This window comes from Miscanthus floridulus, chromosome 3, assembly GCF_019320115.1.
Source record: "Miscanthus floridulus cultivar M001 chromosome 3, ASM1932011v1, whole genome shotgun sequence".
In the NCBI taxonomy this organism is placed as follows: domain Eukaryota; kingdom Viridiplantae; phylum Streptophyta; class Magnoliopsida; order Poales; family Poaceae; genus Miscanthus; species Miscanthus floridulus.
In genome coordinates this window covers 35,846,267-35,917,787 of record NC_089582.1, presented here as the reverse complement: position 1 = coordinate 35,917,787, position 71,521 = coordinate 35,846,267, and the positions used below count along the sequence as shown (strand labels likewise).

At 49.1% G+C, this 71,521-nt stretch overlaps 2 protein-coding genes and 1 pseudogene across 3 annotated transcripts; all 3 read right to left on the bottom strand.

Moving 5' to 3' along the window:
- Nucleotides 1-1,294: 1,294 nt before the first annotated feature.
- Nucleotides 1,295-2,875, bottom strand: LOC136545452 (uncharacterized). Its single transcript, XM_066537472.1, has 5 exons — nt 2,576-2,875; nt 2,297-2,509; nt 2,158-2,235; nt 1,787-2,098; nt 1,295-1,714 (listed from the first exon to the last, which is right to left on the bottom strand). Exons 1-4 carry the CDS (start codon nt 2,609-2,611, stop codon nt 2,027-2,029), a joined length of 399 nt encoding a protein of 132 aa, XP_066393569.1. The 5' UTR covers nt 2,612-2,875; the 3' UTR covers nt 1,295-1,714; nt 1,787-2,026.
- Nucleotides 2,876-27,340: 24,465 nt separating this feature from the next.
- Nucleotides 27,341-40,290, bottom strand: LOC136541567 (short-chain dehydrogenase TIC 32, chloroplastic-like). Of its 2 annotated transcripts, XM_066533500.1 has the most exons (9): nt 39,992-40,290; nt 39,638-39,869; nt 37,481-37,560; nt 36,988-37,130; nt 36,787-36,903; nt 29,668-29,764; nt 29,244-29,290; nt 27,865-28,088; nt 27,341-27,781 (listed from the first exon to the last, which is right to left on the bottom strand). In XM_066533500.1, exons 1-8 carry the CDS (start codon nt 40,104-40,106, stop codon nt 27,909-27,911), a joined length of 1,011 nt encoding a protein of 336 aa, XP_066389597.1. In that variant the 5' UTR covers nt 40,107-40,290; the 3' UTR covers nt 27,341-27,781; nt 27,865-27,908. The 2 variants fall into 2 exon arrangements, with proteins under 2 accessions (XP_066389597.1, XP_066389595.1); XM_066533498.1 differs by having other exon boundaries at nt 27,342-28,088.
- On the bottom strand, nt 33,437-35,673 carry LOC136541568 (uncharacterized; annotated as a pseudogene).
- Nucleotides 40,291-71,521: the final 31,231 nt, after the last annotated feature.

Sequence of the window (71,521 nt, the reverse complement as noted above, 5' to 3'; positions counted from 1 at the left end):
AGAGCGCCTGCATCGGCTATGAACCCTATAATCAAACCTTGGCCGCTCCGGGGATGGGCTATCGATCTCATTGGTCAGATTTATCCGCCATCGAGCAAAGGACATAAATTTATTCTGGTTGCTACCGATTATTTCACAAAATGGGTTGAAGCAATTCCTTTAAAAAAGGTGACATCGGCTAATATGATTGATTTTGTGAAAGAACATATTGTTTACCGATTTGGTATTCCTCAGACTATCACTACCGATCAGGGTACTATGTTTACATCAGGAGAATTTGATGAGTTTGCTGCAGGAATGGGAATTAAAATTTTAAATTCTTCTCCATATTATGCTCAAGCTAATGGTCAGGCTGAGGCTTCTAACAAAGGGGTTATCAAACTCATTAAGCGCAAAATTGAAGAAAATCCTAAGAGGTGGCATACAGTATTAAATGAGGCCTTGTGGTCATTTTGGATGTCATATCATGGTGCAACCAAAGTAACGCCTTATCAGTTAGTATATGGACACGACGCAGTGTTACCTTGGGAAATTAAAACTGGATCTAGGCGAATACGTTCTCAAGATCAGCTGACAGCCAATGATTATGATATTCTTATGAAGGATGAGTTGGAAGATGTGACGGGTCATCAGTTAAGGGCTTTAGTTAGCATCGAAGAAAACAAGAAAAGAGTAGCCAGATGGTATGACAAGAAGGTGAAGGTAAAGGAGTTTGCCGATGGGGATCTGGTCTGGAAATTGATTTTACCGATTGGGACTAAAAGTTCAAAGTTTGGAAAGTGGTCTCCTAATTGGGAAGGTCCATATCGGATAAATCAGTCTGTTCCTGGTAACGCATATATTCTAGAAACCCTCAAAGGGGTTGTGTTTCCCAGAGCATTAAATGGAAAATATTTAAAGAAATATTACCCTAGTATCTAGATAGATGCATAAAAGTATAAGTGCCGATAACAGTCCTATCGGCTAAAATTATGCAAGGATGTCAATGTCTCATAAAGTGCCGATACAATAAACAAGATTACAAGTTCAACAAGGATTGGATAGCTAATATCGCACGCAGGCGAATCTGGTTGGCTTCCTCCATTTCTTTAATGTCATCATCGGCAGCACCCTCCACAGGCTTGAGTTTTTTCTTCATGACCAAAGCTTTGCGAGCCTGGATATCTCTTTCTTGCTGAAGGGCTTTGATAGCATTGGGTAGCTGGCTTTCTTCTTGTTGAGCATGAGTTAGGGCTGCATCGACTTCTTTCAATTCAGCCAATAGAGCCGTCTTCCTTGCCGATAAATCCAAGATTTTCTGCTTAAGTTTAGCACCCGAAGTCTGCAAGTTGCCGATGCCCTTGTGCTTCTCATCGGCAATTTGTTTCAGTTGTAGCATCTCTTCCTTGAGTTGAGCCTGAGCTGCTCTATCGGCAATACGTTGAGCAGCCCGTTGATATTGTAGTTGGCGGCTTTCTAAATGGGCTGCTGGGAAGAGTACTTCTTCAACATCGGCAGGGACCTGGCCACGGATTGTTTTGAAAATTGCCTTTGTGGGGTCCGAGTCATCCACCAGTTGGGCGGTATCCTACTGTAGCAAGGTCAGGAGAGTTTCCAACTTGGACTTAGTTTCTGCCGATATTGTTCCCAGTGCTAGGGAAGAACTTGTTTCCTCTCCATCATCGTCAAAGACGTCAATAGCAAAGGAGAATAGGCTGTTTGGGGAGTCTTGTTCCTGAGGAAAAGAAAAGGAGGTCGGTTAAGGATAAGTATGAATATTGTAAATCAGCTAGGTTAATCGGTTTACCTGTTTCAAGGCAATTTCCTGTGCTTGACTGGAAGAAACAACCTGGAGTGTGCCGTGTGAGGGATCAGCTGAGCTTGCCGATGGGATGTCCTCTGTGACTTCATCAGTGGTTGGCTCTTGAGGTATGATGACCGATGGCATTGGGGCAGATGTAGGGATCAGCATGGACCTTTGTCGTTTTGGCTGTGCCTCGGCATCTGTTAAAGCTTTGCGCTTTGCTTGGGCATCAGCAACGATTGTCTAGGGGGCATCGGCACTTGTTGGTTGTGAAGCTTGGACGTCTGGTACGCTTGCTGATGTACCCAATTGTTGCTGCAAAACAAGTGTAAGGTATGATATTTAACAGATAAAATGAAAAGTCAAGAGGATACCTCTGAAGGTTTGTCAAAAGAAGTGGTGCTTGATATCGGAGGAATTGCTGATGACGATCCGGTAGCAGCTCTTACCCCCTGATGATTAATGTTAATATAGTTTGTAATCGGTATAAGTAGAAATAAACAAGGTTGTTACCTTGAATGCCTTGACCAAGGTTGTAGTAGCAGCCGATGGAGTGGCCCTAGCTGTAGCCAATTTGGACTTAGAGGTGATGGTCTTGGTATGGATCTTCTGGTGGGTCAAAGCAGTTAAGGTGGGGGCGTTGTAGCCGATCGGTGATGTCGGGGAAACAGGCTGAAGATCGAAGGGTTTCCCACTTTTGCTCACCGATGGTGCTGGGTTGTTAACCTGTCATAAGAGAGTCAGTTACTGATATATGTAGGGAAAAGCAAAAAGGAGTTAAAAGAAACTTACTACGTCGTCAGGGATGGCATATTCAGGGTCGATCATGTGCCGATATGTGTGAGCAGAAGTTGCAAACAGTTGTTCCTTCCACTCTCGCCACCATTGCTTGTATGACTCGGTGATGAAGGATACTGGCGTCCAGGTGGATATATCAACATCTGTGGTATCGGCATCGGGGGAGAGTTGTACTACCTTGTTCCAATCTGTTCCACAGGTGATTGTTTCCCTGGGTTTGATCACATCGGCAAAGCAAAGTTTGATTGGCAGTTGCCCAAAAGCCAATTGGCGGGATACTGCCGATGGGTTGTAAAATTCATACGAAATGTTGGTGTTTTTCCCGCTACCAAATGTATTTACTGGAATTGCCCTGGGAGTAATGATGGCCATCATGAGTTCCTTATCCTGATTCAGGGTGTCATCGGCAAAGTTGAAAAGAAGGGGAAATCTGTTTTCCTCGTCAATATAAGGTACCTAGGCCCTATGGTCACGAGAAAGACCATTGTAGAAGTTTTGGAAGAATCTGCCGATCTGGTCTTCATTGGCCTCTGTTCCAGGAAGGACAATTATGGCTTCACCAAAATTGAGGGGTGAGCGTGTTGCCGATTCATCATCCCCAAGCACATGGTCTTCAGCAATTTCTCGTGGGAATTGTTGGGCAAAAAAGTCCCATTGCAAACGTTTGTGCATATGGGCATTCAGCCACATGTTGATAAACCACCACAGGCCTCCTAGGTTGCCGATGGGTTCGCCAAGTAGAAGTTTCTGAGACACTTGATAAAGAAGATGATAAGTGGAGCTCAGAAGGTATCGGCCAAGAGGAAACCTTACACCATTAGCCAAAAGTTCAGCTACGGGGAGGAAGGCGTTGGTTGGTCCTACTGATCGACCACAGAAGATAAATTTTTCTAACCACATATTCAAGAATGTGGCATGTTCCCTCTGGTTAAGTGTCCCAGTCTTCTGGTATTCTTGAATGTATCCCGTCCAACCGCCGATGTTGCGGGTATTCACTCTATATTCAGATTTTCTACCATAAATGGAGCCTTCATCGGCAGTTGAAATATCCAAGCCAGTGAGCATGTGGACATCGGCAAGTGTGGGAGTAGCTGGGCCATGTCCAAACATAAAAGTGTTTGTTGTGTCTGACCAGAAGTAAGCAGCTGCAATCATCATTGATTCATTCTTCTGCATATCGGCAATAGATAGCCTAATGCATTGGTCCAACTTCCGTTCTGCCCAGTATACTTGCATCGATCTATTAACCCTCAAGTACCAATCTTTCCACCCTTTGGTGGTTTTGGGCCAAGATCGAAAGGTATCTTTCCATAAATTCAGAGAGAAATTTTGGGCTCTAAAGGGGATTCTGTTAACCTCTGCATTGATCAGATCGGTTGGATCTGGGTTGCCCATTGGTCCTAGGCATTGGACATGCGGCTGATCGGTTGGAATAACTAATTTGTTGCGCAGTTCCTAAGTTTAAAGGATCCGGAGAACAAAAGAAAGGAAAAATCACCAACTGTATAGATTTGCAAAAACTAGGGGAATCAAAGTAAAAGGTAATGGAAGTGAAGCGAACCGCGGGGACGTCGAAGTTGATTGCCATTATCTTGAGGAAGATGGGGGCACGAGCCGGAGACTTGAGGTAACGCTGGAGAAGAGTTCTTGTTGGTTGAGGTCGCGCAGTTGTTCGTCGGAGTCGCCACCGGAAAGAGGAAATGTCAAAGATTGGAGTCTGAGGGTAGAAGGCGAGGGTTCCGGAGGAATCTATTTATAAGTCACTTGGAGTAGGGGTATTTTGGACTTATCTCTATACCGTGCGCATGTAGGTCGAAGTGGTTCAGGTGGATATAGTAACTGTTCGTACGATAATCAGGGGATTGTACAGATGGGTTGATGGCAAGTAATCATGACTTGGAAGAGATATCGGTACAGGATATTTTAATTCTGAAAATGACAGCATTATCATGTTAAGATCTTGCCGATAGGTTATTGTTTCGGTATCTTAACCATAATCAAGGCAAGAGTGGTTGGCGATTGTGCGATATTTACTAAAGTGCGTGAATCAGGATTAGATTTGATTGGATTTGATAACAGATCAAGTTTTGGCTTGGAGAATGAGTTACGGTAATCGGGCGAAGGCAAGCGTTATCTGGAGTAAATTTCGGAGCATTAATGGTTTTATACTCCGAAATTGGGGGGCATGTGTTGACACCGTTTTTTGCACGTGTCAAAATAATCGGAGTGGACTAATCGGCAAGGGGAAAGTTACTGAATACTTTGATAGCCGATGAAAGCCAGCTTGTAAAGATGGTTGCCGATAGCTGGTGATGGTCGATGGAAAGGTTGATTTGGACTCGGGCGTTGCCGATGAGGTTGGAGGTGTTACTGCCGATGAAACAGGGAGTATGCCGATGAAGGGAGGCTTGAAGACTACTGCCGATGAAACAGGGAGTATGCCGATGAAGGAAGACTTGAAGACTACTGCCGATGAAATAGGGAGTATGCCGATGGGAAGGAGGACGGTGAGATTTCCATCGTAATTGAGGCGGACAGGGAAATAGATAGGAGTCGATTTCCTTTTCTGTATTTGTTAGAGTATGATTCATGTAAGAGTCACGTGTTTCCTTAGATATGGGATTGGTGTCCTAGTTGTGTTTGGTTGTGTCTCTTTAGATCAGGGTATAAATATGGAGTAAGGGGCAATGTAATGGATATATCAATCAATATCAAAACCAATTTTTACTCCTATTTGCATCTACTTACTTTTCGGCGACTTCGTCAATTTGCATTATTTTTCCTTTTTACGAGTTCTCATTGATTCGGCGAGCTGCATCGCTTCAGTGCGACCTTCGGTGATCCTCGAGTTCTGCATGAGTACCTCTTGGCCGTGACTTCCGGGCGTATCGCTGTTGTCAGGACCAAAGTGCTCGTATCTTCATCCTTGTCGATTAACAGGACAAATCGACTGGCACGCCTTGGATATCGATTCGGGTATTAGCCCTTTGTGTTTGCGGATCCACTTTTGCATCAACACCTGTACACATGCATCCATGTATGAAGGCTGCGTGTTACACCTCCATGTATGAAGCAGATCGACCGCATATCTTCGTACGCGGACCGACTCCGCCGAGCTCCGACCACGACCACGTCGACCGCGACCACGTCGATCACGTCCCGAGCAGCTCTGCCGAGCTCCGACCACGTCGACCACGACCACGTCCCGAGCAGCTCCGCCGAGCTCCGACCACATCGGCCACCAGACCACGTCGCAATGATGATCGCCGCGAAGAACGGCGCTACGACAATCGCGACCACAGTCATGGCAACAGGCCAAAAAGCTCGTGGACCGGACAACTTCATCGCGACCAACCAGATGTCTATCCAAAGATAATTTTCCTCAACAACGCCATCCGCGGCAACCCAGCTTCTCGCGACAGGCGTTCAACGATCACTGTACCGGGGATACATGCAAGAGGTGACGTCAACTAGTATATCCATCGTATTCATGCACGACGGACATGCAATCCAGCAAGATCAAGGCGACGACATGTGGAGTTTTGTCAAAATTGCGGCAACTCGGCGTCAATCCGTGACGGCGGTTTTTTCCATCATATCGTCCACGACGGCCCTCATGTGCGTCCGTCATGAGGCCAAAGTTCCAACCAGGCGTCGGCTCAATCCACAGCAGCCTGAAGACAACGCAAGCTAGCCAAGAGTTACGCATATACGCGTATACGTCTACACAAGTATACATGCAAGCCATCTCATTGGGCAGAAGGCCAAGACGATTTGTTCACACGCCCAAAAGCTAAGTGAATTCTCAATTAAATATTTATCACTTGATTTCTATTCAATGACACACAAATCTTTTTATTTTTCCTCATGCACCATCTCGCACGGCATCTCGCGATGACCCAAGCAAGATGCGTGCATGATGGGATCATCGACTCAAGGCACACGCCTGCCGCTGGAGCTTGGAGGAGAGGGTGTACAGACATAGGTCGGAACGTCAAGGCCAAGTACATGAGCGCTGGAGCACTCGGAAGCCAGACGTCGATCAACTCATGTTGAGCCAACGGCGAGCCGTGTCGATCCGTCAAACAAGCCGTCCGAGCTGTCTAGCAAGTCACGACGAGCCGCATTGAGCCGCGTCGAGCCGTTGAGCGAGCCGCGCCGAGCCACAAGCGAGCCGCGTCAAGCCATCTCTCAAACATCGCAACACGCCGACTACTCCCACCGGTCGTCAATAAAGCTAAGTATTATTTTTAATTGAAAATTTCTTCGATCATCGTACACCTTCGCCGACCACCCTAAGGGTGCGCTCCGCGTTGAATTTTCTCCATACATACAATCCAAAACATGTATAAGTTTTTACAACGGTTCGCCGATACGTTTTCCTTCCTGCTTGAGAATCCCAGAGCCGGCACTGTCTCCGGCTCCACCCCACGCGTGCATGAGAGTCCGCCCTCTGCGCTATGGGTAGTCGGCAGTCGCTCCCTGGTAACACTGGCACTCTACGCGCGGCAGCGTTCCGTACCTCACGCTACGAGATGTTGGTCAGCCCAGGGCTGGCGCATTCTTCAGGACAGGTTAATCCATCGCGCTACGCCTCTACATAACAAAAGGGCTAAAACAGCTAATGTTATTTTTCGAATATTACACCAAGTATAATTCATCGCCAACCGAACACCAAGTGTTTACTTCACCTCCTACAGAGAGGTCAATATATTTCGTACATCATCATGTACTACCGCTCTCTGTGTTTATTTTTCAGGAACACAGTTCGGTCAGCGAGCTCATGCTTCGGGGTTCGCCAAGACCACTACAGTGCTCGAGGACTCTGGCCAGACCATGCTCATGCTCGGGGACTCTGGCCAGACCACGCTCGTGCTCTAGGACTTCTCGCCAGACCACTCCGTGCTCTGGGACTTCTCGCCAGACCACTCCATGCTCGGGGACTCGCCAGACCACTCCGTGCTCTGGGACTTCTTGCCAGACCACTCCATGCTCGGGGACTCGCCAGACCACGCTCGTGCTCGGGGACTCACCAGACCACTCCGTGCTCTGGGACTTCTCGCCAGACCACTCCGTGCTCGGGGACTCGCCAGACCACTCTGTGCTCTGGGACTTCTTGTCAGACCACTCCGTGCTCGGGGACTCGCCATACCACTCCGTGCTCTGGGACTTCTTGCCAGACCACTCCGTGCTTGGGATATATACATGCATCATATACGGGTATATGCATGTGAACGTCATGGCCATGCAAGTGCTCGGGATATATCGCCAGACCACTCCGTGCTCGAGATATATATACGTGCATCGTATACGGGTATATGCATGTGAACGTCATATGGCCATGCAAGCAAACAGGAAACAAGCAGGGACAAGGCATATATGGATATATGCATGCATCGTATATGGATATATGCATGCAAACGTCATGGCCATGCAAGCAATCAGGGGCTACACATATTCATGTTCATGCATATACGTTGCATAGTCGGCCGCGCCTCTTGCTCACTCGTAGCGATGCTCGGCAACCTCTCGCGCCCGTGGACTATGGCATCAGATCAACACGAGGCAAAGCAGGCAAGGACGTACGGCAACATCACCATGAAGCCGACGCAAGCAAGCAAGGCCAAGTATGCATGCATATACGCATGCCATGTAGCTCTACGTCAATTTCCAAGAGCCAAGCTTGATCAACACACAAGCCAACGACGACGACGAGTACTCCAGCAGCGGCAAAGGCTGCTCCTACTGCTCCTACACCATCACCGATTGAGCAAGCCGTCCGAGCTCACGTCGACCACGGCTCGGGGACTTCGTCGCTCGCTCCTCGACCTGTGCTCGGGGACTGCCTCGATCACTCTCTGACCACGGCTCGGGGACTTCGTCGCTCGCTCCTCGACCTGTGCTCGGGGACTGCCTCGACCACTCTCTAACCACAGCTCGGGGACTTTGCGTCTCGACTACATGTGACTGGCGACTCGCATACAGTTGGGATATTCTTTCTCGTTTGGACCTTGCTACAAGGCTCATACCTCGCCTTCCAGTAAGCTCGGGGACTACATCGGTACGATGCACCTGCCGGTGCATCTCGTATCGCCTGCACGACGATTGGATTCTCAACTTAACTGAGAATTATTTTTAGACCCTGGCACCACGTGCCTACGTCACCTACTACTAGGCTCGGGGACTAAGTGGGCACACTTCACCTTGCGGTGAATGTGTTTGTTTTTCGACCTCTACGCCTCTGATGATCAAGGACGCTACGCTTCAAGACGCACTTACATTTCTTTTTAGAAATACAAGTGGGCACACTTCCCAGGACGGAAATCTTTTTCTTTCTTCTTAAGAGCACCATACATTCTTCGGACAACCTCCTTCTCCGGCGACAACGGTGGTCAGAGATGTTAAGAACTCAAGCCTCACTGTTCGGAGAAGGTCGAAACGGCGTGTCACATCAGAATACATGACGCTCGGGGACTAGCTGTGGGGGATATACCCCTGGGTACCACAAGATGGTACATGGGCTGCACCATCCGAGGTGGCCCGGCCCGTAAGATCAAGGCGTGCACATCAAGATTACAAGTTGTACTAGATATTGTAATAGTACCAAATTGGATACTTTACTTGTAACCTTGTCTCTTCGGAGTATATAAGGAGAGACAAGGGTCCCCTAGAGGATAGGTTAATCTGTATACATCTCAATACAATACACCAAAGACACAGGACGTAGGGTATTACGTCGACCAGACGGCCCGAACCTGTCTAAATCGCTGTCTCTGCGCCTTGTGTCACCATCTGGTTCCTGATTACACGCACCGTCTACTGATAATTTACCACCACGGGCACCCCCCTCGGTGGACTGCCGACCATATTTCGTCGACAGATTCCATAAGTCATTAATCAAGATTAACATTATAATATTTGGTGATTGCAAGCTAGCAAAGCTATCCCAAGGTGGACAAGGAATACAGGTTAGGTAATGTCCTTAATGTTTCATCATATTAGACACATGCATATGAAAAGATGATTATAAGGCTATTAGGTAACAAGGGAACTCATGTTACACTTGCCTTCCAAACGCTTGCTATCCAAACCTTTCAACTCCTCTTCTGGATCATCCTTGTATAGCTTCACTTCTATAGAGCGTAACATCCGACTCACGCATAATGATTAAACCTAAAAACAGTACACCATGAATTACAAAAACAAGATAAAAACGATTCTTGTGCAAACGGCGTGAACCTACGATTGTTTGAGTGCAAAAACACCTAAAATGGGTTATGGCGGGCTGTTGAAGTTTTAGGGGTTAAATCATAAAATTCACATTTTAAATAAACTAAATATTGTTGGAACAATCAATTTAAATAATAAAAAGGAATTAAGGCTGGATAATTTAGTTTATGCGAGATTGATCACATCACTGATAAATTAGGTGAAACTAAAACAGGAACAAAGACTAGAAAGGGGACGCCTCTCACCTTGAGTCGTGAAATTGCAGTGAGGCGAGGAAAGTAGTCTCGAGAGAAAGACAAAGCTGCAATGATCTTTCTGTTGACCGAAACAAGTGCTTCAGAGGCACTGCTGATGATCCATATATAGTGCACGACGCAGAATGATCATGCCGATCATGAATATATTCAAAAGAAAAAGGATCAGTATGCTGCTGCGACAGGAGATGATAGGGATATTAGAGAAAATCCTCACCAGATCTTCAACCAATGAACAGCAGCGACGAGTGTCACTCTGGAGCTCAGATGACAATGATGCACTTGCCTATTGATAGAAGATAGAAGGTGCGAGGGAAGCAGTAGTGTGAGATTGAGGAGCGACGGGGCACTTAGTTTATAGGTGCGGCAACCGGCGAGGGAGCTGAGAGGTCATACGGCATTGAGATGGAAAGCGCCTCCTAGTGGACCTTCGAATTATTGCCACTACAGTTACAGTTAACGATCGCTGATGATGAGATAGAAAATACGGCATGGAGTTATGACCACTGAAGATGACGTTTGGTTTACTGATGATGGAAATTGATAGCAAGGAAAGAGATAGTGGCAGCTGGCTGCACTGGCATTGGTGCATTGTTGCATGCATGCCTGAGTGGGCGGCAAGAGCTGTTACGTGAAGACTGCTAGTGGCCTGGTGGTTCATGATTGCTTGGAAAGAAAACAAGTGCAAAGGAAATAGGATCAAAGAGAGGAAGAAAGAAAATTGTGTTGGAATTATTAATGGCAAGGTAAGCCCAAAGGTGTCAACGTGATGAGATGGATAAAGAATGATCAAAGATTTGGCATGAGATCAAAAGGATTTTAGTCAAACAAGGATTAAAGAGTTTGACTATGATTTTAGAAATTATATTTAAATTACTTTTTCAAAGACTTTTAAAACTCAAACTGTTTCTTTAGAACTTTATAAAACATAATTTGAAGTTTATTATTTTTTAATAAATAGAGCAAAACTTATTCAAGGCTTAAACGAGATTTATAAATTCATTTTCCACATAATAAAATTTAATGCCCTTAGCATGAATACAATAAACATATCAAGCTTAAATTTCAAAATTTTAAGAAAATCTCATTCTTCATGGCTTAAATTATAAACAACATAATTAAATCTTGGAAAATTTTAGAAATTTCATAAAACCATTTATTTTATTTAGTGTTTTTTATTCACAACCAAAAATGAAAATTTTGGGGTGTGACATGGGCCTGAAAGGCGGCAAGAGGGGTGCGGCCGCACCAGGCCTGCCTTGTCTGGCCACCACCTTTGGCAGGTGGGTCAGGCTAGGCCTAGGCCACTTCTCCATCGGTTTGGCGCCTAGTTTTATCAGGTAGGTGGGCTTCTCCCTCTTTCTCCTTTGTTTGTTTGGGCCAAAATGATGGAATGGTTGTTTCTTTGTATTTTCTTTCATTTTTGGCCCATCTTGTGATGTTTTTATGCTTGTCCCTGCAAAATGGTCAAACACCAAAACTCGTGGAATTCGTTAGTTATAAGCCCTAATTCTAAGTTTGGAGTTCTTTTGAGTGGATTTTATGTGAGCGTTGGCGGTTATAAATAAGAGTTAAGGACCGCCAACAAACTCCCCCACACTTACCCCTTTGCTCGTCCTCGAGCAAAGCTTAGAGATAAAAGTAATCACGAGCATAACATCCTAAGATATAGGGCTCTCATAAAAGCTATTCCAACACATTCTTTACATAAGTGGGATTTGTGGTGTTAGCTAACATGTTTTCTTGGGTCGTTGAGAAGCGAAACAGCTCTCGAAACAAAGTCATCTTCCCAATTTCACATCTTAGCAACTTGGAGTTTTGAAAGTTTTTCTCAAGAAAAGCATAGATCACTTTATATTCCTCAAATAGCACTCTCAAATCTCTCAATGGTGTATAATTCCTCTCCAAGGCATAGCAATGTTTTTCCTTCTCATGTTTTCTCCTACTTCTAAAAATGTTTATGTGAAGCTTTAGGTAGGGATAATAAGATAGCATACTTGTATTGCATATGTTGTAAAGTCAAATCAAGGATTCAAGGAGAGAAGTACCATACTCTAAGATCAAGACGTGCGTGTGTGGAAAATGATATGAATATACTCCTTTTGTAGATATGATCTCTCTATAGCTTTTTATTTTGAGACATGGCTATCTTTCCTTCTTTCCTTTTTTTACATGAGCCTTCATGTATGCATCATTTTTTTCAATACTTTAGACCTTCATGTATCCATATTTTTTTATATATTTTTGTATAGCCCATGTTTCTATTACTAAAAATAATATTTAGAGAGAGATCATACTTTTTAGAACATGGAGCATTTATTTGGTGGAAATGATGGCATGATTTTTGTGTATTTCCAATGTAGAAGCATCACATATATAAGATGTGTACGTGATCTTGATCTTGGGAGCATGATAAATCTCTTAACAAGGGTCAACAAGACTTGACCAAACTCAACACAAAAACAAGTAGCATATGTAGAAAGCTTAAATCTTGCAAGATGTCATATTTGGCTTTGGTAGGAATTGCTCACCATTTGAGGAGTACGTGACACTATGGTTTTATAACTTTTTTTATCAAAACAAATTCTCCAAGTACTTTGAATAGAAACGGTAGGATTTCTAAGTCAGAATTATATCACACTTCACAACAACTTAGTCAACATGATTGTCCTATTAGAATATTTTCCCACAAGCATAAGTATATGTATATGGAACAAACTTTATGCAAGCTTCTATCTTAAAAATGTTATGATTATGTCACCTTTTGAAATTTTGAACGAAGTGTGGTTTATAAAATTGCATGGAGGCATAGTTGGTTCATTTGAGTTTAATTTTAGTGATAAAGATTATGTTTGTTTAAACTCAAACTTGTAGGGAGTTGAGGGTAATGTTGCACAAACAATCATTGTAGAGGATGAAGGATCTGATGGGGATCAGAGCTAGTTTGGACAAACCGAAGGTTCAGCAAATCCTCCATGGATCTATCTGTCCTGTCCTTCTGCATGTTGGAATATCTAATGTTGTACAACATGTTGGTGGGAGATCTCGAATGTGTGTTTGTTATGCTTGAGAGATCTGCCCCACACTTATTCTTGTACCTCTTTTATTCAACAAAAAGAAACAAAGATGGAAACAATAAGGGCTCTACCAGCTAAAATACCGGGGAGCCTAAACCTTATTATTATTTATATTTTTTTATTCGTTCACCCAACTTTCTATTTTAGCATAACTCAAGCAAGGCTAAAGTAAAGTTTGCAAAATAATACTAGCCTTGATTCATCTCCATTATATATTACCATCATTGTTCATGAAAGTAATTACTCAAAGTTCATTAATCAAAATTCAACACCAAGTCAGATTTTGATTAAAGAAGGCTATTTTAACCTAAACACCATGTTTAATTTAAAAAGTCTATGGATATATCATGTATGAATACATCCAAACTAGAGCATACGACAAATACAATGAAGCATGAATTTGTATAAGAAAGTTATTTTATCATGGAGATGAATATGAGCAGAGTAGTTGGTGAACATTTAATTACCTTTGCGTACCTGAGTGTACTTACTAGCAACATATGTGGATGAAGCTTTAAAGTTGCTGCAGCGGTGGTGTCGGGGACCAATACTAGGGTTCCTGAAAAGGGGGAGGTAATGGTCGTCAAAGCGAATTTAACCGAGCAATCAAATGCGTGGCTACGGCTTTAACCGACCCTTGGGCATGGGCTCCGTCTCGCCCGACCGCAGAGGGGCGAGTTCCGCCTTAGCTGACCCTAGGTGTGTGGGTACCACCTTGCACCTGACCGCTGGCCTACAGACTTTGTTTCTCCCAACCACTGGGGGTGGGTTCTACCTCGCCTGACCTCAGGGTCAGGGGTTCTGCTTCGCCCGACAGTAGCCCATACCGCTCCGAACCACTCTGGTCAGAAAGTATGACCCAAGGTCCAATTTCTAACATCGGGAGGGAAGCGGGCACATCTCGATGTGACCTGTGGCCATGACGGACCATACCAGGGGGCTCACATCACCAACAGTGTCGGGCGTGCCAGCGCTGCGCCACCTAATCCCTGTATGACTTATGACAGGAGTACCTGTTGACCACACCGCCCGCCGAAACGGAGTGGAGCGCCATGATCGACTGACGATGCCTGCGTATGGCGCTAGTGACGAATAGGGCTGTGACGTGGAGCTATCACTGTCATCATCTACAGGACTGGCGGCACCCGCATAAAGGAGATGAAGGACGCCACGACCCTAGAGGCCTTCTTTTCCCTCGCTTTTCTCCTTTTATCTCTCTTTCTCTCTCTATAACCTATGCCTTCCCCTTCACCTATAAAAGGGAAAGATAGGACGCCCCAGGAGAGAGGGGGGCAAGCAAGAACACGCCTGAACTCAGTAATACGCATTCGCACACACCTGAGACTTGGGATCCCGTCCCTCTCTCGCTCGTTTGTAACCCCTACCACAAACTTCCTGTGCTAGTAACACGAGCAGCAGCGATGAACTAGACGTAGAGATTTTTAGCCCAAACCAGTATAAACCCCATGTCCTCTAAGCACACCATCCGAGCTAGAGGCGCAATATTAGAAGTTTACTAGTTGGAATCTCAAAGCACTGACAGTTAGCACGCCAGGTAGGGGCCTTTTGCGCATCTCGACGTCATTTCCAAGCTTTTGATGGCCAACTTCAGCATCAGTTGGGTTCCAGGTGCACATGTGCTCTTTGGGAGCCTAGATGTCGTCATCACCATGGAGGAGGAGCTGGCGCAGGCTCCCGCCACCACCTAGCTTCTCCACTCCACCAGCCTAGACGTGATCGACGAGTCATTTGAGGAGCTACGGCTGCACGCACCAGAGGCTCACACCCCTAGGAGCAACTGGCTCCTCGACTTCAATTATGGGAGGCTTGAGTGTCAGCTCGCCGCCTTCCTAGGACCTCGACCGACCCAGGAGGATCTATGCTGCCTCGCCTTCTCCTACGCCAACATCATGACGCAACTCGCTGGAAGGGAGCCACTCACCCCGGAGCAGCTCATTGGTAGAGCCACGGCGGCATTCCCCTTCGGCTTGCGCAACACCATGTGGGCCATGGGCCACTCCACGACGCAGCACTTCTGCCTGCCCCCTACGAACGACATGTTCTTGGGAGCGATGGAATACGTCACGGAGTCACTCCATGACCTTCTCACAATGGACGCCGAGCAAGTTGTTCGCACCTACGAAGGGTGTCAATACTACGCTCGGCAGGCCCACCTGCCTGCCTAGGTGCTCCAGACGATCCCCATCACCTGGTTGTTTGCGGTTTGGGGGCTCGATATGGTCGAGCCTTTCAAAAGGGTGCCCGAGGGCTACACACACCTACTTGACGCCGTAGACAAGTTCACAAAATGGATAGAGGCTCAGCCAATCTCCGTGAACAAATCCAAGCAAGCTGTGTTGTTCTTCCTCAACATCATCCATCGCTTTGGGGTCCCTAACTCCATCATCACAGATAATGGCACGTAGTTCACCAGGAAGAAGTTCCTCCAGTTCATCGATGACCATCACATCCGTGTCAATTGGTCCACCGTAGGACACCCCCGTACGAATGGGCAAGTCAAGCGCGCGAATGGCATGGTCCTACAAGCTTTCAAGCCTAGGATCTTTAACCGGCTAAACAAATTCACTGGTCGATGGGTCACCGAGCTCCCCGCAGTGCTCTGGAGTCTGTGGACAACCCCTAGTCGAGCCACCAGCTACACTCCCTTCTTCATGGTCTACGGCTCTGAGGCCATCCTCTCGACTGATCTCAAGTATGGAGCACTGAGGGTCAGGCCATACAACGAGCAGGGATCCAAGGTGTCAGTCGAAGATGCCATGGACCAGCTCAATGAAGCATGCGACATGGCCCTCCTTCACTTGGCTAAATACCAACGAGCGTTACGCCGATATCACAGCCATTGGGTACGGGGTCGGGCCTTCAATGTAGGAGACTTGGTACTCCATCTCGTCCAGAGTAACAAGGGCTGCCACAAGCTATCTCCACCATGAGAAGGGACGTACGTCATCGCAGAGGTGCTCCGACCGGGCACCTATAAGCTCAAGACCATCGACGGTCAAGTCTTCACCAACGCATGGAACATTGAATAGCTACATCACTTTTACCCTTAGCTTTTTCTTTTGAATCATTGGCATGTTCATGTAAGATCACATTTCTAAAATAGCAAAGTACTCTCCCTTATCAGTTTTGTTATCACTTCCTTGATTCTCAGTAACACCCGACCCCCACAATGGCCAGGGGTCAGGCCTCACTCGGGGGCTGATAGGGGGATACTCTTACTTAGAAACGCCTAACACATCCGACCCTTTCCCATGTTAAGGACAGAGAAGCAAAAAGTCATGGAAACTAACTTTGAGTAAAGCCGGGCGGACTGCCAAAACACCTACGCCCTAGTGGCTACGGTGCCTTTTGCTCCCCGATGTAATCAACGTTTTTTCACCCACGACTCAAGCTAAATAGGCTCAACATTGGAAGGGATCGGATCACTTCAACTTACTTTTCATGCACATCATGATTCATCACAAGTGCATATCACAAAAAAACGAATGATTAAAACAAATAGTACTTGTTCAATTACAAGACTGACGGCCCTATGGCCCAAATTTACCAAACTAACTAACCCCTACGGGGGAGAACTATATTCTCAATCCTGTCCGCTAGGTCCTGCGCAAGGGGAGCCACTGCCATCTCCATCTCCTCTAGCTCTTGGGCTTCATAGCCGGGCGCGTAGCCATGGCTCATCGCCTCCAGATCAATGTTGTCCTCATAGTGAGAATGAGCAATCGTGAAGGACCGATTGATGCCGGCATGAAGGGCATTCTTCTCGAGCTGGCGCACCCGGGCCATGATATCCATGGCGTGAGCTGCGAGTGAGCTGGTCCCCTCCGACTGCACCACCTCAAGGTCATCGTAGACCACTCCAAGGGCAGCCTTTAGGATCTTGAGCTCGTCGCTTTCTGCTTGGAGGTTCCTTCACACCTCGGCGAGGTCCACGGCTAGCCTAGCAGAGATGCTCTTGGCCTCTAGCTTCCAGCCCTTTTGAGCTCAGCCTAGAGGGAACCAGCTTTCTGTTGCATGGCGCCGCGCTCAGAGCAGAGCCTCTCCATGGCCTAGATCAGCTCATCCCGCACCTTGCGTAGTCGTTCGACCATTGAAGCATCTTTGCTTGCCTTCTTCTCCAAGGCCACGAGCTTCTCCTCAACCCACAGCTTTAGGTCCCTTTCCACCTCAACCTTGCCCAAGAGGTCGAGGATGCACTGGTGGTTTGAGGCGTCCTTTTGAAGCAGCTCATCTCGCTCCATCTTGACCTTGGCGGCCACTTCATCATCCCGGTGGATCCTCGCCGACAGGACCTCGAACGCCTTCTCAGCATCCTTAGCGTCCTGACAGGCTTCGGTCACCCACATCCGAAGATCGGCCACCTCCTCAGCCAGAGGGGTCAGCTCGGCCACCTTCTGTTGGGCGGTGGTAAGGTGCACCGTCACCTCCCCCCGCAGCCACGCCTCCTCGACGAGGCGGTCCTAGATTTCCTTCTGGCGATAGAGGAACCCGAACTTCCCCTAGCTGAGAGCTATGAGGGACTGCCAGAAGGCGATGGTTAGAAGGCAAAAAGCACATAAAGGAGAAAGGAGATGATAAGCAAGACCAAGCAATACCCAGCCCGAAGGAACCATGACATCGCAAAGTGCGCCCCTGGCATTCTCCAGGGCCTCGAGCACGGGCGCGACCCCCCAAGTCGAGGCTCTCCCACTCCATGCTCTCTGCGGCGTCATCTAGAGTGAAGAGCATCGACACCGGGTCCTATGGTTCCACCCACTAAAATAGGGGTGCGGCCCGCGCCAGTGAACTACTGCCCATCGAGGTTAGGGCCTGGGATGGCTCCCCACCAGCTCCAAGTGCCGCCGACCCCTCTCGGCATGGTGCCTCAGCCGGGACACCCACGTCTGGCGCCACAGCCTGGGCTACCAATGACGCAGGGAAGGCCGACACCTGAGGCGATGCTGCAGTTATGACTGGTCATGACCCGTCCATCCCGGGCACCACCACCTCCACCTGCGTTGGTGGAGTCACGACCACCTGCGTCACCTCCGCCACGATTGGCGCCACGAGCACGATCGGCAGCTCCATCCACCCCGTCATCAGCAGTGGCACCACGACCGCCACCGACTACACCACAACCATCGGAGGCACCCATTGCATGCCCGCATCGGCCTATCCTACCGACGACACCGGCAGCGCTGCGGGCGGTGTCTGACCAGCCAATGATGCGGCCACACTGGCGCTGCTCCCGTCTGCTCCAGGCACGACACCAGCCAATGACCCCTACCCTAACTAGAGGGCAAGGCTCTACTTTAGTGCTAAGGATAGACGGTGGCACTGCCTACTGACTCTGCAAGGGACAAAGAACACGAGTCATAGTGAAATCCAACCAAGAAAAAAACAGAGGGATTGAAAACTTACCTCAGTGACGTCAGGCGGCTGATGTGTTTGAGGGATGACCCCCCCAAACCTTGCCCTGCCTCATCAAACCGAAGCCACTTTAAGCCCGCCTCCTGCTCATGGGTGGAGGTGGCTGCCCCCGATGGCTGAACCATCCGCCCCCCTCGGCTCTTGGGACACGATGGTGGAGCCTCCCACCTTCACCGACTCCTGTGGCACGGCAACAGGGCCGACCACCTCCGCTGGCTCCTGCGGCGTGATGGCAAAGCCGCTCGCCTCTTTCAACACTTGGGGTGGGCCAATGGCTTGTCCCGCCCCCGACGGCTCCCCCGAAGTGCCCTCCCCTCTGTGAAATGGCAAAGGCCCCAACGCCTACAAGGATGAGCCGATACCTGTCAGTGCATCCTCATTCTCCATGTTGTCCCATTTGACATCGTTGGCTGTCCACATCACTTCTTCATCATTGATGTTGCCATCACCATCATCGTCATCATCATCAGTGTCCTCCCCTCGGTCCCGTGCCCGTGGCCTCCTCTGTTGTTTCCTCCCCTTGTCCTTCTTCCACTGTTCAGCCTTGACATGGTTCACCGCCGTCACTACCGGATCCCTCGGCAGCGGCTCACCAAGCACCATGAACGGGATGCTGGGGCACCACTTGAACCAACCCATCAGCAGCTCACCAAGCACCATGGTTCATCCATCGAGGAAACCCGTGGCATGGCTCAGCCCCTCCATTTTTATTGGAAAAAACGCTTGAGGGAAGACTATCACAAAGATGAGCCGGCCCTGGATCGGACCCTTGCTACGCATGGGGGCTCGAGGAAAGATGGACTCATGAGGAGATCGAACACACAGTCGTAGAACGATCGGGAGGGAACCCGTTCGACCCCTGAATTCACGGCCGTATGCCTAAGAAGACCGATCATACCAAAACGACAACCACCGCAGACTACGAAGGAAGGCTGAGGTCCTCATAATCCTCCCACGTAGAAAAGCCTCCAAAGGAGTATACTACTCCTCTATAGGCTCGAGGGCCACTGTCAGGGACCAATACTAGGGTTCCCAAAAAGGGGGAGGTAATGCTCGTCAAAGAGAATTTCCCTGAGCAATCAAATGCGTGGCTACGGCTTCAACCGACCCCTGGGCATGGGCTCCAGCTCGGCCGACCGTAGAGGGGCGAGTTCCGCCTCGGCTGACCCCAGGTGTGCGGGTACTACCTTGCGCCCAACTGCTGGCGTACGGACTCAATTTCACCCGACCACTAGGGGCGGATTCCGCCTTGCCCGACCTCAGGGTCAGGGTTTCTGCTTCGCCCGATGGTAGCCATACCGCTCCCAACCACTCTGGTCAGAAAGTATGACCCCAAGGTCAAACTTCTAACACCGGGAGGGAAGCAGGCATGTCTCGACGTGACCCATGGACATGATGGACCATACCTAGGGGCTCACGTCGCTAATAGTGTCAGGCGTGCCAGCGCTGTGCCGCCTAATCCACGTACGGCTTCTGACAGGAGTACCTGTTGACCACGTCGCCCGCCTAAACAGAGTGGAGCATCATGACTAGCTAACGATGCCTACGTATGGCACTAGTGATGGACAGGGCTGTAACGTGGAGCCATCCCCATCATCGGCTATAGGACCGGCGGCACCCGCATAAAGGAGATGAAGGACGCCACGACCCTGGAGGCCTTCTTCTCCCTCGCTTTTCTCCTTTTCTCTCTCTTTCTCTCTCTGTAACCTATGCCTTCCCTTTCACCTATAAAAGGGGAAGACAGGACGCCCCAGGAGAGAGGAGGGCAAGCAAGAACATGCCTGAACTCAGCAATATGCATTCACACACTCTAGAGACTTGGGATCCCGTCCCTCTCTCGCCCATTTGTAACCCCTACCGCAAACTTTCCGTGCTAGTAACATGAGAAGCAGCGACGAACTAGACATAGGGATTTTCAGACCAAACCAGTATAAACCCCGTGTCCTCTAAGCACACCATCCGTGCTAGATGCGCAATATTAGAAATTTACTAGTCGAAATCTCGAAACACCGACAGGTGACTTGATCGCATGTGGTTCAACTCAGGCGAGCAACAAGGCAAGGCCGCACACATAGTGTGTATGAACCATGGGCCTTGGTGGTATGGATCAAAGGTATAGAAGAGGAGAATCTTTCTTGCTTGGATGTGCGTAATGCAGCTTCTCCTTCTCTCTCTTCTCTTTTTATATTTATTTATTTATTTCTTTTTTTTCTTTTCTTTTTATCTCTCTTTTTTTAGCAAGGCAGAGCTGACATCATTTTAGTTGATGCAGCTCTCATGTTCTCTAGTATCGTATGTATCCTTGTTCTTCTTAATCTCAACTTGAAATGGTTAGCGACCAAGAATACCCGAAGGTGCGTACAAACTTGATAGCATGTTCTTGCTTTTATTAATAAGAAGTTTTTATTATTATATTATTTTTTATGATAATCCGGGGTATCTCCCGGTAGTGCTTAGTTTATGGTCATAAACTTGACCATGTGAACTTCATCTTGCAGCTATCAATGGTGGGATAGTTCCCAGCTTCACCACCAAGCATTTAGCATTATCTTTCAAGCTACAAGGTTAGCACCACAGTGCATCTATGGGATTTGTAGTATTTATGAGAAACAAAGGCATCCACAACCATCCTCCTAAAAAGTTTGTAAACAAGGATCAAGCGATGATTTGGATCCTCGTAGAAGCATGTGGTAACAAGAGTGATGAACTCTGGAGACTCCAAAAGTGAGCATGGATTTTGAGGGATTTCAAAAGAAAAGATTTCATGCTCATCTGTGGAATCCTTCTTCTTGGTCTCTAGAGTCGGTGCTATAGCATTGTCCATGGCATAGAAGTTTTTGTTCTCAAAGGATATATCATGTAGGATGAACGTTGAATCTCGACCATTATTGAGAACAACGTTTTGATGGCTAGAGGGACATGTTTTTGGTTCGAGTGAGGGTGATGATGAACATTCTATTTCACAAGGATGTGAAGAAAGCTTGGGTGAAATGAATGGGGATACAAACTTTACCTCCTCAAACAGGTCATGGTTGGGATGATGCTTTGCCTTTGGGATTTCTAGGTGAGATATAGGACTGGCAAAAGCAACTTCTCCCAACTTTTTGTCAAGGCTTCCATGGGAAGGTTTTTCTTGGAAAAGCTTGTCCCAAGGATAGCCTATGAGAAGTTCAAATTCAAGGATGGCATAGATATGGAAGTCTAGGTGAACCTCAGTTCTATCAACTTCAACTGGCACGGCCCTGACAATTCCACTACACTCAAAGATGAGTCCTAAGGAACTTTTGAAAAGTTTGTTGGTCAGGACTAGCGGCATGTTGCCCAAAAGATTTTTCACAAGGAATTCTGACATGATGCTAGTCTTGACTGTGGGGTTGTACAAGGCTTCTACATCAATTCCTCTTAGTGAACAGGGTATGGTCATGGAAGGTGAGAGAATCGAATTGCTTCGGAAGAACGTTTTAGTTCCATTAACCATTCCTTTGATGGTTCTACCTTAGGGGTATCTTTCTCAGCAGGAAGTGTAAGCTTTTCATGCCCATAGAGTTTCAAGGTATTGCCATAATCCTTGAATTCGATAGGGAACTCCAAAGGATGAATTAATCTTTCCTTCGGTGTGCGTGGTTCGGGTGAGGGCTCATGAGTCGAATCTATGGATGCTATGGGTTTGGATTCGATTGATGAGAACTCCTCAACACTCAACAGGACATTTGCCTAGAGGGTTCTAATTTTCATGATGGAAGAAGTGTGTCTTTCTAGGAAGTGTTCAAGGAATTTTACTTTCGCCATCATTGTTTTGTGTGTAAAGCGACCTCTAGCTATCACGTCGAGGCATAGGTCAGACTCCATGTCATGACCCGAACAAAAGAGATGCATCAATATGCCATCAAGTAAAGACAAGTCTGGGCCGGAGTGTATTAACACTGAAAACCTGGCCCAGGCTACACCCATAGACTCCTTCTCATACTGCTCAAAGTCGAGGATCGCCCTTGGTAGAGAGACGATACGAGACATAGGGAAGAATGCAAGATAAAACTTGTCTTTGAGTTCATCGCAGTCCCCATTCGTACTCTTTACGGCATGAGTGTACCATTGCTTCGCCACCTCCATGAGAGAGAAAGGAAACAATTTCCACTTTAGAGATTCTTGTGTCATGCTAGAGATTATCAGGCATGAACACATCTCTAATTCTTGCAGGTGATGGAAACGGTTTTCATTTTCACACCCAGAGAAGGGTCATGCCCGAACCATGGCTATCAAGCCAGGGTGGAGTTCATTGCTAGATGAAAGGATTGGTTTTGGAGAAAGTGGTGGCTCTGAGAACTCGCCCTTTGAAACGGAAGGCTTTTGAATAGGAGTTGGATTCATGATAAAAAAAGATAAAGGAAATATTTTTATTTTTATAAAAATAAAAGATACAGATATGAGGCTGAACTAGGTTGGAAGGAAATACAACAACCGTTCCCCTGCAACAGTGCCAGAAATGCTAGTTCATATCTCTTAATGCAAATAGAAATAATCCCCAAGCACACGGAAGTACCGTTGTAGCACTTCACCCAGAAGTATTCACGGTATCGTATTTTCCATTGGGAACGGAGGTACTCCTCTAGCAATTCATCCAAGGACAACACAAGGATAGAGTTGGTAGAGGTTGAGATGGATTCCTATGGTTATAGAGTCTAAGGATAGATAAATTCCACTTCTACTTGCTTACTTCGGGCACCGGTGAACATTTGGTCTGCCAAGCGTTGCCGGCCTGTAGCTCTACATCGAACCTGAACATGGGGGATTACAAGGGACGAATAGGGTTGTCACCACCTGCCACCTACCCCTCAACCATGGGGCATGAGGCAAATGAAGGTGGCCTCTAGCCTAGACACCACGTCTACGCTATCGACTACTACTCTAGCGTGATTAGGGTTATCCGTTTCTAGAAGGGCCCTCTACTAGAGTATCTGCTACAAGAGCGGACGACGAACCCGCATGCAAATAAGAGTAAAGATTAACTAACCGAAAGACTTTTATACCAAAAGAACCACGAACACTTACTAACGAAAGATTCTGTCAAGCATTTGTTCGTCGAGGTACAAGCGGGGGAAGATGACCGACAAGTCCGGCACTTCCCCAAACTCTCCCTCACATCTCTCCCTTATCAACTCTAGATAACTATGGCCTAATCCTAGGAGTGTTGCTCTTCTTCTCTTGCTTTTTGCTCCCTTGTGTGTTGTTGTGAATGAGGGGGTGGCCTTCACCTTTTATAGCTCAAGTAGGATGGTTTGCATGGATTATTTTAGGCAACCCACCCAAAACTGCCTTCATGAGCATTAATGTTACTGCCCTACCGATGGTGGGCTCGAAAGGCGGCAAGAGGGCCACACCAGGCCTGCCTTGTCTGGCCACCGTCTTTGGCAGGTGGGCTGCTGGCTGGGCCTAGGCCACTCCTCCATCGGTTTGGTGCCCAGTTTTGTCAGGTAGGTGGGCTTCTCCCTCTTTCTCCTTTGTTTGCTTGGGCCAAAATGATGGAATGGTTGTTTGTTTGTATTTTCTTTCATTTTTGGCCGATCTTGTCATGTTTTTATGCTTGTCCCTACAAAATGGTCAAACACCAAAACTCGTGAAATTCGTTTGTTATAAACCCTAATTCTAAGTTTGGTGTTCTTTTGAGTGGATTTTATTCGAGCGTTGGCGGTTATAAATAAGAGTTAAGGACCGCCAATAGCCGTGATCATCAAATCTTCATCTTGCCACCTTGGATGGCTTGAACGAGTGGAGCACTTACCAATGACCACCTGGTGGTGCTAGAGTGGCGGAAATTCATCGCTTTTGGTAGATCGGTCTAAGACCGACTCCGCAAGAGACAAGCAATCGGCTATGCATTTGCCGACCCAATCAAATCATCCTCTTTGATGGGCTTCCTCGGCCGACGAGGCACTGGGTGGCGAGCTCTCAACGAGGAAGATGAGCCCAGAACGAGTTCCGAGATTAGATCTGCTGGCGCAGATGTTGGCATGATCGGCACAGGATTATCCTGCACCGCCTCCACGATCTCCCCCTCAACGTTAGCGTTGATGACCCAAGAGATGGATCCAATCGTGAAGGACTGGCTTGGCTAGGGGGAGAACGGAGAGCTTGGGAAGCGCACCATCTAGTTCACCATGGGAATCAGCACGCACATCCCTACCTGGAGCGCCAACTGTCGATGAGATGTCGTCGATAGTCCACCGAGGGGTGTACCCATGATGGTAGATTTAGTGGTGGAGGTGCGCGTGATCAGAAACTAGATGGCAACAGAGACACAAGATTTAGACAGGTTCAGGCCGTCATTATGACGTAAAACCCTACGTCCTGTGTTCTGCTGATTTGTATTGATTGTGTATGCAGTGGAATAAGTCTAGGCTAAGCCCATGGTTTGTATCTGGATACCAACTAGGGGACCCCTACCCCTCCTTATAAACTCTGGAGGGATAAGGTTACAAGTATCCTAGTCAGCTATATGGTAGGTATTCTATTTGGATTACAATATCTATAAGAGTCCTAGTAAATCATATCTTCTACATCTTGTGGCACCCCGGGGGTATATCCCACACAGTGGGCTAGGCGTGTGATGCCAATTAGAGCGTGAGCCACCAAGTGAGTCGCCACAACGTGGATGTAGGTTGCCGGCAAGCAATCGAACCACGGGGATAAATCTTGGTGTCAGTTGTCTCTTTGGTATTCATATTGTCACTTGCTCAGTTCGGTAAAACCCCCTCTATCTTGAGCATTACATTTCGTAGTTACTTGTGTAGGGTGTGTTTGCTTGCCTAGATAGTAGAGTAGCTTGTAGTGATAAGTAGTTGTAATTAGTTACCTAGCTTGCTCTCTAGTGTAGAATTAGTTGCTAGCGTGTTTGATTGTGTGAGAATCAACCTTAGTGATCATAGCAACTAGCATTATGTTGGCGGCTTGCTTATTGTGAAAGTAGAGCTAGAGCAAATTGCTATTTCGCCATCTTATTGTCTAACCAATTTGTTCTAGTGTCTTGTAGAATTTTAATTAGGCTATTCACCCCCCCTCTAGCCATTTATATCCTATCAGCATGCCGCCGCTAGAGCGCACGGCTAGCCAGAGCATGCGGCCACCTGGCCACGCCATTGCTGAGCATGCAGGTAGCCAGGGCGCTCGTGGCCGTCGGGCACCGCAGCCAAGGCGTGCATGATGGCAGGTGGGCGCGGCCAGCCGGGGCGCATAGCTGCTGGGAGCACGCGAGCTGGCGAGGAAGAAGCAGCTCGGAAGAACCCAGCGGATAAGGAGGAGAAAAGGGAAAAACAGAGAAGGGCATTTTGGTCTTTTCGCTCTTTTTCCCACTATGAGGAGCTGTTTTGCCAAATTGGTCAAGAAAAAGCCAAAAAAAGCAGCTCCACTAGTGAAGTGAAGCTGTGCCAAACAGGGTCTAATACTACTTTTGTGCATGCATACTGCAATGAAGGCAGGCTTCATGAAGCAGAAAATGTTGTGATGGAGATGAAAAAAAGTGGAATCATTGTAGATGCTTTGGCATATAACACTTTGATTGATGGGCATACAAGTATTGAGCAGACAGATCATGCAGAGTTACAATCTTGAAGCACATGACGGGTGTTGCTTCTATGCCAAACCGTTTTACCTTTTTGTTCTTTGCTTAGACATCTTTTACAGAGGAGGCTAGCAGAACATGTACCCTTTGAAAGCAACTTTTGTGTGGAAGACTATATAGCTTGCTTATGTCTTTGAATTATTTGAGCTAATGAAGAAGAACAGTGTTCCATCTAGTGCAAGAGCTTATTTGGCCATCCTGGAGGACTTTTCTGAAGATAGAAGATTGGATGAGGTGACTTTTTTTGTTTCTTATATGAAAAAAGATAATCTACCTCTGAATGAAGATATATGCACTGCTCTTGTTAATTGCTTTTGCAAATTGAGCATGTATCCTGATGCTTAGGCATTGCTTTGCTCCTTCATTGCACATGTTTTTTTTTACCAAGCTTGATATCTTACCAGCATCTGCTTTCTGGGCTTGCTGCTAAAGGACAAGCAGATAGGGCTAAAGAAATATTCAGAGGTTTGAGATGGAAAGAGTACAATGCCCATGAAATTGTATGGAAATTTATAATTGATGGCTTGATATGAAAGGGTCATTCAGATGATTTTTTTATAAAGGATAGTTCATACCCGGCTTCATCTACCGACAGGTAGAATCTGGCCAATTATTACAAGTTTCGGCCCGTAGTCCAGCACACGAGCTGTTAAGAACTCCATCTTACAGCCACCCACACAAATGAACAAAGCAAAGTTTTTTACTAAATGAGACCAATAGACCTATTTGACAACTGCCCTTTGGAACAAAAAAAAATACAAGGCCGACGTCTCTAGATGCTGCCCTGCAAGGATCAGCTGGTCCCGTTGATCATCCTGTTCATTTGGCTGTGGCTTGTCGTAAACGATCATAAATTTTCAGCCGGAACATTATTTTTCTCTCACACAAACCAACCAACAGTACTTCTTCACGAACCAGCAACGATACGAACCAGCCAACCGAACAGACTGACAAGCTCCGGAAGAGTTATGAACCCATAGTGCATAATATAAAATAAAAGGTTCAGAGACCAAAAAATATACTTTGAATTTTTCAAAAAAAATGTACATTGAGAATTGATAGACCTAGACGGCATCTCTCAAAAAATTAATGAACATGTGGTGCATTTTACTCATAACTAAAATTTAAACTAGAGTTGATAAGTTTGAGCTTTGGTTAAGCTTAGTCACGGTCAACCGCCCAACACCAGAAACCGTCCGCTAGCCCCAGCCGCCTGGTCGACTCGCGTGTCCCGTCCTGGATCACGGGGCTGCCCATACAATCACAAGTGGGCCACTGATAAATGGGCCCACTAGCTGTCCCTGTCTTCTCGCTCGGGATCCTGTAGTGCCAGTACTGTCTCGTTATTTTGGGTTCGAAACTTCGAATGATTCAGAAACCGCAGAACAGAGTCTTCTAAGGATCTCAACACGCGAAGCCAAACACGAGCTGAAGTATATATATCCACCCCATCCAGCAGCAGGCACATTTTCTTTTACACAAGCACACACCATCCTCATGCAGTAATGCGAGCAACCCTTGTACGGTGACCCGCCAAATGTTGAGTGATACACAAAGTACAGGTTGCTGATCCACACCAGAGCTCCACGCTAGCCTAGAGAATTTACCATCCGTGAAAGGATTTAAATTGCATCCACCAGAGCCAAGGATACACACAGTATAAGGATTTTTACCAACCGTCACGGTTCTTTACATTGCATCCATGTCTGACAAAAGGGAAGCTATGGTAACGAGGCATCAGCTGAGGTGATGAGCTCGACGCTGAAATCCCAGAGCTTCTTGGCCAGCTCCATGTCCTTGGCTTTCGCATTTGGCTCGCACAGGTTACTGTCGCAGTAGTACTCCCCCGACTTGCCATTCACGTCCGAGTGGAGTGCCACATAGCATGTGGTTGCCGCACCCTGTTTACGTTCCAAGCAAACCAATCAAAGCCTCCCAATCATCTAATCTACTTCCTCCACTCATATTATTTGTTGTTTTAGCTCTAAGCATGGGAACTAAGGAAAAGTGAAAAAGGTGTAGTGCACAGGAAACGAAAAGAAGAGCTAGAGATAGAGATGTATTGGTAAAAGAGAAATGTGCATTGAAAAGTGAGAATGACAAATAATTTGGAACAAGTGTAGAAAGCTAAAAAAAACTCTTATTATAGGATGAAGTAAGCTGCAATATGAAGCCAGTAGTATATAATAAAGGCAGCATAAGTGAATTCTAGATTTGCGGTGCCTACCAATAAAGCCAGTCAGTCTATCATACTCTTTTCGTTCTAAAATAGATGACCCTTTAGCTATGAATCTACTTGTCCACATTCATAGCTATAAGATCATTTATTTTAGGACCAACAGAGTAGATCACAAGCTTGGGGGTGGGGGGGGGGGGGGGGGGGGGGGGGGTAATACATGGCAAAGGCAAAAGTGTATATAGGATAAGAATGGCCTCCAACTGCCTTTCCACGAGTGAAGATTTTGACAGATGAGTACCATAGCAACTTGAGGCATGGTGATGGCACTGTCAGATCACAATATGGATATACTACTTTTAAGATGTTCCTGTCCCTCTTCTAATTTAACATAATGGTTGTCAGTTGTGGCGGATGCAACGTCACAGATCTCATGGAAGCTTTATTCTAATACTCCCTCTGTCTTTTTTTCTGTCGTTATGATATTCGTGTTGGTCGAACTTTTTTAAGTTTGATTAGGTTCGTAAAATATATTAGCAACATTTGTATCTCCAAATAAGTTTTATGAAAATAGATTCAATGATCTATCTAATGATACTAATTATATACCATAGATATTAATATTTTTCTTGTATATATTTGGTCAAAGTTAAGTACGTTTGACTTCTCGGAAAATGAGAACGATAGATAAAAAGGGACGGAGGGACAAGGTCTCAATGCTACCACTGCCTCGAACTTGAAACACCGTAAGCATGAATCAATACTGCCACTACCAGCAAACCATAGATTTGCAAAATGCCACGTCAGGTCTAGTCTCAAATACCTAAACATCTAAAATGCGAAAGGACCCTGAAGATTAAAAACATAATAAAAAAATTACCTGTTCAGCATTTTTCAGCACCAATTTACCAAGTGTCCGATGGAGAACTGCACGCAGCAGAAAATTCAATGTAACCAGTGTTCTTTTTTTTTAAAAAAGTAATCAGTGAAGCATAACTACGGTTTCAAAAGGCAACAAATCCTATCAGGTCGTTTCTCAATTGCTGATAATTTAAGTTGTCTCGATTGCTGTTTATATTATGCATGTGTGGATCTAACCTTAAATGTTCCTTTATGCCCTCCTAATTGCCATGGTTTGTTCATAAAAATAAGAAGCATCAATTTTTTTTTTTTGCAAATATAAGAAGCATCAACTGAAATAGTTCAATAAGTTCTATTAAATTAGCCAAATGTATATGTTTCCCCTTTTAGTTTATAAGACCAGGAGAGTTAAACGTTGTGGAAAGAATGCCAATTATACTTACCATATAGGATACTATGGTAGCGAAGAAGGTTTGTGATAACGGCACCAGGATGAAGAGAATTTGCGGTTATTTTGACATTCTCTTCGACATTCTCTTCCTGTTAGACAAAATATTGTATCATAGATGAACCGAAAAATAGTTGTAGAACATCCTAGTAAAATGAAAACTCACTACTCCAGAACAGGTAATCATTGCCGGGTCGGAACCCCTCATCACTGTCGGAATTGCGTCCGGCAGAGGACAATCGTCATTGATGGGGTTGGCCTATCATTGCTGGTTTGCTGACCCGGCATGATCGACACTCATGATATCACTGCCGGTTCATAGTTCAACCCGGCAGCGATACTGATAAGAGCACTGCCGGATCAGTACAACTAGCATTGAATTTTTGAGTGTCACTACTGGCTCAATACCAGAGAATTATATTAATTAATGCACTAGAGAATTCTCATTGTGATCACATTTCTCACAAGAAACGATATATGAATACACCATAATTAGAAAAACCATATATGCATACTTAATATAGGTATGTAGAGATAAAGTCATTACAAACCAAAGTCTCACTATTACACCCTTATTACAAAAGTGGAGCACACACACTACTACTGGGCACCAAGTGCCATGACATAATCCATGTGGCAATCATCTCCTGTTGTGTATCCGAGCACATCATTTAAGTATATCAACACATGAATTAGTGCACAAAGGGTTTGGAGCCGTGATGACCCCATGCCTTTGGTAGTTGGCCGCGAAATAACAACCAACTGGGGAAGGGTTGCATTGCTACTAGCGCGCCCTAGCTACGGCGTGTCTCTATCTTCATAAACATTCTTCTAATACCTCTTATGCATCATCTTGACTACAAAACGGAAGGTGTGTTACTAACATGTGATATGTGTGAGTGAATGCGGTCTCTTAGGGATCACCACCATATATAGAAAAATCCTCATGGGCCATATAGGCCTAGAATATATATGGGCTATGGGCCTTGACATACTTAACACCCCCAAAACTCAAGGTGGAAGAGGAGGATCTAAAGCATTGAGTTTGAGTAAGTGAAGTCAATGCTGCTCTCAAGTTTGTGCTTTAGTGAAAAAAATCTGCCACTTGCAGTTCAGAGGGCACATATTGGAGAGCAATTGTTTTCTGATGACAGTGAGATTGAGTAAATGAGGCATCAACACCAATATGCTTTGTAAGCTCATGCTTCACGGGATCATTGACAATTTGTATGGCTCCAGTATTATCACAAAGAAGAGGTGTAGGTGCATCATAGGAAATACCAAAGTCAGCTAGTAACCACAGAGCCATACAATCTCTGAAGTGGTGGTAGCAAGAGCTTGAAGTTCCGCCTCTATACTAGAACGAGATACGGCTGCTTGCTTCTTGGACTTCCATGCAAGAAGTGAAGAGCCAAGAAGAATGCAATAGCCTGTGACAAAACGGCAATCCGTGTGATCAATAGCCCAAGTGGAGTCTGAGTATGCATAAAGTTGAAGTGGACTATTGCGGACATAGAATAGACACTGAGATGATGTCCCTCTTAGGTATCTAAGGACATGAAGCAAATGCCCATAATGAATGGAAGTAGGAGCACTCACAAATTGGCTCAAAATATGAACTGCATGAACAATATCAGGTCTGGTCACAGTGAGATAAATGAGGCTGCCTACAATATGTCGATATCAAGAGGAATCCTCAAGAGGTGCACCATCTGTAGGATGAAGCTGCAAGTGAAGATCCATAGGTGTTGCATCCATTCGAGTATCAGTAAGTCCCGAACGAGCAAGAAGGTCTTGTATGTATTTAGACTGGGAGATAATAGCCTTTTGTAGAATGTGAAACCTCAATGCCCAAGAAATAACTGAGAGGTCCCAAATCAGACGTCTGAAATTGTTCACCAAGTTGCTTCTTCACAAAAGAAATATGTTCCATATCACTGTAATCAACATATCATCAACATATAAAAGAAGCAAAGTACGACCACGTAGAGAAATATGAATAAATAATGCAGGATCATGATCACTAGGAGAAAAAATAGCAGCCTGTGTTACAGAAGCAAAGTGCTCAAACCAAGCACGAGGAGCTTGTTTGAGGCCGTACAAAGCACGACGAAGGTGGCAAACATAACCTGGAGGAGCATCAACACCTGCGGGTGGCTGCATATAGACTTCCTCATTCAAATCACCTTTAAGAAAGGCATTCTTAACATCCATTTGAGAGATAGTCCAAGAGGAAGTAGCTGCCACTACAATCAAAGTACGAACAGTGGTCATGTGAGCAACAAGGCCAAATGTCTCTTCATAATCTAGTCCCTAAGTCTGTTGAAACCCTCTTGCAACAAGACAAGCTTTATATCTCTCAATAGAACCATCTGACTTGGTTTTAATCTTGAATACCCACTTACAGATGATTGGTACAACATGTGAAGGTAACAGGACAAGCTCCCAAGTGCATGTACGATCAAGAGCTGACATAGCAAACTACCATTCTAGAATACTAGAAGCTTCCTGATAAGTGGATGGCTCATGAATAGCAGCACTCACACGTGGAAACCCCAACTTGTCAGGAGGCTCAATAGTAGCACGATTCCATAGATTATATCGTGGACCAACCTGTGTCTCATCAGAAATAGTAGAATTAGCAACATTAGGAGCATCAAGACTGGACAAGGAAGTGGGAATAGGAGGTTTAGGACGGCAGGTGTAGACCTTTGTAATTGTTGGATAACGTGGTGGAGATGTAGGAAGGTTGGGTGGTGGATTATCAACAAGAGTGGGTGGATGAGTGGGTAAGGGTGGGGCATCAAGGGTGTTTAAAGACGAAGGAACAGGAATGTGTGTGGGAAGGGGACACACACGATGGAGTGGCGTCATCACTTATTGAAATAGGAGAAGGCACATAAAGGATGTGGATTTTGTAGGAGCATATGATGACTTTGTAGAGGAGCTATAAAAGAAAGGACGATCCTCAACAAAGGTGACATCATGAGAGAGATGTATGCGACGAGAAGAAGGATCATAGCAATGATAACCCTTGTGTTCAGGACTATATCGTAGGAAAACACACTCAACTGACTGAGCAGTCAACTTTATTTGCTCATGAGGTGCAAGCAGAACATAGCATAGGCATCCAAAAACTCGAAGATGATCATAGCGAGCAGGAGTCCCAAAAAGAACTTCACCAGGACACTTGCTAGACAATTTGGATGACGGTTGTCGATTAATAAGATACAGAAATGTCAAAACAACCTCGCCCCAAAAGTGTGATGGAACAAAAGAAATAATCAAAAGTGCGCGAGCTATTTCAATGAGGTGACGGTGTTTGTGCTCAGCAACCCCGTTTTGAGTATGAACGCCAGGACACGAGAGCTGAGCAAGAGTACCCTCAGAGTCCAAAAACTGGTGAAAGGTAGTGGATAAATATTCCCTACCAAAATCAGAACGAAAGACTCGAATCGAGGTAGAAAACAGAGTGTGTACCATGCGAGCAAGTTTTGGTAAATGGAGCACAACTGAGACTGATGTTTCATGAAGTAAATCCAAGTATATCGAGAATAATCATCAATAAATGACCAAGACGGTGATGCCACTTGGCGAAGGACGAGGTAGATGGCGATGATGACAATGCGGCTGATGACACATGAGCGGAAATGTGAGGAAGACGCAAGGTGTCAAGAATGTAGAGGCTAGGTGAGCTCCTACGGCGATGGCCGGTCACAAGTATAGTCCCGGTTTGACGATCCTGAATAAAACAAGATGAGTCATCAAATCCAACAAAATAGTTGTGGTCAGCAAGTTGACCAACAGAAAGAAGATTCATGGATAATTCAGGTACAAAAGAGACATCAGGAACAGAGAAATAAGAATTTGAAAGAGAACCCTGATGAGTGATATGGCAAGATGTACCATCGGTGACTAGCTTGCAGGCAAGAAGCTGAGACTGATCAGATGTCACATGGAAAGAAGCCCCAGAATCAAGCACCCAAGACGAGGAAGAAGGACCAACAAGAGAGGCAGCAGCAACTGACACAGATCCTTTAGGACTGAAAGCGGTACCACGACCCCTAGTGGTGCGAGCAGCTCGACGAGCACGGTATTCAGCCAATTTCTCTGTATGATGCAAGAAACAATTATCTGGACTATGACCAATTTTGCCACAATGCAGGCAAGGCTCCTGAGAGGCACCCTTTGCTGTACTGAACTTCTGAGAAGCAGCCAACACACTATGAGACACTTGCATGGAAGAGGCATAGACCAAAGACGTATTTCTTCAGCAAGCAAATCTCACAATGCCTCTGCCATGGTTAGAGTGGAAGAATCATGAAGCAACCGGGTACATATGGAATCAAATTCCGCTCTTACACCCATGACAAAACGATAAGTAAGGAACTTGTCAATAAATTTGTGGGCTGGACAATCAGCAGGTGTACATTCAGGCACCATAGAGGTCAAGGATCCCATCAGATGATCAAAGGTTGAGTAGTACTCATCAATAGACATGTCTCGCTGCTCAATAAGATGAGTTTGCTACATAAGAGTGTGCAAGAGAGCACCACTGTCCTGAACATAGCGCTCCTTCAAGCATGACCAGATAGCCTTGGCTGTTTTACACTTGGAGAGACTCATAATCATAGATTGCTTAGTACTATTGACCATGGCAGCCATCACCTTCCCTTCGTCAATCTGCTAAGTTTTGACATCAGCAGTATTACTCTGATCTCGCTGAAGCACAGGAGGATCATCAGTGAGATGAAAAAGGAGGCCATGACCCCCTAAAGCAGTCTCCACACAAAAAGCCCACTCTAGGTAATTTTGACCATCAAGAATAACACAGTGCTTTTGAAGGAACCAGAGATTACAGCAAACAGAAGTGGCCTCAAATGTCCTCCACGGAAGCAGAGGAGAAGCACAGCTTCAGTAGCTCCGCTTGTAGTTGCAGCAGCTGTCCACATACGACGACGGAAGCAGAGAAGTAGCAGCATGTGCCAGCCAAACGACAATGGGCGGACGGCGCGCACACTAGAGGGTGACGCGGATGACGCCGCACGCGGGCGGGCAGCACCAACGACACGCGCACGCGAGCAGGCGGCGCGGACGTCACGCGCAAGCAGGGGGGGTGGCGCGGACAACGCGCGCACAGGGGCAGGCAGCGCGGAGGAAATGCGCACGGGCGGGCGGAGGAAGAAAGCTCGCACGTGACGAGGACTGGGCAGGCGGAGAAGAAATCGCGACCTCCCCACGGGCGATGATGACGGGCCGAGAACAGATGACGATGGGCCGATCCGCGATAGCTGCAACACGCAGCGTGAAGAACAGAGGAGCCGCGATGGGCAGCCGACGGCCGGCACACGCGAAGGGCAAGCTGTTGGCCAGGGAAAAAATGGATCTTCGGTGATTAGGGATTAGATTAGCCCTAATTCAACCCCTAAACCTTGCTTTGATTCCATGTTATTAAGCTGTGATATGTGTGAGTGAATGCAATCTCTTAGGGATCACCACCATATATAGAGAAATCCTCATGGGCCATATAGGCCAAGAATATATATGGGCAACGGGCCTCGACATAGTTAACAAGGTGCACGTGGAGAGCTTTCTCCCATAGAGAACACATATCGAGACTATAGACAAATGGCCAGCACACATGCAGGGACCTAGCTCCTCTGTCCGTGGAGGTGTCCAGGCGCCGGTTTCATAACCAGAAGGAACGGTGGTAGGTGTATTTAACAGTGCAGAATCAATCAATTGATGGTTAGGTGGATCCAATGGCAAACTGACAGGTCAATATAAAACCCGGATCTGATATGAAAATATCAATGATGGCTCATGGCTTGACCCGGCAGTGATATATCCAAAACTTTTGGACAACAACATATATGATGCCTGTTGCATATGAAAAGTATACATAAAACATATGCTAACAAAGACCTTAAAAAATTACATATACGCTTACAAAGACCTTTCCACAATTAGGCCAATGTTAGCGTCGAAGCATACAAACACATAATAGCCCCCCCCCCCCCCCCCCCCCCCCCCCCTGGTGAGTATGGGTTGTGTACTGCTGAAGCAACATTCGAATGACCACCTCACGAAACTCCTAGAACGTAACCAACCGGGGGTCTAGCATTGGTCGTGGCCCAACAACTGACTGGATCACGCTGGCTTTTCACCAAACGCGTGCACCTTGAATCTGGCGTTGTGCCATCTTCACGAAACTGCTTCTAGTACCTTTGGTGCACCATCTTCACTGCGAATAATGGAAGGTGTATATGGAGGCCTTTCTCCTAGAAACAGGGTTCCCCGACAAAGACCACATCTTCAGACTACAAATGACTACGAAGGGAAGGTGTTGGGAGTAGCAGCATCAAATCAGTTGTCCGGATTTACAAGCAGAAGCAACGGTGGTAGGTGGGATCAATGGTGGAGGCGTCTGGGAGCAACGGTGGTAGGTGGGATCAACGGTGGAGAATCAATCAATTGATAGTTAGGTGGATCCAACGACAGAGAACACTGCTAGGTCAATAAAAAACCGGCATGTAGTGGCTTTACCCAGTAGAGATATATCACTGTCCGGTTAAGCCAGCAGTGATATCAATCTTATCACAGCCGGTTTGCGGCTTGACCCGGCAGTGATATATCACTGCCCGGTGGTGGTTTGAGCCGGCTATGATATGTGCCTTCACTGCCATGTGAATAGCTCCTCTCGAATTTTCTGGATTCTAGGCTTACGACCTAGTAGTGATAAGTAATCACTACTGGCTCCAGCACAACCAGCAGTGATGCTCCGGCAGACTGAATGGTGAACATATAATCAGTAAAATCTGACAAAATACAATTCTTGTGATTGGATGATGATTGTTCCTTCAATTTGTTACACCAAGATTAACAACAAATGGACTCAAATTTCCACGTCCAAGTTGGAACAACTCACTGCCCAATGATCTTTGTTTACCAAAAAGTTACGATTTTAAAAATTCAGATGCGAACATCTTTGAAAAATAATGCAAGTGATGTTGGTCACAAGCACAGGTATCCATGTTGCAATGCATGCAAATGTACTATAACAATACATACACCATATAATCAAGAAAACGGGCATGTGTTAGACGGAACATACCTTGAATCGCCTGGTAAATTCATTAGCATGCAAGATGTTTGCAAGCTTTGACTGCGCATATGCTCCAATGCTACTATACCCGTTTGCAAGCTTTGACTTCTCATGTGCTTCCTTTGCCTGGTAAGTTCATTAGCATGCAAGATGTTTACAAGCTAGGTTGAACAAGTTACTAGGTTTGCTTCGAAACGAAGTAGACTAGACCGTGATCTTGTCAAAACGGATGCCTTCCCGATATGCAAATCTGTGCACATCTGACGAAACGTTGACAATTCTTCCTTCCATATTTGATTCACGAGAGGTCTTCTTCATGGTATCCAATAGAAGGTGTGTCAGCAGGAAATGCCCTAAAGACTATGAGATTAGAACCGCAGTTTTAAAATTGTGCCTAAACACCATGATGAATGAAAACTTTTGAGTGTGAGGTGAGGCAGAAAATTGCGGCGGTCTGCAGGGGCCAGCGGGGCTTAAGCCCTCCTCCTACCACCTTGGTAACAATAGAGCATTAGAGCCTCTCCTATTTTTTCTAGACATGGAAGAGAGAAAGAATGGTCTCTAGTGGTTGAAAATAACTTGAACCCCCTCTTCTATACATATCTAGATCTGCCCCTAGCGGTCTGTTGAGGTAGAGTGCTAGATTTGCACATGCTATACACGCGAAGGATTAACCAAGCAATCAATTGTACTGAATGCGTACCAAGATGGTTAGTTGCAAACTGCATCTCAATTCCATCCTTTGAAAGCGCAAAAGGTATTGCCATTACTCCTGCATTGTTGCTGCCAGTAAAAGCACCAAGTAATCAATTAAATGCCATTAGATTGAAGCAACACTTTGAACAAATGTCAAAAGAACCAGTGCTGAAATAGCAGACTTATCAAAATAAAGTCAGATAATTAGACCAGGCATAAGAGCACTCCCAATGCAGAAACTACAATAGTTTTTGTATGTATTAATTGCACTGCCGAGTAAGCAATTTGCTGACGTGACAAGCAATTTCTTGAAGAGAGAGAGGAAAAAATAAGGAAACCGTTTTTTGAGAAGTAACAGCTACGAGTATATCGAGGTGCGAAGAAACTACACGTTGCCCGTTGGAGGATGCTAGCATTGTTTCCATCCTTTATGGCTTTTTTGGATGTACTCATATCCATCTTAATCCATATGTATTCGAGGGGATTGGGGTGGAACTTAAACTATTTTTCACTCCAATCCACTCCATGACGCATGGATTGAGGTGGACATGAGTCCATCCAAACAAGGCCTTAGTAGGCCCGCGCCCTCCCCCACCGCCGCCGCAAAATCCCCCGGTGCGCACTCATCTGCCCCCACCCGGCCGCCCTCTTTCTGCGCGCGCTGGCCGCGGCACCTGCATGCTCCGCCTCTCGGCCGCCGTGACGTGCCCCCGCCCTGCCGCCCCTTCTCTGCGCGCGCTCCGTGTCGCAGACACCCGCGCTCGCTGGCTGCGGCTACCTGCGTGCACCGCTTCTGGGCCACCGTGGCGCGCCGCAATGCCGTCTAGGAGGCGCTATGCCTCTCGTTACATCGGCCCCGCGCCGGTGGCAGCCGCGGGCCCGGCCACCCGCGCCGTCGTCGCTGTGCTGGGTGGCTACCGCCACCTCTACTTTCTCTGCCTTGGCCCGGCGCTCGACCGGCTGGCGCAGGCGCATCACCTCCCTCTCACTCTTGCTCTTCTCCCTCGACTGCTAGAAGCGCCTTGGCAGCGGGAGACCCAGCGCCGGGCGGGCGTGCCGGAAGACAGCAGCAGCCGTCGTCGCCGTTGTTCCTCTGCAAGCCCGTCGATGTGTTGTGACAGCATTCAGCTGTCGTCGCTCCTCTGCTCGTCCTGTCCATGTCGTCGCGTCGTCCTTGGCGTACACTGCCTGGCCTGGCTTTGGTGCTGCTACTGCTAGTATAATACTCGCTGAGTGTCCGACGGCCACCGCGGCCTCTTAACGTAATCATTAATTTGTTTGGTTCCGTTGATTAGCGCGGATGAACAATAGGGAGGATGGTGGAAGAGTAGAGATTTTACGATTCATTTGCTAGGAAGCTAGCTTCATCTGGAGCATACAGTCTGGGAGGTGTAGGATGGTCGAGCTACACGGTGCTTGGCACAACTGATCTGTTTTGATTGCTCTGTTTATTAAATTTTCTTCTCTATAGAAACCCCTCTTAAAAACTATGCAGTGGGGAGAATGGTTTCTAGCTGTGAGTTCGTAGAGCTATAGAAACTATGGGTGATTTCTGCGTTGAGAGTGCCCTAAGAAAATCTCAAACACAAGAATCACGAAAATTAATTAAGTGCTACCTAAAACAAACTAATATGAAATTAGCATGTCCCTCCTCCGATCACCTATGATGGACAGTGAAACACAGATTGACAAGTATGGAGGGATTTGATTTTTCCATAGCTTTGAGGCACATTTTACACAATGAATCACCCCTACTACTCGATGCAGTTACTGCAGTTGTGCCACTGCCATGTGGGCCCCACAGCCCACGGGCCTCACACCCATTGGTATTACATCCCAAGGGAATGTGGAAAATCATCCTAGCATTCGGAATAATAACCATATCCAGTTTACTAATATGATACAGTGTCCTGAAAATGGCAGACAGTAGTAAATGTCATCCTCATGGCGTTGTACTAGAGAGATCCAGACTTGAATAGACAGGCTTATGTGGTACTAGTTTATCCTGATTGAATTAGTGGTTGATTAGGTTCATCCTGGTTGAATTAGTGATTGATTATTAGGTTCATCCTGATTGAATTAGTGATTGATTAGGACTCAGCACTCATCCCAGGTCGCTCTGCAGCCCACTGATGTTGAGGGGAGCAGGTAACAGAATACGTACATGAGAATGTTGAGGGGGAGACCCCTGGCGATGAATTGGGATGCGAACGCGCGGACGGAGGCCATGGACGAGAGGTCGAGCTCCATGATGTCGAGCTTGGCCTCCGGCGCCTGGGCGACGATGGCGTCCCTGACGGCCTGGGCGGCGGGGAGGCTCCTGTCGGCCATGACGACGTGGGCCCCGCGCAGCGCCAGCGTCCGTGCCGTCTTGGAGCCGATGCCGCTGGACGCCCCTGCATGGGATTGGGTTGGATTATTAGTAAGGTTTTGGTGTGGGGTGTGTGTGTGTCTTGGGAGTTGGGAGGGGGGGATTTGTTGTTGAAGGAAGAAAAAGGGTTGGGTGATAAGTACAGACCGGTGACGATGGCGGTGAGGCCGGCCGCAGAGATGCCCTGGGTGACATGGTCGGCGGTGGAGCTCCAGGAGAAGCCGGACTTGCCCGGGCGACCCAGAAGCCACGAGGTTATCATCTTCCCTCGTTGTCTCTGTCCCTCTCTAGTCTCTTCTCTCTGCAACGGCAACTGGCAAGACTCAAGAGCCAGCCTAATCAGTCAACTCCACCACCCAGGCCAGGCAAGAACAAAGAACCCACTTCTGCTCCGGGGGAGCAATGGGAGGAGGGAGACTGGGAGAGGATGGACGCGTGGCGTGTGCCGTCTTCTCATTTAAAAAACAGACCTTCTAGATAGCAAGCAGGACATAATAATAATTTGAAGAAAAAAGAAAAGAAGCGCTGCACGCTGAGTCATGCGACACCGGCTGAAGCATATAGACAGTGCCAACCTAATAATTAGGATGTCAACTAAGCAAAATAATAATATGGTGTTAGAATTAAAGAAAAGATAAAACTAAATGGTTTCTATATAAAAAATCATGTCTAAGAACCAAATTATGAAGAGGTGTGATAAGTAGATGATAGATGATGGTAGATAGGTGATTAGAAACAATATTTTGATGAAACCATCGGTTAGAAATATAGTTTTTATGTATAGCGACTGTATAATTTGATAAGTATGGAAACCATCTTATCATTTCTGGGCTAGGGTTGCCCTAAAAAACCAACTCTAAGCGTCCGTTTGGTTTGGAGATATGGTGGGATAGGATAGACCCGTCTCGGTTTAAGGGCTGGGGTGGTTCTATCTCGTGTTTAGTTGAGAATGACACAATGATCGCTGTCTTGTGTTGGTGTGAGAATAGCGACTTGAAGGCCGCCTGCGCATGCACCTTCGTGCCAGAGGCCGCGGCTCCACCACCAACGTACGCGCCTTCCGCGCCAGAGGCTGCAACTCCGCCACCCGCACATATACCTTCCACGCCGGAGCCCACGACTCCACCCTAGGCACCCACACATCACAAAGTGTTCACCACTTAGTTTCATGACACCATACAACATCAGAGTTCAACAGCAGAAATTAAAAGAACATAATTTCGATACATGTTCATGGCCCATGCCATGACCATGAACTACGCCTCACAAAGGGGTAGGCTACTACTGCCAATCCACGGAGGGGTCCGGGGCATAGAAATACCCATAGGTTGGAGCGTTCTCACTTGCAAAACTCAAATAGTAGCATCATGAGTACACGAGTGTACTCAATAGAACTTATCCATAATATAAAGAAGGATCATGCAATTTGGTTGTAGCAAGAAATAAACGTTTATTTTGCATAAACGTATTTCTACAAAAATTGTAAGTTGTCTAACTACTAGGCATAGCATGGCATATCATAAGTTGATTAATGTGGAGCAATGAGCAACACATCCTTGATCTTCCACAAGTACTTACGACAACTCTACACTAGTAGAGAACAGACCTTCAGATTTTAGCTTTAGTCCCGGTCATCTTGGGGCCCGAGACTATGTCAGCATTAGTTCCAGGTCTAACGGCTAGGGCCACAGATGGACCTTTAGTCCCGGTTGATGGCTCCAATCGGGACTAAAGGTCTCCCTTTAGTCCCAGGTCCAGCAGCTAGGATCGTAGAGGGACTAAAGGTCACACGTTAGTCCCGGTTGGAGCCACCAATCCAACCGGGACTAGAGGGTCACCTTTAATCCTGGACTGAGCCACCAACTGGGACTAAACGTCCATGCTATATATCCATCATTCTTCCTTCCCTAGCCCGAGCCATCCTGTCGGTGCTTTGGAACCAGGGGTCCCTCAACCAACGAGTGAATTTGTGCTGCGTGCCCCTAATCCCGGATGGTGATGCAAAGAGACACAAGGTTTATACTGGTTCAGGCAATCGAGGCCCTACGTCCAGTCCGAGAGATCGATCTTGTATTCCTTGCACCGGAGTGCTCGTAGTAGGGGGTTACAAGCTAGGTGAGAGAGGGGGCTAGCCCCAGGTCTCGGCGTGGGTGGTGCGGGCTGCTTGAGGCGTTGTTCCCAAGCAACGTAGGAGTGCGTAGTTCTATCGGTGTGTTCGTCTTCCTTCCTCCCTAGAAATGGCCCCGGTCCCTCCCTTTTATACTCTAAGGGAGAACTGGGACCGTACATAGGTTGCTACATAGCGCTTCTGTAAATGGGGTGGCGTGTCCGAGCCCTGTAGCCGGCCACTGTTGTGGCATGGTCGATGGAGTGGCCCCGTCCTTGTCGTGCAGAAGTGACGCGCCGGTCATACTCGATTTTGTGCGTCGTGGGGCTCCAGTACAGCTTGATGCAGGACATGGCGGGCGACGTGCTGGTCACCGTGCAATGATGTCGTAGGGAGCAGCGGCTCTGCAGGTGCCGAGCCCGAGCCATCGCGGGGGGCTTTGGCGGACATGGGTCCTCAGGCTGCCGAGCCCCTGAGGCAAACTGCCGAGGCCTTGGAGGGAATTATTGGTCCTGGGTACTGATTCCGAGGCCACAGTAGCCCAGACGTGGCTCCCACGCTGCGTTGTCCTCGGAGCAGGAGTTGGCAGCACAGTGAGGCATGGGCGTCAACTATGTGCATGGTGGTTAGTACAGTGGCGGGTAACCCCTGCCCAGTCCCGCCTCCTGTCCCATCGGTCATTCCGCTGTACTATGCCGAGCATGCGGCCGATGTCAGGGGCAGTAGTTGGCTGAGTTAATGCGACACGACGTTTTGTCAGAGGGACGGGAGAAGGAAGAGGCAGCGGAGTGCTGCCGAGCCCGCCTCGCGCGAGACGGAGGGTCGGTGGCCCGGCCGAGGCCTTTAGCGGGGAATCGCTCGAGGTCAGCGGTGATGGGGCCTCGGGCGAGTCGGAGAATCGGCCGAGGCCAGCGGTGATGGGGCTCGGGCGAGTCGGAGAATCGGCCGAGGCCAGCGGTGTTTAGCTGGTTTCGATCTTTACGAAGTCTAAGCAGTCGTTTTTTGGGTCTTGCTTAGGGTACCCCTTCTCACTGTATCCGACAGTAGCCCCCGAGCCTTGGGGGGAGTGGAGGCACTCCCCCTGAGGTTCTGACGAGAATTGGTTCTTGATAGTTCCTGCCGGGATGGTGTTCTGTATTCGAGGTTTCGGTGGGTGCGCGCGAGCGCACCCGCCGGGTGTAGCCCCCGAGGCCCTGGAGGAGTGATTTCACTTCTTCAGGGGCTTTTTTCTCTTTCGAGTGAGGCGTTTTCATTGTGTTTGCCGGGCCCGTGGGTGCGAGTTCGGATCGCGGGGCCTCGACGATGTTGCGGAAAGAGCCCCTTAGCCTCCGCCTGGAGCGAGAGGGCCGTCAGGGGTTCCCCCGGCTTTTTGTACGACCCTCGTGCTTCCTTTTCGCTCGGAAGGAGGGGTGAAGATGCCATGCTACCCTCGGTGGGCGCGAGCGATGGCATTTTCGGTGAGCTGTTATCGGGTAAGTCCGAGTGGAGGCCCGTACCCCGTTTGCTGGGGGTCGGCTAGCGGTCCGGAGACGCGCTCCAAGAATACCGGCGGGTTTCTCTAGTGGGTGCCGAGGCCGTTCGCTGGGCCTCGGTGGCTCGGTGCCTCCCTACGGTGGGATCCCATTCGGAGACCTCCCTGCCGGTCTCGGACACGACACAGGACGCGCCTGTACAGGCTCGCCCGTAGTCGTCCCTGACTCCTTTGCCCTGGGGTAGCTGTCGAAACCCCTGGGGGCCCAGCCCTCGAACCCCTGGACCGTAATGGGCTGGGGTCGCTTCGTCTTTATCTTGGGTGCAGGAAGAGCCCCCGAGCCTCTGCACGGAGTGAGAGGGCGGTCAGGGGTCCTCCCGACTTTTTTGTTCGTCCCCCGCACGTCCTTTTCGTTCGGACGGGGGGGGGGGGGGCTGTTTGCCGAGCCCACTCGTGTGCGAGCTTGAGCCGCTGGGTCTCGGCAAAGTTGCAGGAGGAGCCCCCGAGTCTCTCGCACGGAGCGAGAGAGCGGTTAGAGGTCCCCCTGGCTTTTGGTTCGCCCCTCGCGTGAGGGTCTGTCTGCCGAGCCCCCCTCGGGTGCGAGCCTAGGTCGCGGGGTCTCGGCGTCTTTTGCAGAAGGAGCTCCCTAGCCCCTGCACGGAGCAAGAGGGCCGTCAGGAGTTCTTCTGGCTTTTTGAACGACCCTCGCGCTTCCTTTTCGCTCGGAAGGAGGGTTTGTTTTGCCGAGCCCCCTCGTGTGCGAGCCTAAGTCGCTGGGCCTCGGCAATGTTTTGCAGGAAGAGTCCCTTAGCCTCTGCGTGGGGCAAGAGGGCCGTCAGGGATTCTCCTGACTTTTTATTCGACCCTCGCGCTTCCTTTTCGCTCGGAAGGAGGGGTGGAAGATGCCGTGCTACCCTCGGTGGGCGCGAGCGACGGCATTTCCGGTGAGCTGTTATCGGGTAAGTCCGAGTGGAGGCCCGTACCCCGTTCGCTGGGGGTCGGCTAGCGGTCCAGAGACGCGCTCCAAGAGTACCGGAGGGTTTCTCTAGTGGGTGCCGAGGCCGTTCGCTGGGCCTCGGTGGCTCGGTGCCTCCCTACGGTGGGATCCCATTCGGAGACCTCCCTACCGGTCTCGGACACGACACAGGGCATCCCAAGCGTTTCGCTTGCTTGGGCCTCGGCCTCGTATAGGCTCGCCCGTAGTCGCCCCTGACTCTGTTGCCCTGGGGCGGCTGTCGAAACCCCTAAGGGCCCAGTCTTCGAACCCCTGGACCGTAGCGGGCTCGGTGCCCAGTTCCTTTGCCTGAAAGGAATCGGGGGGGTTATTTCTCTCCCTACGGCTAACAACGGCAGGCGCGTCTTTTGAGGCGACTTTTTCAGGGAGACGAAACGGCGCCTGTTGCTGCTGCGGTTGGACGCGACGTGGCGTCAGCCGACGGGACGTATCTGCATGCACGATTTAATGAGGAGGGAGTGGGCGCGTGGGCGGTAAAACCGGATCTGGATAACCGCGCCAGATCTTTTGGGGGAAACTTCCCTGATTTCGTCGCCCGGCGGTTTCGTCTTGTCCCTGCATAAATACGCAAAGAACCTCGCCCTTCCCCTTCTTACGTCTTCCGCATTCGCTTTTGCTGCCTCCGTGCCGTTGCTGAGAGCATAGAGCGCCGGGGAGGAGAAGGGCGAGGGCGAGAGACTGAAAGAGAGAGGGAGAGAGATTACCGCCGTAGCAGCGTCCTCCGCCGCGCAATGGCTGGTGGTCCCGTCATCCTCCCGACGGATCCCTGGGAGCGGTCCGACGTCACCGAGGAGAAGCTGCATTCGCTCGTGGAGGCCGATCTTCTTCGCCCGATCACCGACCCCGACGAGCCGGAGTGGATTGCTCCAGGGAACGAGTCGGAGCCGAGGCCGCGCGACGGCTACGTGGTGAGCTTCGTCGTCTTCCACGAGCGAGGCTTCGGGTCGCCGGTGGATAACTTCATGCGGGCGCTCCCGCACTACTATGGCGTGGAGCTGCACAATTTCAGCCCCAACTCCATCACGCAGGCGGCCATCTTCGTCGCCGTCTGTGAGGGGTACTTAGGGATCGCTCCCCACTGGGAGTTGTGGCTCCACTTGTTCCGAGCGACGTTCACCACCAAGCCGGGGGGAACGAGGGGGGCTCAGAAGGTGCAGAGGGCCGGCGGCTGCACCCTTCACGTGCGCCAAGACCGGCAGTCCCTCTACATCCCGGCCCAGCTGTCATCGTCCAACCGTCGTTGGTATGACGGCTGGTTCTACCTCCGCAATGACGGCGGAGGACTTCCCCCTTATACCGGGCGGGTTGTAGAGAGTCAACCAGAGAAATGGGGGTACGGCGTCATCAAGGTCGATCAGCCTAGGCTAGAACCGCTCTTGAGGGCCTTGGGGAAGCTGCGTGACCACGGCCTTTCGGCGGCCGTGGTCGTGGCGGCTTTTCACCGCCGGAGGGTGTTGCCGCTGATGGCCCGGCGGCGGCGGCTGTTCGAGATGACCCCGGGCGATCCGATCGCTGGTGTCAAGATGTCCGCCTTCGCCCTTACCGACGACGAGACCCTGCGTCGGGTGAGAGAGGCGGTGGACGGGAAGCCGAAGATCGACGATTTGACGCCGTTCCCGATGCGCCCGTCGCGGGGGTATGTCCCACTGGTAAGTTGGATGTTGCCGAGGCTTTCGCGGCCTTCTTGTTTTTCACCTTTTTTGTCTGTTGTCTTACTTCGTCGTTCTCACAGGGGATAAGAGACGTGCGAGGCTCCCCGCCGCCCGTTCCCGAGGACGCCCGGCGGCGATCCGTGAACAGGGCGCGTGCCGAGGAGGAGGAGAAGAAGAAAGATGCCAAGGAGGCGAAGCGCACGAAGAAGATCCTCGCGCGCGAAAAGCTGGACGCCCGTCGCCGGCGTCAGAAGCTCGACGGTCTCCCATTGGAGCCGTCTCCCTCGTCGTCGGTGTCGGATTCTTCGAGCGACGGCGGCGGGCACGAGGTGGGGACGGCCTGCCTGGAACACCTCCCTGACATTAGGGAGATGGTACCCGGGGCGCCGGCAAGGAGCCTGACGCTCCTAGGAGGAGGAGGAGGTGTCCCGGGGCCGGTGGTGGCCCGTCCCGGGGCCGAGGCCGACACACCCGAGGCTCGGGTGTTGGAGGAGCGTGCCGTCAGCCCGATGGGTTCGACGGTGGAGGTGGAGCGGGTGACGGTGGGGGCGACCCCATTGTCTCCGCGAAGGGTCGAGGAGGTGCCGGGGTCCGACGGAGGCCGGCTGGCACCGGTGGACACCGAGGCCGCGCTGCTGCCACCACCGCCGCCGTTGCAGAGGAGGCTGGCGGTGTCGAAGTGGCTGCATCCCCGTTCGCGGTAAGCGTCTTTTCTGGTGGAGTCAGTAGTACTTCTTGTTTGCCCCTTGGTTGCATGCTAACCTTGGGAGTGTCTTTTCTTCCAGCCAGACGCTTCTGGTGGAAGATCCTCCCTTGGCGCCCCGTAAGGCGCTCAAGGTGAACGTTAGCTCCTCCGCCCATCAGGCAGCGGAGGCGCAGGCTAGCGTGCAACGCGGCGCGGCGTCGGGCGGGGCCGTCTCGGAGGAGGCGGCTGCCCAGGAAAAGGGTGCTGAGGCGGCCGCGGAGCGAGTGGAGGAGGAGGAGCCCACGCCTCGCGATGTTGTGGGTCTTGGGGCGAAGGAGGCTGGGGCGTCTACCACTGCCGAGGCCATTGAGGGTGAGGCCGGAGCCCCCAAGACCTCCGAAGTCAGGGCGGTGGACGCCGGGGCCATCGAGGTAGAGATGGCGGAGGCCAGAGCCCCCGGGTCCGTCGAGACCGAGGCGATGGAGGTGGAGACGGAGCAAATTTTGGCGCCGCCCCTGGTTCAGACAATCTCGTCTGATGATTCTTCCCGAGGGAAGGAGGCGGCGGACGTCGAGGCGGCCAGTACCGCAGAGCAGCCAGTCCCAGATCCTGCCGAGGGGAGTTCGGCCCTTGCCTAGCTACGGCCCGAGCCCCGTGGGTGGAACTTCCCGCGTGTTTTCTGGTGGAACCAGGCTGATCCCGAGGGGGAGCCTGTGTTCGCCCTTGAAGATATCGCAGAGGGGGGCGTTGGGATACCCTTGAGGAGTACTGCCAACTGGCAGTGCGGTCGCTGCAGACAGCGATGACTGTTATGGAAGGGGACTTGCCTGGTGTCACTCGGGTAAGTACTTTCGTGTCTCGTGCCGAGTTGTCCTCGCAGTGTTTGACGTGCGTTTTTTACCTCTTTAGGAGCTCGAGACCCGGTCCCTTGGGAAATCGGTGTTCCTACAAAGGGAGAGGGATATCTGGGACCAGCTCTGGCGGCAGAGGGGCCTGCTTGCCGATGCCCAGGGGCTTTTGTCGGCGCGGAGTGCGGAAGTGGAGGACCTCCGCCTTCGTTGTGCTGACCTTCAGGCCGAGCTGGTCACGGCTAAGGGGCAGGCTGCCCCTCTGGTGGCGAAGATCAAGGAACTGGAGGAGGAGCGAGACTCCTTCAGGTCTCGGGCCCAAGAAGCGACGGCCTCTGCGAAGGCCACAGCCGGGCAGCTGGGTGTGGAGCAGAGCGAGCATCAGGCGACGAAAGTCGCCTTGGCAGAGGCTACCAAGGCGGCCGAGGCCTCTCGGGTCGAGGTCTCAGCCTGGAAGAACAAGGCCGAGGGTAAGTTCCGCTGAACCGTGTTCCTTGCTCCATTTGTTCCGGTTCGCGTTTGACTCCTGACCCCTCGTTGCGGCGTAGATCTGGAGAAAGAGGCTTCCCAGGCGGCTGAGGCCTCCGTCACAGCGCAAGCGGCGCTGGATGTTGAGGTCCGGGAGCACGAGGCGCTGTGCAGCGCTGTTCGTACCGCCTGCGAGGCCCTGGACGTCGAGGAGGTCCAATCAGCCAGCTCCCTTGGGAGCAGCCTGATTGCGTTGAGCGGCCGCGTCCACGAGAGGCTCCGGGGGGCGTTGCACACGGGTGTCAAGCGCGCCCTGGCCGTCGTCTCCTCGCACTACGCCATCAACCTCGAGGCTGTCAGCGACGGCTACGTGTTGCCAGAAGATGACGAGGAGGCAGATGCGGAGGTCGTGAAGCTGTTGGAGGCGGCCGAGGCACCTGGCACAGCGCTGGCCCGTCTATTTGAAGAAGAGGTGGTCCCTCCCGCGCCGGCCGCCGGTCCTTGAGCTTTGATCTGGGCCAAAAGGGGTCATGTAACCGGATTGGGTTAGTTGTCATACCGTGACGTCTTGGTGGCCGTCGAGGCCTTTAAAGTATTTGTGTATGTGCGTCTTTTAACCGTTTTCTGTTCTTCTTCCGAGCCTGTGCCCTCTGTCTCGATCTTGGGAACCCGCAAAGAAATCCCTCGGGACCTAAGCCGTCCTTTGGCGAAGGGTGGTGAGGGAGCTGCCGTAGCCCAGAGGCGTAGGCCGTTCTCACGACTTGACCGGCCCTTTGGCCTCCAGACGAACTTTTGGTCTTTGGGTTTCTTGTGAGGGTCCCGTCGGAGCGCGAGAGAGTTTGGCGTAGAAATTTTTTGAAAGACCATTAACAAACGGTGTTCGAGACTTAGGGGGTTTCGGGACTTAGGGGGTTCCCCCTTTTTAGCCCCCGAGGGAGGCTCGGCTTTGCAGAGGCAGAGCCGAGTCTCCCTTATAGCGCTATTGTGACGTCGAGCCCCTATTGATAGACAAGCTCTCTACACAGAACTTCCTCGGGGCCTACGCTGTCCTTTGGGTGAAAAGGTGGTGAGGGAGCTGCCGTAGCCCAGAGGCGTAGGTCATTCTCACGGCTCGGCCGGCCTTTTCGCCTTTGAGACGATCGTGCGGTCCTTAGGTTCTATACAATCAACTTGTCTATAAGGGGGGTTCCTCGAAAGATTATAACAACTAAGAACGCTTCTTTATTGTATTTCGAGAAACAATGTAAACAACGTTTGGAAATTTAAGGGTAGAAGCGACGTAGCTGTTCTATGTTCCAAGCGTTTGTGAAGATTTCGCCCCTCTCGTTGGCCAACTTGTAGGTCCCGGGCTTCAGCACTTGAGCGACGATGTACGGCCCTTCCCAGGGTGGGGTCACCTTGTGGCGGCCCTTATTGCTCTGCCTCCATCTCAGCACTAGGTCGCCCACCTTCAGGTCTCGTCTTTGGACGCGCCGGGCTTGGTAGCGTCGTAGGGCTTGCTGGTACCTGGCTGAGTGTAGCAGCACGACGTCTCGGGCTTCCTCCAGTTGGTCGAGGGCGTCTTCGCGGGCAGTGCGGTTGCTTTGCTCGTTGTACGCCTGTAGCCTCGGGGAACCGTATTCTAAGTCAGTGGGGAGGATGGCCTCGGCTCCATAGACCAGGAAGAACGGTGTGAACCCCGTGGCTCGGCTCGGGGTATTCCTTAGGCTCCAGATGACTGACGGGAGTTCGGCAAGCCATTTCTTGCCAAACTTCTTCAACCGATTGAATATTCTTGGCTTAAGGCCTTGTAGGATCATGCCGTTGGCACGCTCTACTTGGCCATTCGTCCTTGGGTGCCCTACGGCCGACCAGGCCACCCGGATGTGGTGGTCGTCGCAGAACGTTAGGAACTTGCGACCGGTGAATTGTGTCCCATTGTCAGTGATGATGGTGTTAGGAACCCCGAACCTGTGGATGATATCCGTAAAGAACAGCACCGCTTGCTCGGATTTGATCTGAGCGATCGGACGAGCCTCAATCCATTTGGAGAATTTGTCGATAGCTACCAGCAGATGGGTATAGCCCCCGGGTGCCTTCTGCAGAGGCCCAACCATGTCCAGCCCCCATACAGCGAATGGCCATGTGATGGGGATGGTTTGGAGGGCTTGGGCCTGGAGGTGCGTCTGTCGAGCGTAGTACTGACATCCCTCGCAGGAGCGTACTAGCCTCATGGCGTCGGCCACCGCCATCGGCCAATAGAAACCTTGGCGGAAGGCGTTACCCACGAGCGCCCGAGGCGCCGCGTGGTGCCCGCAGACTCCCGCGTGCAAGTCCCAAAGTAAGGATCGGCCGGCCTCGGTGGTAATGCATCGTTGGAGAATACCGGATGGGCTACGCCTATATAACTCGCCGTCGCAGAGGACGTAAGTCTTGGCGCGTCGCGCAAGCCGTCGAGCTTCGGTTCTGTCAGCAGGAAGCTCTCCTCGAACGAGGCGATCAAGAAAAGGGACTCGCCAGTCCGTTCCTTGATCGGCCTTGGGAGGCTCTGCGTTAATCGCCATGGCCTCGGGCTCGGCGGGCGAGGTCTCGGTGGCAGAGGGGGCCTCGGGCCCTGTGGTGGGCTCGGCCGATGGCCCTCTTCTGTCGCCGAAGCGTAGTCGACGGATGGCTTGTGGAGGTCTCTGGTGAAGACGTTCAGGGGGACCGGGGTCCGTGCCGACGCCATCTTCGCCAGTTCGTCCGCGGCCTCGTTGAACTTTCACGCGACGTGGTTGAGTTCGAGACCGTCGAACTTGTTCTCCAGGCGACGTACTATCGCGCAGTACGCCTTCATTTTGGGGTCATGGCAGCTTGACTCTTTCATCACCTGATCGACGACGAGCTGCGAGTCTCTCCGTACGTCGAGACGCCGTACTCCAAGTTCGATGGCGATTTGCAGGCCGTTGACGAGGGCCTCGTATTCGGCGACATTGTTGGAGGCGGCGAAGTGAAGCCGGATCATGTAGCGCATGTGTACTCCAAGGGGCGAGACTAGGAGCAGGCCCGCGCCAGCCCCAGTTTTCATCAGAGACCCATCGAAGTACATGGTCCAGCATTCTGATTGGATCTGAACGGGTGGCAGCTGTGTGTCGGTCCATTCGGCTACAAAGTTGGACAGGACCTATGATTTGATCGCTTTCCGAGGCGCGAAAGACAAGGTTTCCCCCATGAGTTCGACAGCCCACTTGGCTATTCTACCCGAGGCCTCTCGGTTTTGGATTATCTCTCCCAGAGGAAAAGACGACACCACAGTCACCGGGTGGGACTCGAAGTAGTGACGCAGCTTGCGTCGAGCCAAGACTACAGTGTAAACCAGCTTCTGGACGTGGGGGTAACGCGTCTTAGTTTCGGAGAGCACTTCGCTGATGAAGTAAACAGGTCGTTGGACGGGTAGAGCGTGTCCCTTCTCCTGCCTCTCGACTACTACGGCCACGCTGACCACTTGGGTCGTCGTAGTGACGTAGAGTAAGAGGTGCTCGCCCTCGGTGGGCGGAACCAGGACGGGGGGGGGGTGGTGAGCAATGCTTTGAGCCTGGCGAGGGCTTCCTCGGCCTCGGTGGTCCAAGAAAAGCGCTCGGACTTTCTCAAGAGGCGGTACAGGGGCAGGCCTTTTTCGCCGAGGCGCGAGATGAAGCGGCTTAGGGCCGCAAGGCATCCCATGACCCTCTGCACCCCTTTGAGGTCCCGGATCGGGCCCATGTTGGTCACGGCTGAGACCTTCTCTGGGTTGGCCTCGATCCCACGTTCCGAGACTATGAATCCCAAGAGCATGCCTCGGGGAACCCCGAAGACACACTTCTCGGGGTTGAGCTTGATGCCCTTCTCTCTGAGACATGTGAAGGCAATCTCCAAGTCACCGACGAGATCCCCGGCCTTCCTGGACTTGACTACGATGTCATCCACGTAGGCCTCAACGGTTCGTCCGATGTGTTCGCCAAAGACTTGGATCATGCACCGTTGGTAAGTAGCCCCTGCGTTTCTGAGGCCGAACGGCATGGTTATGTAGCAGTACATGCCGAATGGAGTGATGAAAGAAGTCGCGAGCTGGTCGGACTCTTTCATCTTGATTTGGTGGTAATCGGAATACGCATCAAGGAAGGAGAGGGTTTCGCATCCTGTAGTGGAGTCGACGATTTGGTCAATTCGTGGTAGTGGGAATGGGACTTTTGGGCACGCTTTATTTAGACCAGTGTAGTCCACGCACATCCTCCACTTGCCACTTTTCTTCCTGACTAATACAGGGTTAGCCAACCACTCTGGATGGAATACTTCCTTGATGAACCCGGCTGCCATGAGCTTCTGCACTTCTTCACCGATGGCCCTGCGCTTCTCCTCGTCAAATCGGCGCAGGCGCTGCTTTGCCAGCCTGGAGCCTGCCCGGATATCTAAGGCATGCTCGGCGACCTCCCTTGGTATGCCCGGCATGTCCAAGGGACTCCATGCGAACATATCGACGTTTGCACGGAGAAAGTCGACGAGCACGGCCTCCTATTTGCTGTCGAGGGTGGCGCCGATCTTCAGTCCTCGGCCGTCGGGGATGGTGGGATTGACAGGGACGGGCTTGACGGCCTCCGCAGGCTCGAAGGTCCCGACGCGCCGCTTGGCATCGGGAACCTCGCTGCCAAGCTGGTCGAGGTCGGCGATGAGGGTCTCGGCCTCCACGATGGCCTCGGCGTACTCGATGCACTCGACGTCGCAGTTGTATGCATGCTCGTACGTGGACTCGACGGTGATGATGCCGTTGGGGCCTGGCATCTTGAGCTTGAGATAGGTGTAGTTGGGGATCGCCATGAACTTGGCGTAGCACGGGCGCCCCAAGATGGCGTGGTAAGCCCCCTTGAATTCAACCACCAGGCTGCAGACGGGTAAGTCGATGCGCCCGAGGGGTCGCGTGCGCTTTCCTGGCACGATGCCGTGGAAGGGCGTGGAACCGCCTCGGAGCCGCGATTGGTCGAGCTCCAGGAGCTCCAGAGTGTTGACGTAGAGGATGTTGAGGCCGCTGCCTCCGTCCATGAGCACTTTGGTAAGTCAGGTGTTGCCGACGATCGGGTCAACGACAAGCGGGTACTGCCCGGGGTTTGGAACATAATCGGGGTGGTCATCCCGATCAAAGGTGATTGCCTCCCGAGACCAGTCGAGGTACCGGGGGGTGGCCACCTTGACCGAGAAAACCTCCCGGCGTTCCCTCTTTCGCTGGCGCGCCGTGAGGCATGCCGAGGGTCCACCAAAGATCATGAAAGCGTTGCGTACCTCGGGGAACCCGTCGTCCTTGTCCTCGTTCCGACCGCCGGGGCCCTTCTGCTTGGCGTCGTCATCGGGGAGCCCGAGCCTGGCGTAGTAGCGCCGGAGCATGGTGCACTCCTCGAGGGCATGCTTCACCGGACCTTGATGGTAAGGGCAGGGCTTCTTCAGCATGTCGTCAAATAGCCCGGGGCCGCGGGGGCCGCGGGGATTCCTGCGATCCGTTGTGGCGACATGGACGGCCTCGAGAACTTCCTGCTTCCCTGGGCGACCCTTCTTTTTCTTAGGGAGGTGGGGGGCTGAGGCCTCGGGGGCCTCTTCCCTCCGCTTCCCCTTGGAATCGGCGTTGGGGAAGATGGCTCCGACAGCCTCTTCCCCTGAGGCGAAGCTGGTGGCGATGTCGAGGAGCACGGCAGCAGAGCGCGGGACGTTGCGTCCTAACTCTCGGACCAAGTCCCGACAAGTGGTGCCGGAGAGGAAAGCCTGGACGATCTCCGAGTCACCGACGCTGGGTAGCTCGGTGCACTGTTTGGAGAAGCGCCGGATGAAGTCTCGGAGAGACTCGTCTGGCTTCTAGCGGCAGCTTTTAAGATCCCAGGAATTCCCAGGGCGCACGTATGTGCCCTGGAAGTTCCCGACGAAGATCCTAACCAAGTCGCGCCAGTCGTGGATTTGCGAGGGAGGGAGATGCTCGAGCCAGGCTCGTGCCGAGTCCGACAAGAGCAGAGGGAGATTGCGGATGATGAGCAGGTCATCGTCCGCGCCACCTAGCTAGCAGGCCAGGCGGTAATCGGCGAGCCAGAGTTCCGGGTTGGTCTCGCCGCTGTACTTCGTGAGGTTGGCCGGCTGTCGGAACCGGGCGGGGAAAGGAGCAACGCGGATGGCCCTGCTGAAGACCCGAGGTCCTGGCAGCTCAGGGGAAGGACTGCGGTCCTCACCACTATCGTAGCGACCGCCTCGGTGTGGGTGGTAGCCCCGGGTGGCTCCGTCGTCATGGCGCCGTCGCCTGCCAACTACTTCGTGGTCGCCCTGTGCCTCGCGTTGGTCCCTAAGTCGGTCGCGCACCGAGGGGGCCCTGTTGACCGTCGGCGCGCGAGCGGCCTCGGGATGAAACCGAGGCATCCTGGCCCCGGCGAGGTTGCGCTGTGGGTTGCTCCAAGGTGCCTCCGCGCCGGCGGGAGGCGGAACTTTCGGCCTGCTGCACCGCTGCGGTCTCGAGGAGGTCGCGGAGCTCTCCGTGGACCCGTCGCCCCTCGGTGGTGGAGGGCTCGGGCATTGCTTGGACCAGCATCGCAGCTGCAGTGACATTCTGGCTAGCGCGATTAAAGATTGGGGGTGGCTCTCCCCCCTCGTCGTCGTTGATGCGGCGATGGACGTCGCGGGCCCTCCCTCGGGCTCCTCCGCCCTCACCGCGCCCTTGCTGCTCCAGGTCGGGGCGTCGATGCCCCCCGCGAACGGGATTCTCGTTCCGTGCTGCCGGGGCCTCGAGACGCGGAGGTGTGGCGTCGCCCGCCCCTGCCCGGGGCGGGGAATTGTTGCCTGTCCTCTCGTCCTCTTCGCCCGCCCTTGGCATCCCGAGCCCGACGTGGAAGCACTCACGAGATGGATCGTAAGTCCCTTCATCGTCGGAGCCGGAGTAGCCGAGGCAGTAGTCGCTTGCGGCCAAGAATTGGTGCAAAGCCCCAGGGTTGTGGAGTTCGGAGAAATCCACCCTGGGCCATGCCTCGTCCTCGTCCGAGGAGTCGGAGCGGGTGCTCAGGTCGAGAGCGAAGCGCTGGCGGCGTTCCGAGGGGTGCTCGTGAGTGGCAGCGTAAGCGTAGGCGTAAGAGGCGGCGGCATTTCTCAACCCAAAGGGGTATGGGGACGGTGTCGTCTCCATATTCTGCCCCGCCGGGGTCGGCTCTTCAGGGAGTGGTGGAGCGGAGCTAGACGACTGGGCGTCGCCGCGAGCCACCGGCGATTTTCCTTCGTCCATGCTCAGGCCAGACAGGTCCCCAGCCAGGGACCCCGTACCAACAGCTGGTCGTAGGGCATCGGCGGGGAGTGGCGTGCCGCCCCGGGCTCGCGTAGCGTCGGGGTGGCCTTGCTCGCGTCGCGCCTGGCGAGCGTGGCGAGAGCGGCCGCCCGGGCGCCGCCTGCGCCTGGGCTGCCGGGGCGCGGCTTCATCGTCGGACGGTGGGGCTCGAGGAGTGAGGAGCACCATGTCGTACTCATGTCCTAGAGACATGAACTCTAGGCTCCCGAACCAAACTATGGTGCCGAGACGCAATGGTCGTACGGGGTCTGCCATCCGGAACTTGCTAGGATGACGAAGCTGACACGCAGATTCCCCTACCTGGCGCGCCAACTGTCGGTGCTTTGGAACCAGGGGTCCCTCAACCAACGAGTGAATTTGTGCTGCGTGCCCCTAATCCCGGATGGTGATGCAAAGAGACACAAGGTTTATACTGGTTCAGGCAATCGAGGCCCTACGTCCAGTCCGAGAGATCGATCTTTTATTCCTTGCACCGGAGTGCTCGTAGTAGGGGGTTACAAGCTAGGTGAGAGAGGGGGCTAGCCCCAGGTCTGGGCGTGGGTGGTGCGGGCTGCTTGAGGCGTTGTTCCCAAGCAGCGTAGGAGTGCGTAGTTCTATCGGTGTGTTCGTCTTCCTTCCTCCCTAGAAATGGCCCCGGTCCCTCCCTTTTATACTCTAAGGGAGAACTGGGACCGTACATATGTTGCTACATAGCGCTTCTGTAAATGGGGTGGCGTGTCTGGGCCCTGTAGCCGGCCACTGTTGTGGCATGGTCGATGGAGTGGCCCCGTCCTTGTCGTGCAGAAGTGACGCGCCGGTCATACTCGATTTTGTGCGTCGCGGGGCTCCAGTACAGCTTGATGCAGGACATGGCGGGCGACGTGCTGGTCACCGTGCAATGACGTCGTAGGGAGCAGCGGCTCTGCAGGTGCCGAGCCCGAGCCATCGTGGGGGGCTTTGGCGGACATGGGTCCTCAGGCTGCCGAGCCCCTGAGGCAAACTGCCGAGGCCTTGGAGGGAATTATTGGTCCTGGGTACTGATTCCGAGGCCACAGTAGCCCAGACGTGGCTCCCACGCTGCGTTGTCCTCGGAGCAGGAGTTGGCAGCACAGTGAGGCATGGGCGTCAACTATGTGCATGGTGGTTAGTACAGTGGCGGGTAACCCCTGCCCAATCCCGCCTCCTGTCCCGTCGGTCATTCCGCTGTACTGTGCCGAGCATGCGGCCGATGTCAGGGGCAGCAGTTGGCTGAGTTAATGCGACACGACGTTTTGTCAGAGGGACGGGAGAAGGAAGAGGCAGCGGAGTGCTGCCGAGCCCGCCTCGCGCGAGACGGAGGGTCGGTGGCCTGGCCGAGGCCTTTAGCGGGGAATCGCTCGAGGTCAGCGGTGATGGGGCCTCGAGCGAGTCGGAGAATCGGCCGAGGCCAGCGGTGATGGGGCTCGGGCGAGTCGGAGAATCGGCCGAGGCCAGCGGTGTTTAGCTAGTTTCGATCTTTACGAAGTCTAAGCAGTCGTTTTTTGGGTCTTGCTTAGGGTACCCCTTCTCACTGTATCCGACACATCCATTACCATTTGAAGCTCTTTGTTCTTGTCCAGGTGAAGGAGTTCATGCCCACTTTTTGCTTGGGCAATTTGTGAAGAGTTCATTCCTCCATCCATTCTAGGGTTCTAAAGGTTAGCAACTTCATCCTCTCATCTTTCGTTGCTAGTATAGCTCATTTCATGGTTTAGAAATAGAGAAATTAAATTTGTGGTTTTTTAGATTGGGAATAATGGTGGAGTTTTTTTTTAATTTATACGCCATTTGAGCTCAAATTTACTCGATAGTTTGCATATGTAGATGTGGTTTACTTATAGTAATTGATCAAAATGAGTATAGAGTAGCTAGTATAGCTAATTTCATGGTTTAGAAATAGAGAAATTTGTGGTTTTTTAGATTGGGAATAATGGTGGGATTTTTTTGATTTATACGCCATTTGAGCTCAAATTTACTTGATCGTTTGCATACGTAGATGTGGTTTACTTATAGTAGTAGATCAAACTGAGTATAGAGTAGCTAGTATAGCTAATTTCATGGGTTAGAAATAGAGAAATTTGTGGTTTTTAGATTGGGAATAATAATGGAGTTTTTTATACGCCATTTAGCTCAAATTTACTTCATAGTTTGCATACGTAGATGTGGTTTACTAGTTGATCAAAATGAGCATAGAGTGGCTAGATGACGTTTGCGTCCAGGTCCTCGGCCTCGTATGGGGTTGGTGAGCGACTGAGGTCGGAGCTCCCTCTCATTACGAGCGGCGAGTGTAAGGAGAAGACTATGTTGAAGTTTAGAGTGAAGAAGGAGGGTGTCAACCATGGCCGCATCTTCTACAAGTGTCCAGATCGCAATGTGAGGTCTTTTGACCGTGTTTTACATGGTTTGTAGCCATTTTTGTGATGATTTTGATTCCAAGTTCTTGATTTGGTGTTCTAATTTCAGTGGGGTGGCAGTGGATGTCTCGGATGGTACTGGGAGGAAGACTATGTTAAGCATGTGCAAAAATCGGCTGAGGAGGCTGATGAGAGTGCACATGTGCATGAAGAGGTGAACCAGCAGAAGAAGCCCATTGATGAAGAACTGACAAAGAATTTGTGTGTTTTAGTTGGAATTGGATGCAATATCTTTATTCTGTTAAAGTGCATTGTAGGTTTAGTTTGTTTAGTGCTATTTGGGATTGCCTACATTGTATCAAGGCTTTAATAAATTAATGTTCAAGTCAAACAGCTGTGGTAGGAGGCGCAAACGCTCCACCGACATGTTGTGTAATCATGTTGTCGAAGGATGCTTGATATTAGTCATGTTGTGTAATGGATATTTCAGACCTTTTAATTAATTAGTCATGTTGTGTAATGGATATTGACATGTTCAAGTTTTGATATACTCATGTAATGCAAATGAACCGGCAATGGATGTACAATGCTAACTGACGCTCCCAAGAGTTCATTGATGGCATGCATCATCTGTTTAGTGTAGTCGAGGCAAACAAACGGAATGGTTTCATGTGCCGCCCATGTGTTCTTTGTAAGAATGTGAAGGATTATGCTTCCTCAAAGACCCTTCACGAACACTTGTTTAGGTCGGGTTTCATGCCTGGCTATATTTGGTAGACCAAGTATGGAGAAAGAGGGCTTATAATGGAAGGAGATGAAGAAGAGGAAGATTACAATATTCCTAGGTTCACTGAATATGGTGCCTTTGATGATACTGCAATGGGGGAAGCTGAAGAAGATGTAATAGCAGAAGATGAGCCCACTGATGATCTTAGTCAGTCCACTCGCGATGCACAGAGAGACTGTGAAAGTAAAAAGGAGAGGATGAAGTTCTAGAGCATGTTAGAGGATCACATGAAATTGTTGTACCCATGTTGCGAAGAGGGGCAGAAAAAGCTAGGTACCACACTAGAATTGCTGCAATGGAAGGCAAAAAATGGTATATCTGACAAGAGATTTGGGGAGTTACTGGAACTCATGAAGAAGATACTTACGAAGGATGATGAATTTCCGGCCACTACATACGAAGCAAAACATGTTGTCTGCCCTCTGGGATTAGAGGTGAAGAAGATACATGCATGTCCTAATGACTGCATCCTCTACCACGGTGAGGAGGATGAGAATTTGGATGCATGCCCAGTATGCGGTGCATTGCGGTATAAGATCAGCCGAGATGACCATGATGATGTTGAGAGCGAACTCTCCAGGAAGAGAGTTCCTACCAAGTTGATGTGGTTTGCTCCTATAATACCACACTTGAAATGGAAGGAACTTAAGGTTTGGTCTAAGTAAAGATGGCAAGAATCTTTTCGGGGAGCAAAACAACAGTCACAACACTTGGCCTGTGACTCTCTGTATCTACAACCTTCCTCCTTGGCTGTGCATGAAGCGAAAGTTCATTATGATGCCGGTGCTCATCCAAGGCCCAAAGTAACCTGGCAACGACATTGATGTGTCCCTAAGGCCATTAGTTGAAGAACTTTTACTGTTGTGGAACGAAAAACGTGTAAGTGTGTGGGATGAGCACAAACGGGAAGACTTTGACCTACGAGCATTGCTGTTTGTAACAATCAATGTGTCATGCCCAGCAGGATGACCACCCGAAGTATCACCAGGAGTCGCCGCCAAAGTGGTTAAGAAATATTTAAAATAGGGAAGGGCCAATGCCCAGCTGTAATAGGATTCGTTTAGATGGAACAAACGAGGATCATGGGCTCAAGCCCATTAACATGTAAACCCCCTCTATATATATGAGGGAGAATTATCAAGAAAGGCAGGCAAGTTTTGGGGTCAAACCCTTATCCCTTCCCTTTCTCTTTCTTCTGCCACTGCCGCCTCTCTCCCTCGCCCTCGTGCCGCGCCGCCCGGCCCCAACGCTGCTGCCAACACTGCTCCGCCGCCTCCGTCTCTGCTGGGCCGCTACTGGCACTGCCGCCCGCAGCCGTGCCCTAGCCAGCAGAAGCCGCGCCCCCAGGTCGCCCTCTGCCGCTAGCCGCTGCCCAGGCGCCCTATTAGGGTTGGCAGCCCCCTTGTTGCCCCTAAACACTTAGGCAGAATTTAGGAGCATGAAATTGGTATCTGGAGCCACGTCGTGTTCTCAATCCATGGAGGATATTCACGACGTCACTGGTCCATGGAGGAAAAAATTCAAAGTTATGGGATAAGCTCCGAAAGGCAAAGATAGCTCACCAAGAAAACTCGGAACAATCTCCAATCTATGTTCCACCGCTAAAAAGGAATGCACTTCTTTCGATGCCACCATCAGATGGGCTGCTGCCAACACCGCCGCCAGATCAAAACTAGGGTGAACAGGGCAAACCTCCGCCAACAATACAACCCCCGCCGAATCATAAGGGTGACCAAAAAGGGGATCAACCACCGAGGCGCCGAGAGAACACCCACAAATTGGCGTTCCCAGAGTATGATGGGAGCGAAGATCCTTCTCAGTGGTTGTACAAATGCGGGAAATTTTTTTAACATAGAATACCAAGGAGGAAGATCAAACAGAGCTCGTAGTCTTTCACCTTCAAGGGCAAGCCCTCACTTGGTTTATTAGATTGGAACAACACACCGGCCAACTGCAATGGTCCGAATTCGCAACAGCAATCAGCAAAAGATTCGGCCCCCACACCCACCACAATCATTTAGGCCAACTCTCTGACACTATGCAAATGGGAGAATTGGAAGAGTACAACAACCGTTTTACGTTAAACCTAACAAAAGTACCAGGACTTCCCCATCCCAACAGGTGATGTTATACACAGCAGGATTAGATTCTACACTACGCATAGACACAGAATTACAACAACCAACAGACTTGGCGACAGCAAAAGCACTAGCAAAAAGATTTTCCCTCGTCAACACGCAGAACAACAAAACAGAGCCATCAACTATAGACCATTCACACATAGAGATCTCTCTGCATGCAGTAACGGGAATCACAACAAGCCAAACAATGCAAGAAAAGCTCACCATCAACGGCCGTGACTTCCTCACACTACTGGACTCTAGTTCCACACACAATTTCATAGATTCAGAAACAGCTCAAGCATTAAACCTCAACAGGACAGAAGCACCCGACAACATAACAGTAGCGGTAGCCAATGAGAACAGAATCAGGAATGTGGGAATATTCAACAACCTGACTGTGCAGATTGGAACAGAAATATTCACCGTCGACTATTATAGCATCAAGTCAAGTTGGGAGGATACGATTTTGTCCTAGGAGTCAACTGGTTAAGCTCGCTGGGACCGATTGTGTGGGATTTCTGTAACCTCACAATGAAATTCTGGCGCCAGGGCCAGCTATGATAGAACCGTCCAATTTATACAACTGCCCCGACTTAACACGTTGGCACGCACACACTTTCGCTTATATAAATCTGGTAGTCTGCCGAGTGTCACGAAGGACCTTGGTAAATCCACATCACAACCAAGATCGCATGATTAAGCAAGTACAAATCACATACCAGGAGTTTGCAGTGGAAATAATATTACAATTGAGTTCACAAATAAATAATACAATACTGAGTTCAAATCTGATTTGAGGAAACAACATAGCTTTAAAATGATTACAATAACATGAATTGAAATACATTACTAGCTTTAAGTGACATCCTCCAACAAGAGCACATAGATGAGAAATAAATATGGAGCAGCCGAGCCCACCGGTACTTAGCCACCACCTTCAGCAGGCTGAACCTTCACCTGCAACAGGGTGAGATAAAACCCCGAGTACTCGAATGTACTTAGTTAGACTTACCTGACAGGAGATAAATTAAAAGACTCTCAAGGATATGCAAGGCCTATTTGGTGGAGCTGGTTGGATAGCATAACTTTTCAAAAGAGCATTACTATCATAAGTCCTTACTTTCAATATTTTTATCAATGTTTTAGCATTGATTTAAGTAGAGCTATTTAGAACTAAATTTGCATCTATTCTATAGCAATCACTTGGTTATCATTAATAAGCATCACAACAGTAACCATATCCAATTGATCATAATCATCAGCATAACCATCATGTTCCATAAAGTGTTGCTACGAATGTTGGATAGTGACCAAGTTTCTCACTATCCGGGAGAGACGATGATTCAAATCGATTGCAACTAGCTGGGCAAAAATCCAATGCACACGCCTAGACAAAGCTGATCCTGATTTGCCTTGGGTCACCTTTGGCACTATTTGGGAGACCGTGGGTTTCAGCTGAGCTGCACACTCTGGGGGCAGCCGAAACCAGAACAACAGGCCAAGCCTGCCTAAGGTATCCCTATCCCCCGCATGTACTTTATCCCCTCCAGTGTGCCCATCAACATCTCATCCTCCAAGCCCGAATCGAGCTACTCGGCTTCGCGGTCGGAATGACTTATCAGGCCAGCTATGTGAAAGGAGCCTTCAATCTCAATCAAGGTCCAATAACGTTAGGGTCCTTAACCGATACAGACGGGATAAAACATGCACACAAGACCTCCATGTCTTGCTGCCTCCCAATCACTAGATCCCGCCCGGTCTCGATTTATTAACAACCACATGATTCAGGATAATACATATATCTAGTAGTAGTATAAGTAGCCACCTATTTTGCAGGTGACAGTAATTACCTGACTTCTACCAGTCTAAGTATGGCTAAGCATATATATATATTGTGGACAAGGTATGTCATGCAACAACGGTTTCATCCAACTCCTATCCACTTAATGCATCAAACAAAAAGTTATAATCAAGTGCATTTTAAAAGAGAGGGTAGGAGGCTTAAGAATGCTCTAGGGCTTGCTTGGGGTCCAACACTAGGTCAGTGTTTGTTAGATGGCACTCGCTTGGCGAGCAACTCCTATCCGGGTACTTGCTTATTCCTTCTATCTTCAGGACAGGTCCAACGGACTCCGTCTTCTGGTTGGTCCACCAGTACACCAACTTCTGGTTCGGCTCCAACATCGCATGCTCCACGTTGTACCCTAGCGTACCTAGATGAGATGCACAATGCAAATGCATGAACTTTAAGAAGGCAACACATATATCAAGTTGTAAGATACTTCAGGTAAATTAATTTAACACCACTGAAAATATGAGCTAACACTACCAATCACACAAGCAATGCAAAACAAAAGCAATCAACTAAAGGTGCACACCCAGATCCTGGACAGCAGCACAGTAGGCATTTCTTTTAATCATAACTGGAGTTTTAGATATCCAACAAGGGTGACCTTAGACTTTCTGGAAAACTTAGGAAATTACCTACAACTTTCTTATTATCATCCAGAGCTGATTCTACAGTTAACTAGGCCAAACATTACAAGGAAGTATTTCTATCCAGACTTGGACAGAATCTGACATTAAACTTTAAACATCTATAACTAGAGTTCTAGACCACCAAAAGTTGTGTTCTTTAACATTTTGGAAAGATGATGAAAAGCACAACAACTCTCTAGTTATCACCAAGAGATGATTTAGAAGTTATCCTAGTCAAACAGGTACAACATTGCAGCACAGTCCAGAACATAAGCTAATTCTGAGAGGAAAATTGTAAAATCTATAACTCATAAACCAGTTGGACTAAGATCACGAAATTTTAGGACAAGCAAGATAAGGAAGTTATCTACAACTTTTCTATAGATCACATTCACAAAAAACATTATTTTCATTACGAAATTACCACAACAACAGAAACTACCCATGCGGCCATTTTCAGCACATACGCAAAATGGTTTACCACTTGTTTTGCTAGTGAGTCAGAGCACACATAAGTCATTCAACGACTAAAAAAACACTAACACACTCAATAACAACTTAATTTGGTCAGAAGCCAAAAGAGCAAACATGAATCACACACACATAGCAAGAGCTAAAGCACACATTAATCGGGTTTCATGAGCAACACATTCACCATTTGACTAAACTAGAGAACACACATAAGCTCAAGCATATAGCATCAACTATTTCTATCATAGCTAAGCAACATTTTACTCAGTTAACAAGCATTAGAAGCATCACAAGAAACATATACACACTTGTTTACTAGCAAGCTCCCATTCATCTTTTATATTAACAACACATTTATATTAATTATAGGTGATGCTGCAAACATAAAGTTTGGAGCTGAGATTTTTATAGGTGAACGAACTTAACACAACATGGCTACTGTTTAAATATTACATGCTCCAGGTTTAATATATTAATTATTACACTGAAAACAAGTTTTAATTTCAATTAAGCATGTGAGAGCAAGATAAATCTATAACTCAACATTTTCTGCAAACACATGGCCATATTAAGGTTCCATAGGTTACAACAACATAGAAAGGTAGTGGAACCACATTTTCTATTTTTGCACTCTTGTATTATTTATAAACCATTTACTAAGCATAATCTTAGGTAACTCAATAACTAAGTCATACAAGCTCAAATAAATCTGAAATGTTTACCATAGCACAAGCATCACATGAATAGCATACCATAAAAATTTCATGCCATTTGGAGCACAGAAACTACAGATATGAATTTATTCTTAGAAAACCCTAAAAAGCATAGATGTAAATCTACAGCAAGATTTTTCTACTAAAACATATCATATTATAGTTTCAGTGCATACATCTACTCACAAGGATTTCTAAACATCTTCATTTTCCATTTTACAATTTTTCAACGATTTAGTATGATTTTTGAAAGTTTCAACCGATTTAATCATAAAAGAAAGTAAAGTAAAGTAGACTAGAGCACTCAGTTGAGCAGAGTTCCCGTAAGTAAAGTAAAGTAAGACTTGAACTTAGTCAAATAGGAAGCATGGAAATACCAAAAGAGAAACCTGGATATTACTCAAGATGAGTCGGCTCCATAGAGGTACAAAGTTGAGGAGGATCCGTCAAACCCGGCTCCTCCTTAGCTCTCTTCCTCTCCTCTCTTCCTATTTTCTCTAGTACAACTAGGTGCGGTACACCTAGAGGGACACTACCACTAAAAGTATGAAGGGTGAAGCTCAAGTGTAGAGTGTGTGAAGTGTGGAGGCCTCCCCCATCTATTTATAACAGCTTGTTGGTCAGTTTGGACGAATATTCTCAGGGGATCCGCATGCAACCGACGTGGGGGAGCGACGAAGAGGCGACATGTGGAAGATGGTGGCGGTCGGTGCAGGCAGGTGTGCGGACGCACCCTAGGTGCGGCCACCCCTGATGGCACCTCCCCGCGACCGTCTTCCGCATGGCAGTTGCATGTTGGGCCTGGGCTACTTCCACGTGGGTTTGAGGCCCAGATTCACTAGGTAAGCGAGCCTTTTCTTTATTCCTTGTTTTGAATCTGCGTTACGCTTTGTTTGATTGCGCACTTTGAGTACTTTTTCTATGTTTTTCCCAATATGTCCTCCTGTAAATGATCAATCACCAAAACTCGTGGAATTTGTTAGTTATAAACCCTAATACTAAGTTTGGTGTTTATATGGGAGGATTTTAGGCGGCAGTTGATGGTTAATTTTATGCGTTAAGGATCACCAACAGAGACATTGGTCCCCGCTGCACCGGAGAGGATGGCACCTCGCAATGCATCCCGGCTAACGAGGTGCTCCAGCTCCATCTAGAAGGACGCCTGTTGGTTGTCCTTAACTCACATTTTTAACCTCCAAATATCCACTAAATTGAACACCAAACATAGTGATAGGGTTTATAAACTAACAAATTCCATGAGTTTGGTGATTTATCAGGATGTGTCGGAATAACACTGAAAATGAGCTTAAGGTATACAAGAAACACAACAATGCAAACATCCAACATGAGGCCAAGGGGAGAAGGCCCACTTACCAGATAAATTAGGGCCTAGTCATGTGGAGAACAAGCCCATAAACCAAAGCAAAACCATCTCAACTCCGCGTCAAACACCCATGGGCCAAATGAGAAGCCCACAAGGCAGTTACCCGTGAAAGCTGAGCCCGAACGGGGAGAGTAGGGGCAGCCGCACCCTTTTTGAGCCCAAATCGGCCCATCTTTCACAGAAGGACAGATACCGCCTCTCCATGGACGGTTGTGGGTGTTTGGCGGTAACTTAAATGCACAGGAGGAAGGTTTGCTCATTTTATGAGGGGAATCAAGAGAATATTCTAAGAATACTCCCCTCCTCACCACCTATAAAAGGAGGCCTCCGCCCTCACTCACAACAACACCACAAGGAGCAAGAGCACCACTCCAAGGCTTAGGCCATAGCTAGCTAGATTTGGATAGGGTGAGATGTGAGGAAAAGTTTAGGGAAGTACCGGACCTGTCGGTAGCCTTCCCAAGACCGGTACCTCGATGAACACCTGCACTATACCACAACGGATTCTTCCACTAAGTGAGTGTTCATGATTCTTATGGTATTAAGTCTCTGAAATAGTTAAGCTTTACTCTCATTTGCTTGCAAGTTTGTCGTCCATTCTAGTAGCGGATACTCTAGTAGAGGGCTCCTGATAAAGACGGATAACCCTGAATGATGCTAGAGTAGTGGTCGATAGTGTAGACGTGGTGTCTAGGCTAGAGGCTATCTTCGTTTGCCTCGTGCCCCATGGTTGAGGGGTAGGCGGCAGGTGGTGATAGCCCTATCCATCCCTTGTAATCCCCCACATTTGGGTTCGGTGTAGAGCTACAGGCCGGCCTCACTTGGCAAACTAGGTGTGATCCGATGCCCGAAGTAAGCAAGTAGAATTAGAGTTTATCTATCCTTAGACCCTAAAACCATAAGAATCCATCTCTACCCCTGCCAACTCTACCCTTATGTTGTCCTTGGAGGAACTAGCTAGAAGAGTAGCTCTGTTTCCTACGGAAAATACGATACCCTGAATACTTCCAGGTGAAGTGCTACAACGGTAATTCCATGTGCTTGCAGATTCTTTCTGTTTGCGTTAAGAAATACCAATAAGCATTTGTGGCGCCGTTGCTGGGGAACAGTTGCTGTGTTATCTTCGAACCTAATTCATCCTCGTATCTTTTATCTTTTCTTTTTATAAAAACAAAATGTTTCTTTTATATTTTTCACCATGAAGCCATCATCATTTCAAAACCTTTCTGCTTCAAAGGGTGAGTTCTCGAAGCCACCACTTTCAAAACCAATTTCATTTGGCTGTGAACTCCACCCTGTCTTGATAGCCGTGGTTCGGGAACAACCCTTCTCAGGGCGTGATAACGAAGACCCCTATAATCACCTGCAAGAGTTTGAGGAAATGTGTTCATGCCTGAGCATCTCTGGCATGACACAAGAAACTCTAAAGTGGAAATTGTTTCCCTTTTCTCACAGAGAAAGCAAAGCAATGGTACACTCAAGCCGTAGAAAGTACGAATGGGGATTGGAATGAACTTAAGGACAAGTTTTGTCTTGCATTCTTCCCTATATCTCGTATCGTCCCTCTACCAAGGGCGATCCTCGACTTTGAGCAGTACAAGAAGGAGTCTATAGGTGCAGCCTAGGCTAGGTTTTCAGCGTTAATACACTCTAGCCCAGACTTGTCTTTACCCGACAGCGTGTTGCTGTGACTCTTTTGTTCAGGTCTTGACATGGAGCCTGACCGGTGCCTTGACATGACCACTGGAGGACGTTTCACACACAAACCTATGACAGAACAAGTGACATTCCTTGAGCACTTCATAGACAAACACACTTCCTCTGTCATAAGAACCAAACCCCTTTAAGCAAAAGTCATGTCAAGCTTTGAGGAGCCCTCATTAGCCAAATCCAAACCCATAGCATCCTTAGATTCGACTCATGAGTCCTCACCCAAACCACGAATACCAAAGGAAAGAGTAATTCATCCTTCGGAGTTCTATGGGGGTATAGCCCCAGGTACCCACGACACAAGACATGGGCCACACCACCAGGGACAGTCCAGCCCAGAAGATGATGACTTGCGGAGCACAGCACTACTCGGCACACACCGCAAGGCATCAAGGCGATGTCCTGAAGATTACAGTTGATCTGCTAGGATATGCCAAATATTAGATTCCTTGTAAAGATTGTTGCCTATACGATTAGACTTAGATCTAACCGACTTGTAACCCTACCCTCCAGGCTATATAAGGCGGGGAGGTGGCCCCCTCAAAATCATCTCATTATTCCATCCCAAGAACAATACAATCCACCGAACATAGGACTAGGGTATTACATCTCATTGATGGCCTAAACCTGTCGAAATCTTATGTCTCGGTGCTTGTGTTTGCCATCTAGTTCCTGTTCACGTGCACCTCGACCAAACAATCTACTACCGTGGGCATACCCCTCGGTAGACTGCTGACCACATATTGTCGATAATTGGGGCACCAGGTAGGGGTGTGTGTGTTGTTCCCATGGCGAACCGGATGGTGCGTCTTCCAAGATCTCCATTTTCTCCTAGGCCCGGCCAGTCCTTCACAGTTGGATCCATCTCCTGGGTGATCAACGCCGATGGCAATGGGGAGATCGTGGAGTCGGTACAGGATAATCCTGCGCCAATCACACCAACCATTGCAACAACAACTCCAATCTCAGCGTCTCATCGGGCTAGGAGATCCATTAATCAAGATGATCTGATCGCATCTATCGATCGGGTCACTGACCGCTTAGCCGAGTGCTTGTCTCTTGTGGAGTCGGTCTTAGATCGATCTACCATAAGCAGCCAAGCTTCCGCACTCCAAGGTCACCGTGCCACTGTTGGTGAGTGCTCTGCTCATGCACGACTTCCGAGGTGGCAAGATTCAGATCTGGTGATCACGGCAACTCCAGAGGGGCGCACGGTGCAGCGCCGACCACTTCCTACGATAGGCCTGCGCCTTGCGAATTACGAAGCCCCAGAGGAGAACATGTCGAGGCCCTATCCTTTCGGACAGGCGAGTGCGGGTTCCGCTTGCACATGCATGGTAAACATCATCCACAAATTATGTTTGAATCACAAAATAGCAATATGTACAATGAAGAACATAGGTTCTGTCGGCGCATTGATGGAGCGTCCGTTAGATTCATGGATCATCTGTCAACACCAACACTTAACCAAATCATAGCCAAACACTTAGTCTGCACTGACAATGAATTCACGGATCGTCCGTGAGAACCACAGATCGTCCATAAAGAATTAAAATTGATTTTCTAGAGCACCTGTGAGAACCACAGATTTTGGATACTTATTATTGTCCATTATGAGTTTGCATTTCATTTACAAATAATGAACCACTTAATCATATTCCACTAATTTAGAACAACTCACTTAAGTTAATCATAGCCTTAATTAACCAATGGGCTTGGATCACTTAATTGCTTAGTTGGCTAGTTTCGTAAGAAGTCGAGTGTGAGCGGGTACTCACTCTCACGTGTGTAGGATGCCACACCAGGATAATTATCTACATAAAACTTGCAAGGTGTCAAATTGACTCAATTTGCTCAATGTGACTAAGGACCAACCTTAATTTGAGATAATTAAGTAATGATCAATGGATAATCTTTACTCAAGCGAGGGGTAAGGTCACTGTGAGTGTTGAATCTCAAGTGACGTAGCTCGTGGAGTAGCTAAGGACCATTCATGGGATAGTGAGTTTGAGTAACCACCTGTACAGACCACATACCGCTTATGGGGGGCGGTGAGCCAAGTACTTGGTGGTGACTCGCTTATCGCGTGGATTTGGCGTGAGGGGTGACGTGGTGTAGACGAGATGTCTTTACATTGGTGCTCATTCAAACCATTCGTGGGTTTGAAAGCCACATTGAGGAAAGGTTGGAACCATGAGGCAACCCTTACCGGGCACGGGTATGGTGGTTCGTCCTTGGTGTCCGTGTGGGTACAGTTGTACACCTCTGTAGAGATTTTTTCAAAAGCCCAAAATCCTTCGGGATCGAACCTTTTGGTTGTTTTCACTTCTAGACTCAGTGTAGTGTTAATGATGGAACTTGATGATGAGATGACTTATAAATATTGATCATTTAATTATGTTTCTCAATCATGACTTGTCAACATATTTATACTTGTTAAGAGTTGAATTATGAATCATGAGCATATGATTGTTAATAAACGCCATGCCTTTTATGCAAAGATACAAATGCCTATTAATCCCTGCATCCACCAAATATACATGTTGGTATAAGCCCTGCGAGTACGCAATGTACTCACTATGCTACCGATAAGTTGTTTTGCAGGTACTTTCGACTTGATGACCATTGAGCCAAGCTCAATGAAGTCGAAGTGTAGCAGACCGCGGGACAGGCGTCCCCAAAATGAGCTGCCATTACTCTGATATTAGTAGGAAAGTGACCGAGAGTAAACTTAGATAGAATGAGGATTAATTAATGAACTATTCAGATATTATGTATAAGCTATCCATGTCTTATAAGTTCTTTTATGGTCAATGATGTAAAATGTTAAAATCTTAAAATATGATGATTGTGATATGAGAAATGCTTGATGATTGGCTCGTGTAGTGTACCTCAATCACAAAAGGTCCTGAAGAGGAGATGCGGATGGCACTCTCCTGGGGATCCCAGGTGTCGATTTAGGCTAAGATGGGTCGGCCAAGCGAATGGCACCTGGGTTAGCTAGGCTGGAGCCCGGGACCCTCACATTCAGCTTGTGGCAAAATTTGGCATGCTATAGTCCAAAAAATATTTTTTATGACTTTCGCCTAGTTTTGGTATGACTTTGAAACAAACATCAAAATTTCATCCACGCTTTCGGCATTGCCCACGTTTAGCCATAGCCAATTTTTGGCTTGGTTTGCTAGAGGCACCAACCAAGCAAGTCCTAGATGCAAGGCCACAGCGAGCCAAAGCAACATGGTGCCTTGGCTTTGCAGGTGTTTGGCTTTGTTTGTGCTAACACAGGAACACCTAAAACACTTAATTAGGATTAATTGTGCTTACCTTGATTAGCTAAACCTTCTGGATCCTAGCGATGACCCTCACCTGCTTGGAGCAGGCATGTCATAGTGATAGGTCGTGGCACAGTTTTCGTCCGCCAATCACAATAACGACAAGGATGGTGGCAAGCTTCTGGTCTTCAGTGCTAAGCATGTGGTCCACTAGATCGGATTAGGGTTGGAGAGGAGAGACCCTGGGCTTGAGTCGGTCTCTCAAACTTATAGCACTGGTCAGCCTAGGACCAGGCCGTTAGGGTCTATAGTGTTCCACGATCATGGACGGGTAAAAAACTGTTAGGCCCCTAATGACTTGGTCTTCCTTGACCAAGCCTGAGATCATTTCTAACACCAGCAACTCTTCTGCTCTGCTCCCTACGTTGTCCTTTGTTTTAAAGCAGAGGTGCATGCTAAGCAAAGGACAAGGCGTTGCAGGAATTGACCCAGAGCGGTTGAGATGGTCCCGGATTCTCTCGTGCCTGAATAATTTAGTAGACCCCAGAGTAAGAGAGCTCGTTATTTGCCCATGCTAATACCTCTGTCCTAGAAAGGAGAATTTTAAATTTATCAAGTCCAACTATCTCGAATTTTGCAAAAAGTTACGTAGAGTAGTGTGCTAGATGGAGGCACATTTGCGCCAGGTGCATGCATGCGTACATTAGCTGTTACATTTGTCATTCTCATGTGTGCAGTCCTCGCTCGTCAGATATATTGCCAGTAGATATATAGTCATGTAGAAATTCCGGTGCGTGCCAGCTATCCGTCTATGTCCTCATCCGGGTACATAGTAGTACTAGAAA

Excerpts from the sequence above, each read along its gene's own strand:
- LOC136545452 (XM_066537472.1), bottom strand. The coding sequence starts at position 2,611 with ATGATCGACCCTGAATATGCCATCCCTGACGACGTA. Across the intron at positions 2,236-2,296 it reads CCTTGGTCAAGGCATTCAAG|GGGGTAAGAGCTGCTACCGG; the intron begins GTAACAACCTTG and ends ATTAATCATCAG. Across the intron at positions 2,099-2,157 it reads CTTTTGACAAACCTTCAGAG|CAACAATTGGGTACATCAGC; the intron begins GTATCCTCTTGA and ends CTTGTTTTGCAG.
- LOC136541567 (XM_066533500.1), bottom strand. The coding sequence starts at position 40,106 with ATGATAACCTCGTGGCTTCTGGGTCGCCCGGGCAAGTCCGGCTTCTCC. Across the intron at positions 37,131-37,480 it reads GTTTGCAACTAACCATCTTG|GGCATTTCCTGCTGACACAC; the intron begins GTACGCATTCAG and ends CATAGTCTTTAG. Across the intron at positions 28,089-29,243 it reads TGCTGAAAAATGCTGAACAG|GGTGCGGCAACCACATGCTA; the intron begins GTAATTTTTTTA and ends GAACGTAAACAG.